The sequence below is a fragment of the Cinclus cinclus genome, chromosome 4, assembly GCF_963662255.1.
Source record: "Cinclus cinclus chromosome 4, bCinCin1.1, whole genome shotgun sequence".
NCBI classification, from domain to species: Eukaryota; Metazoa; Chordata; class Aves; order Passeriformes; family Cinclidae; genus Cinclus; species Cinclus cinclus.
In genome coordinates, this window is record NC_085049.1 from 50,304,199 (window position 1) to 50,376,287 (window position 72,089).

Sequence of the window (72,089 nt, forward strand, 5' to 3'; positions counted from 1 at the left end):
CTCGTGTCAGTGCAAAGGTTGAAACCTTCCTTCTGTAACCCCATTTGAAGGCTGCCCTCACTCTCCCCAATGGACTGCTCATCCAAGGCTCAGGTCTGGTGTGACACAATAGAGTAACTTGGGCTCAGACTGTCCATTAAAGTGCTGTGAGAAGTGCTGTAAAGTGACAGAAGAAACAAAAGTCTCATTGAGTATTATTTATACAATATCAATAATAGCTCAAAGATACAAGAGAGAAAATACCATGAAAATATGAAAAGGCCTGGTAGGAAAACATCAGGGAGGTTACTGGGATGGTTTGTTTAGTTTGGAACAAGTTGTGAAGTACTGGGTCAAACTGGCAGCATTGTCAGTGTTGCTGCAGCTGGCAGACAGCACATAGGAGCAGTGAGGATACTTGGTGGTGTCCAGCCCTTCCTCCGTCTGACTGATTCCAGACTCTTTGCCAAGGTTTTTCACACCAGAGGTGGTGGACACACCGTTGTTTAGACTAACAGCTCATTCCTAGCTATCTCTTTTATGTTAAATAATAAGATTTTGTGGTTTTACTTTTAAGGTGCATCTATCCTGGCTTCAGGCTGTCCTTATGCCTGGCTGAAGATGCCCAAGTGAACCAGACCAAAAGGGAGCATAACAGCATTGCAGCAGCATAGCAGTCACATGGGTTGACCTTGGGGCATTGACTTTTCTCACAGATGGGTCAATATTTGCCAAGACTCCACTTAGTAATTGCAATTTCTCTGGAGACTCTCTACAAGCATTTCCCAGGAACAGGGAGCACAGAACAGGCATCTATAGACAAAATTACAAAGCCTGACCTTGTGGTACTTGTGCCTCCACTAACTAGAACTGACTACGCGGATATTTGTCAAAACTTTAACTAGGTCTCATTTCACTTTGTTTTTTCTTCCCACACAGTTCTACAGAAAAAAAACTTTATACAAAGTTGCTTTGAGAGACATCAACAGAAGAACAGTCAGTGACAGATGTCACCACTATTACAGCTGACTGATAGAGGTCCTGGGCTGAAACTGTGGCCAAGGCCTGGAGAAACAGATCATGCAGATTGTCAAATCCCAGCACCTCGCAGTGCTCCATTAACAACCCCTATGTATGTATGCAATGGATGTCAATAATCTCCTTTTGGCCCTTAATTCTCAGTTCCATCTGCAAGGCCACTAACCCTGCCAAAGCAACTCCTGCAGCAGAATCACTGCAGGGGGATTCAGGCACATCCCCTGTGGCATTTTGGGTTTTCTCCCTAAAGCATGTTGCTGCATAAAGGGGCTCACATGGCTAAAAGTATTTGAGCTGCCTGTGACACCGGAGCACTACAACGCTCAGCCACAGCTGTCAGCACCTGCAGGAGAAAGCTGATCCCAGGGAAGCTGTGGAATTGTGAAAATTCTGTTGCGAGAAAGGCTGTTTACTGATACTATTACTGAAGAAGCAAGTGAGAAATGTGGGGTTGTGCCCAAGAGTCTTACTTAGAATTGGATAAGAGTATAATGTAGTAGAAAACAAGGCGTTACGCAATGCACAATGGCTTGTAGAACAGTTAGCCTTGTTCAGCTTTCATGCTCCTATTAAGAGAAAAATGTTGATAAACTGAAAATTTGGTCTCAGAAGAATCAAAAAATTACTGAAGCAGATTCTACACTGCAAGACTTCAGGTTTCCTTCTAAGTAGTCCAGGAAGGATAAATACATACGCAAAATGTTAAAATATTGTTCGTGTTACTAGCAGGATATGGTCAAAATTTTGAGAGAACAGCATAAAATAAAAAGTAAGGGATACATCTGAGCAATTCAAAATTTTTCCAGTGATTCTGTAATGCAGACATAATTCTAAATTAGGAAGTTTTAATGAAGATGTGCGCAACATCAACTAGCTATCAGGTCTTAAAGACTTCATTAAACAGGGCTACTGGGTTTTGTTCTTAATGTCCCTTCCTTTTTTTATATATTTGTCTACATATTGCTGTCTCCTGATGAAATTTAGCTCCATGCCTCCACCCAGTGGGCTTTCCTTAACCAAGAACAAAAAGAGACCCTAAAAGGTGCATGTACACAGTACCAGCAGAAGCACTGGTGGTATGAATTATTTCTTTCCAACTTTTCTGTAGAGTAGTTCAGCTGAAATATAGACAGGTGTTTGATATTACCTTTTGCAGCTAGATAACCACAAATGTGAGATCTTTAAAAATACTCTTATATTGTTTCCATAACATATTTTCTTTGCTGTAGAAATGGAAATTGGGAAGCATCCAAATCCAGTTGGCATTGGACAAAAACTTAAATTTCAGAGTAGGGGCTTTTTAATCTAAAAATTTGAAATTAGTTTTAATTTTTAAAATAAATGCAAAACAGATTACAACACTGGCTTGTGATTATAAATGACCCCTTATTTTGCAGTATTTATTTTCCATACTTAAACTAAGAAAAAGTATATCCTACCTTTTTGTCTTTCAAATTGAGATTATTTATTGACTTTCAATGACACCCCTGCCTTAAACTGGAAGAACTGTCCTGGATATATATCCTAAAGAGCTTATAAAAAATGTGTTCTGTAGATGTCAACTGCTCTGTTAAATTACATAAGGTATTTCAGATATATGCACTGGTTTTGTAAGACAGCGGTTCATATATACTGAATATTGTCTATGTTAATAAACATATGGATGTTACAAGTTCTTCAACTCTTTTCTTTCCATTCCTTTCTTTTCTGTCAGGCCTCCAACTAAACTGTGGTGTGTCACATAAAAAATATACATTAAAAATATAAATTTACAAGGAAGTACACATTTAATATATCAAAGAAGAAAACACAGTTTAGGGAAACACTTTTATGTCAAGCCAGGAAAAACAACAAGATCCCTTTCTCCATTCCAGACTGAGAAATAAAAAATACACTCTTCTGATTCCCCACCACTTTATTGATAACATCTTCCTTACTTCTAATACCAAAACCACTCCAGAATAAACCTCTTCCCATGCAATAGCTCTGCTACTCTCTGCAGAGTCCCGTTTACAATTTATTAATACTACCACAGAACTGAAACTAAAAGACAATGAAATTAAAGAAAATGAAAAGCTTTTCAGCCTGTAATTAATCTGCAGCTGCTAACAGATGAGAAAATCTGCAGTCTTCAGTACAAATTAGATTTTGGTGGACTAGGAATAATAGCCCAAACATATTAGATAATAATTCAAACAGCAAAGAAGTCATACACTAATCTTCTCTTCTTACGCTTCTTATACCACAAGTGAAAGAATCATTTCTGTATCAAGTTCATAATTTTCTGGGAGACTGCACTGTTTTGAGAGATACCTAATACAAACTGACAGACAGAGATGCTTGTAGCTATTCCTGCTTTTTTTGGGGGGGGAGGGGTGTTTTTTTGCTTCATAATGCTTTTTACTGGATTTTTTTACAGCTAGACGTCTGACATAGCTAAATTTCACATTTGCCAAATGACATTCTAGGGAAATGGACAGTCTTACCTACACGTTACAGTTTCAGGTTAAGATCACTTCTGATCTGATTTTTTTCCCTCCTTTTCTTGGTTTGCAGTTGCAAGATTTCCTTAAATAGTAAATATCCAAATTTCACCATACCAATGTTTTTGGTTTGTGCATCCATATCCAAAGAAGGTAATTACCTATTTTAAAAGAGTTTAGAATACAACCCAATAATCTTCAGAAAGTTAAAAAAATTTAAATATTGTCTAAGTGTCAAAGTTATGATTATATATTACTTTTGTAGAATACACGTACCTTTCAGAATCAAGGAATTTGGCAAACAATATTAATTTGCATTTTTATACCAGGTATTAAATGTAGATCCATTTTCTAATCAAAATCCTTAAGCTTTATTCAGTTGTGAATGCTGGAAATATGAACAATATTCAGAATTAACTCGAAATTTAAAACTTGCGTTAAAAATTTCTTTTGGTGTAGAATTTTTCTTCATATCCAGTACAGACCTTACCTGGTGCAACTTGAGACAGGATTTCCTCTTGTCCTGTCAGTGATTACCTGGGAGAAGAGGCTGACCCTCATCTGGCTACAGCCTCCTTTCAGGGGGTCTTAGAGAGGGATAGGGCCTCTCCTGATAGAGTGTCAAAAGCTTTGATTTTGAAGGCTTTGCTGAAGCTGAGGTAGTTAACAGCCACACTTTTTCCCTTATCCACTAAGCACATCATCTGAGCACAAGGTGGGATTAGACTGGTCAAGCAGCACCTGCTTCTCATACTCCCATGCTGGCTGGGGCCTATCTCCTGGTTGTCCTGCACCTGATGTGTGATGGCAATCAAGTGATCTGCTCCATCATCTTCCCTGGCATTGAGGTCAAACTGTGAGACCTGTAGTTCCCCAGATCCTCTTCTGGTTCTTCTTGCATTTACAGAAAAAAAAAAAAAAAAAAACAAAAACAAAAGAGGAACAATATGGTAGCTTTTTATTTTTCCTTTTTGTTTCTCTTACTTTATATTACTAACATCAAGAATGTGCTAAGCCCCACTGATTGAAGGTGCAGCCCATTCCTAGGTGTGCTTCTTCTGAATAGATGCAGGAAGTGAGGACCTGGGCTGGAAGAACTGCCCTGCCCCCACTCATGCAGCTGAAAATTGGATACCTTGCTCCAACACGATGATGGATGATGCAGAAGTGGAAGGTATTCCTGTGTATGCTATAACTGCATTTTGTACCCTTTCTGCACTCCCAAAGAAAGTATTAGTTAAATACAAAACGTTTATAAGTTTGGGCATGATTTATTGCTCCAAGTGCAAAGGCAATTTATCAGCATACCTCCACTACCTTCAGAGCAGAGCACTGTATGGATAGAGGAGCAGCAGCTCACATGCTTGAACGTTCAACAAGTGAAATTACCACAAAATGATACATACACATATAAGATCGGTTTAAAAGTAATGTTGACAATAGTAATCACTACCACCTGGACAAGACACCGCTTGAAAATAAAAAGTGATTATCTTAAGATATTGCCAGAAAATCAGACCAGTGTTTACAGGTAAGTATGTGAAGATATGGGTGTGTAAATTATATCCCCTTTCTTTTAATCTTGAGCACGGTGCATATTAACTAGGTCTGTCTTTTCAGACTTGCGGTGCAATTCAACATATTGACATTTATACAATAATTGCTAAAAATACACCTCAAATGCATTGATATTTTAATGTCTGTTGGTTTATCAACCACTAAATGTATTTTAATCCATACCAGGTTACTTTAAAAGGAACCCTGTCTTCCTCATTAAACTGAAACACTATTTTCCACTGAAGGTAACAGTTTTATTTATAATATCTATAAGTAATAAAATATAAAACCCCACCAAAATTAAATAAGTAGGAGAAAAAAATCATGAGTATCAGTAAAAATGTTGGTACAGAATGAATTAATGTGTTTTATATTTATAATTTCTACAGAATAGAGAAAATCTAGAATTCTACAGAATTTTGAGAAGTCAAAAAGCATTTAAAAAAAGCTTTAACTGCATCATCTTTGGAGAATTAAATGTGCTGCATTCACAAGTGAACATTTTTACGTATTTCTCTGAGATGACAAAATGTCACATTAATGATTACAGTGGAATACAAAATATAACATATTGCAGCTTTATAAGGTGAGGAGACACTGCCTCCAGCAGATAAATGCTCCCAGATTCTAATTGCAGAATGCTGGGCAGTTTTTAATTATCATCAGGAAGTAAGACGCATACTGAAAAGGGACACTACAAAGGGAACTACATTTATAATAGATAAGGTTGGGTTTAACTTGTTAAAGGGTTACTAAATTTTGCTGTTAGTGGACCTCTTGTATCCAAGATCATTGTCTGATGAAGTTTGACGACCATGTGTTTTGACAAAACTGTTGAACATGCAGTAGTGTGGATGCAGACTTGGATGTCGTGTTGCCAGCACTCAGGGATGCTGAGAAAGCCAATTTAGTGCCATGTATATAAACACGTTGTAAAATTTCTAGAAGCTTCAAATGCTCAGTATCTGTGCAGATCAGCTGCAAAGCTTCTTGCCATAAATCTGGTGAGTCTTGGCCAGATCAGATATACTGTGTGCACACCGAAAGCAGAGTTCATATGTGCACAGTAAATCCTACATGCCAGATGAATTTCCTGCCAACGAGATGGCCATCTGTGAAGGGCAGCTTCTTCTATTCCTCCCTGGAAAATTCTCAGCTGAAATACAGCACTCCTGTCACCAGTCAGCAACCCAAAAATGGTGTAGGTAGGAAGCATGAAATACATCAGCCTGAAGATTGTTTAACATATAAACACTCAATTAGCACATGGAACTCTTGGGGAAACAAGCACTTAACAGCAGCAGCCAGACTATTCATGTGGATACTTTTATAAACAAACCTACACGTGGTCCTTGAAATGCAGAACAAATTAAAAAATTAGTTGTTAAATATGTAAGTTAGGATTCTTTTTTAAAAAGAAGTGTATTTATTTATTCTGTATTGTATTTGATTTAACTTACTTGGACAATAAAATAAATTGAATGTAAATATTAACAATTGAATGATAAAAAAATAAAGTTTATCCATAATCTAGCATTATCATTCTCCCACATTTCACCACCTGAGTCTTCTTAAAGCAATCTAAGCAATGGGTAACTGATTTGTGTTGAGCACTGACTGAAAACATATAATGTATTAACAGTAGTTTTAAATTTTTAAAGCACTGAATATGAGAATAAGTTCTAGTTTTATGCCAGCATTTGACTTTTAGATTCAAGTGACACGTCAGCAACTGTACATCATGTACTTTCCATCAGCCATTGGCAGTTCAAGTTCTTGTACTTCATTCTATCACAGAAATTTAAAAAAAGTGAAAAAAGGAAAAAACAAGAGAGCAAAAGAGCAAAAAAGGGAGAAAATGAAAAAAAGACACAACCTACCTTGTAGTAAATCATTACTGTTCAACTAAAAAAAAAAATTAGGGTGAGAGAAATCACTATCATATTTATTCACTGCTTTTTGGATCTTAGAATACTTTTCCCCACATGGCAATATGCCTTTGGTCAGCTGGGGTCAGCTCTCCTGGCTGTGTCTCCTCCCCATCTCCAGGCCAGTGTGGCAGCATGGAGAAAAGGCCTTGACTCTGTGTAAGCCCTACTTAGCAATAACAAAAAATTTCCACTATCCACCCTGTGTTCAGTACAAATCCAAAACACAGCCCTGTACCAGCCACTGTGAAGACAGTTAACTCTACCCCAGCCAAAACCAGCACACACATTTTCTTGTGAGCAAGTGTGGATTGAACAAATTTCTAAAACATTGGTTAGCTTACTTAATAATTTTTTCCCTTAATCCACAAAGTGAGAACCTCAACTATAGTTTCTCAACTGACAAATGTTGTGTTTTCTCAACTGGGTTGATGGCAAGATATTAAAATAGACAGAAATGTGGGAATAACCTCTCTTTTGGGGAAAATACATAAATCCAGACTTGAAAATATTGATCCAAATTGCTATAAATTGAAAGCTACATAGAAGAAAACAAATTTCATGACAAAGCTATACACAAAAGGTAGAGCAATTCACACGTTACAAGTTACAAAGCAGCTTTACGAATGGACCAACAATTATTTTACCAAGACCTTTACATCCAAACTACTTTTGGACCTTTGGCAAGTTTTACTCTTCGTGGAGAATGACAAATAATAGCCAGCCAAGTATCATATATGTACTTTGTTTTCATGTACCAAACCCATCCAAGAGCACACAAAACATGCTTCTAGAACAGGCAGCTCTTGAGATATCAAATACATGAAATGCATCATTCTAGTCCTCTCAATTGAGTGCAATTTTAGTAGTCACAATTGCAGGAAGCATTAGATTCACGGTCAAATGGTGCTACAGCCTATTATTTTGAATTCAAGATGTCACACAGCTAATAGAATTTAAGCTCAGAAATACAGACCATTTGTTTTCAAGGTACGAGATCCCTTTCACTCTCAGCATAGAATACATATTTTCAGGATGAATATATCATTACTGGACCAATGAGATAAATCAAGGCAATAACGAAAGTAATACAGAAGCAAAAAGACATTATTTATTAACAGTAATCTAATAAAATGTCCACAGCTAACTTAAATATATGCAGGGGTTATGTATTTTGCTGTATTTTCTGAAGAAGAAATTCTACTTGTAAATTTAGATTTGGCTGTCCTTTCTTGGTCTTCTTACTCAGTATTTTATAAGCTTCCATTTTCTTTTTCTTGTACAAACGTTGAGCTTCTTCTCTTTGTTGTTTTCTTTTCTCTGCTTCCTGAAATTAAATAAATATGTAAGATTATGAAACAATTACAAACCTTCTGTGACTGCAAAGCTATCTATAAGCAATAAAGTTCATTTTTGTGTAGGAACTGGCAACTGAGTATTGTACTGCCAATAGAGATTTCTAAAACTGGAAAAGGATGTTCTTTCAGCATACACTGCAAACAAAACAAATTATAAAGCCTCAAGCTTCAAGAGAAGAGACAAGCTTTCTTCAGCAGAACATCATACAATAAGGCTTGCTGCTGCAATGTATACTACTTCCTTTCTGTGAAATGTGCTCCTTGACTTCTCCTTAAATGACAAAATGGCAAAAAATTCCCCACTTCCTCCTCTTGAGTGCAAGAAAGAACAAGGTGATGCAGCAGCTTCCATGTGAACATCTTGCCAATCCAGATGTGCTAGGATACTGGACACATCTGCATGGGATAGGCTGATAGGATATGGGATGTATCTGAATCATGAGCTGGGCAGGTTTGTGATACTAGGACAGCATTACCTAGGGAAAACTAATCCAGACCTGGATTAAACTGGTGACCTGTCCTCTTTCAAGCAACACAGACTGGCGTCTTTAAGAGAGATGGAACTAAACCCTAATTAAAAAAAACACAAAGCCTAATCACACATGAAGCACACATGCAACCAAACTACTAATGGAGTGTTAACTATATATGGATGGACTATCAACACTATATAGACCAACATCACTATGTTATGTTCAGATTTTATCAAACACCTCATACCTCCCTCGATCTGTAGTGTTGTAATTTTACTCAGTAATTTGGACAAACATCCACAAGCCAGATAATCAGCTTACTTCACTTATATCATGTCCAACCAAAATATGCAAGACATCACAAATCAGACTGAAAGACTGCTTCAGTTCATTTGGATAATTTCTTCTCATAAAGTTTATTCTTTGAAATGCAGTGCCATGCTGATGATCACATAGGCAAGCATTTCTGCAGAATTCCAGAACAGATGATAATTTATGGATTATATTTTTGTTTTCTACAGCACAGATGTGATGTATAAAATCTAGAAAGAATTGCTCTCTGATATAAAATTTACAGGACATAACTCAAGGAAAGATTTCTGAACAGAAATCTAAGAGGCCTCAGGAAAAAAAAATCCCGATCAATCAAATAAACGGGCACATGCAAAAATATGCACAGATAACTTCTCTCCAATCAGAATCCTTGACTTAATTTACCATAATGACTAATGGAATTTATTCCCCCTTTTTAAAAAAAAAACAGATCAGCATCAGCTCTAACTTCCCTGCAACTCACTTCCTATCTAATAACTTTTCTGCTGTTCAGCATATTCTCGTGAACAACATCCAGTTAAGCTACCAACCAAATGCTTACTTCTAAGCAAGAACATTCATCTTACTTAGACAGTTGCTACTTACATTCATGTTTTTCCTGATAGTTACTAAATCCTAGTTTTATGATAATAAAGGCCTTTGAGGAGGCCAAAATTGTGTCTTTAGGCTTATTTCTCTTCCCAAGTAACAGCAAATCCACTGTTTGCTACTACACATGACAGTGATGTACATGCTTTACTCTTTCATCATGCTCCATTTAAATACTCCACCTAAATGATTACTGTTGTTGGGGCACTTAGCTCCTGTTTTGCCTAATTATCTTTAACAAAACTAAAAATGCCAACACCTGCACTCAGGCAACTCCCACGTGCTGCTCAAAGCAAACTCCCTGCAGTCTTGCTGGGGTTTTACTTGTCCCCATCTTCTCTATATAAGCTGGTCATAACATTAATTTCTTTTGACACAATCTATAGCTAATATGCAAAAAAGCAGCCATCAGCTGAATAACCATGTAATTCACCCAGAATCGTAGATCAGCTTGCATAAAACTAAATATAGATGAACTGAAAAAACAGTATGTTTTCTACAACTATATATTTAATATTTATACAGTAGCTACTGAAATTTAGCATGCCACCAGGAAGTTACACAACTTTTACAATGTTACACTGTGTGGCATTTTACAGTGCAACAACAATGTCCTGGGAGAGAACAAAACCAGCTAAATAAGGACTTCTCAAAATAATAATTCAAGTGAGCTATTCGACAATGATGGTATTACAATATATCCTGTAAAAATAATTCAAACTAAATTTGAATGAAGGGGATGAATAAAAATTTTGACTGTGGATATGATTACATTTAATTGTTTCACTGTTGGTCAAAGTACATAAAAGGCTAAAATAAAGACTGCATTATGATAATGCTGTAAGGAAAGGATGGGTATGTCATTTTTCATCAAAAGATGATGGTATTGTTACTACTTCCCCTTCTACAAAATTTAAGAGGTCTAATATAATGCACTGGGGTATGCAGATCAAGCTCTAAACTTTTCTTTATGTACCAACTGACAATAAAATCCTGCTCTTGGCAACTGCAAGACAAAAATAGTAAGAACAAAGAGAATGATCCTTTGAATGCCTGCGTGTCTGAATACCACTGTCAAGTTGAAAAAAACAAAGAATGCCATTGGAAGACCTCCTATAGTCTTCCCTGGGTTCAGATGAAAGACTGAGAGGTAGAAATGGTATTCATCTAGATTTTGTTTAAAATCAAGAAAGAATTCTGTTTAAGATTTACCTCTTTCTTTCTAGCATGCTCAGCCTTTATTTTCTCATACTCTTCCTTTGCCTTCTGATTAGATGTTTTACTTTTAAACTTCTCTTGAGTCACAACTGACCTGGAAGGAAAAGGAAAGGAAAATCTCTCTCTTTCTTGAGACACTGATTATCATCAAGCAGACATAATCATTTACCACAGCCACTGCAGAATCAGAACACAGTCTTCCACTGCTTTTTGCATATTCAGGAAAGTTAACCACAAATATACATTTCAGAACACTCATCCTTTAACACTGATACCCAATACCATTCCAGGCCATGCATAAGCAGTCAGCAAGAAAACACAACAAATTAAACCTCTTCAATGCCAAATGCACCAAAGACCAGAGTGCACACATCTTTTAGTAATGCGTACACCTTATCTGCTGCATCTTCACATGGATGATGTTTCCTGAAGCTTAAAGTCTGCCTAAAAGAGTTTTACCCATCATTCAAGCTCCTCAGAGCTAGAAAACCTGAACCTACTAGCTTAGAGCTGCATTCTCTCTTTCTAGTTCCAACAAATGGAACCAACTGCAGAGAGAACATTCATTTAGAAATATCACTCTCTTACGGAAAAAATCCGAAAATTTTTTGCTTTATTCTCATCTCCATCTAGTGGCAATACTGTGCAATGATGCCTCATTGTCTCAAGTACAAATCTAGTAACATTGCCATTTATTTTTCTAACAACCAGCAAAATAATTAAGACATAATGGCATTTTTAGTAAAGTAAAGCACCACACTAAAGTCCACGTGAACTGTTAAGATCTAAAATATTTCTTTAGTGATGGAAAGAATTACTTTTTATAAAGACATACTTTGAAAACTTACTCTGCTGCTTTATTAAACTTTTCTTCTGATGACACCGAATCATCTGGAGTCCTGTGCCGCTTCTTAAGCTTTTCCTCCTCTGCAAGGTAAAGATATTTCAAGTGCTCTGGATAGCTATCAGTAAACTGATCATCCTGTTGTGAATGCACTTGTCTTCTCTTTTTCAGTAATTTCCTGTACTGTCGTTCAATCTTTTGTTTCCTCCGAAATGCAAATCCTCGTCCTGAAAGCATAAGAAAAGAGAGTTGAATACACCTGCACTAAAATAGCACCAAACCATTTAATTATTGTCAGGACCCTTTCAATTTGTTTTCTCTCCAAACTGAAAAAAGCCACTATGTGGGAAAGTTTTAATAAGGACCAGTCGTAAGTTCAAGGAAGAAAACACTATTGTTAGGTTGTTCCCTACTGCAGCATTGCAGTTTGGACAGATTTAGTGAAAATTACTGCCTAAACCCCTGGGAGAGCACTGCAAACCTCCCTACTTAATACCCACTCTCACCACTAAGCACTTTTGCCAATGCTTTTTGAATCCATGTGAAAAGATGTATTAACATTTCACTTCACTCCTAATTTTGACAGCTTCTAAAGCAATATCAAAATAGGTTCCAAAATAAGCTCTTAAAGGTAGTCTCAAGAAAACACTGGTAATAACATTGGCAGCAGCAGAAGCATGCAGCAGCTGTGACACGGGGAAAAAAGTCACTAAGTCATCATATCACTCTACATTTATAATCCATTACATCTTTTCACTTAAATAGTGTTTTATTGCTACTACTTGCTTTCTACACATGTCCAGGGAGAGCTTTTCTACAGCTACAGCACAGAATCATTTCTGCTTAAAGGAAAGCTCAGACATGGGCTGTTTCAGTCTTGACCATTAAAGAAAATTTAAATATGCTTTTTTTTCCCTAATATCTTATTTTTATTGCATTAATCTTAAAATCTACTGATTTTCGTAATATTCACTTACATAACAGTCTCAAATTAGTTCCAACTTTTCCTTTTACTTTTTTTTCCAGAACAGCCACGTCAGCAAAGTGCTGCTGAAGCCCATGCTCTTTTTCCTATACATGTTTACATCTGCGTAACTGCCTATCAATAATCTGAACCTTTTCTCAGACATGCTTCTTTTTTAAATGTACACCTTTCTATGGAGAAAACTCAAAGCGAGTCCTAAACCCGAAAACCATCTCCACCCACGGCCCAGGGGCTGCAATCCCGAGCCCCTGGAGCTCCAGCCAGGCCCGCGACCCCCACCCCCGAGCCCACGGCCACGAACGCCAGCCCAACACCCCGCTAGGCCTGACAGGGTCGGCCGCAATTCGTGTCGAGCCAGCTCGCAGCTAGGCCAAGGAGTCGGGCCTCCTTCGACGCCCCCTCAGGACCGACGGCCCCGACTCACCCTCCTGGATGCTGCCAACAACGCTGCGCAGCAGCACGGGCCTCCACCGCCGCTTTCGGCCGTTCCCGCGGGCCGCCGCCGGCCCAGCCCCGTCGCACCACGCCGCCGCCGCCGCCGCCATCGCACTCCCGGCGCCGCGCGCAGAGATGACGTCACCGAGCCGCGCCGCGACGCCGACGGGTCGCGCGCGGGGCAATGTCGCGGCCGTGGCGCGCGCTCCCGGCCCAGCCGTCCCCGGCGGCGGCGGCGCGGGCGCTGCGGCGCGCGGCGCGGTTCGTGGGGCGCGCGCTGCCGCTGTGCCGCGCGCACACCGTGGAGTTCTTCACGCGCGGGCTCTGGGAGCGGCTCGTGGCGCCGCGCCCCGACGCCGTGCTCGAGGCGCTGCGCGCGGCCGGGCCCCTGGCGCGCCCCCTGGCGGCGGGCTCGGGCGCGGCGGCGGCTCCGTGCGGTGAGTGGGGGCCGGGCCGGGGCCGGGGCCGGGGGAGGCGCGGGGGCGGCGGCGCCGCCGCTCGGCAGTGCCGGGACTGCGGGACACAGCCCGCCTCGCCGGGAGCGCGGCCGGCATGGGAATTCGGCTGCCGGGTCTCGCTGGTGTCGGGTAGTGTCGCTTGTGACCGTGGTCTCGTGTTGTCAGTTTCATCCGGTTCGTTTGCAAACGAAACGGGACTCCAAACCGTCGGATTCCTTCACTCTGACTGACTCCTGAAGAACACAATTAAAATGAAAAAAAAAAAAAAAACAAACAAAGCATGCAAAAAACCTGCACGAGTGGAAAGATGTAACAGTTAAAGTCCTCCGAGTGTTGAAACTGGAGATGCGGAGGACAGCTGGAAAAGGCTCAAACTGCGCTCTCCTGTGTGTCTGTAATAGTCAGTGTGTCTGGCACGGGGCAGCAGCTGTTTCACTTCTGACGAGATCTATTGAAGAGGCACTTCATAGTTTTAGTAATTTTCACGTAACTGAAGAGGAAGCCAGCTAGGCGGCTGTGTTGCTGCATGTGCTGCAGTCCAAGTAGGAGGGAAATGTAGCAGTAATGCTCCTTCAGGCAGGGCACAGAAATGAAGATGAAGCATCTGAAAGCTGCGGTATTTGGGGAGGCTGAGCCCAAGAAAAGAGATCATTTTCAACTCCAAGGTGAAATCTCTGACAAAGCACTTAGCCGAGAAAAGCCAGCATCGTGCCAAAGCGTATGGAGTGTAGATAGCTGTCACACTGCGCCAGCTCTGAAATCCTACATTAAAATGGCATGCGAGGCAGGAAAGCGTGTGGAGTGTAAGAGAAGGCTCCTCAGAAAGTAGCATGTGCTGCTTGGCATAAAAGACAAGCTAAGATAATGATTTGGACTCAGAAAGAGATTGAAGAACTGCGAATTGCTAGCAACCTTTCTCTGTTGGATCTAAAGACCTCTCAAAATATTAACTGCGAGACTCATTTTAAAGGGTTGAGTTATTTGGGAGAAATCCCACAGAGTTTAGTTGTGCATGGAAAAGACACTGGATTATGAATTACCTTTAAGAGCCAGGAAGCAAGACAGTGGTCTGGTCAGCAAGCAAAAAAAGTGTTGGGAAGCAGCAAGGACAGGCTTAATGTTCTTGACAGGTAATGTCAGGGTCAGTTCAGAGCAACGGGACATAAAACTGAATGTAAATAGAGGCTGGAACAAAACTAGTTATTAAATGAAATTATCATAAAGAGAACAGTAAAGGAAAAGTACTCTGATCTAATCTGTTTCAATGGGAAGGTCCATGGAATGGTTTGAACACTGAAGTGGTGGCCTGTAGAGGATGATGAGAATCAGGAAGGCAGAGTATTGTTTTGTAGATTTCAATATTGGAAAATAATCTGCATTCAAAATACATATTACAGAATATGATGCAGAAATTGCTGGAACAAAAAGACCATATATATCTAAAATTAAACATGTCATTTGAAGAGCATGAAGTTTTCATGTTGTGGCTAAAATACGACATTTCTTCTTTGGTTTCTGCAGGGGTTGTTTCTGCTAATTTAAAGAAAAAAAAAGGAAGAATTGCCTTTTTTTCTGACTTTAAAATTATAATGTGCTATTTAACATAATGCACTGTAGTGGAGGGGGCATATGCTTGCTGATTTATTGCTTCATGCCTTACTCATTTGACTGTATCTGTCTATTCAGCCATATGATGAAAATACTTCATAGTAGAATATGAGTTTTCCAATGAAGATACCTGCAAACATCTACTTACATTTGCAAATTACTGCCCTGATAGCATGTATTAAAATTTGGAGAGAGATTGAAATGTAGTATCATAGCTTACTTGAGTGCATTAGTGCTAGTCAGTAACATTAGGGAGTCAGAAACTGACCATTAGAGATCTTGAAACCCAATGTAAACAGAAATTCCTCTTCCTTGTTCAAACTCATTTCATTACAATGGCCATGTGAAGGATGGAACCTTTCAGAAAGCGGTTCGAATACATCAAAAACCTGAAATTTGCCATATGGCATTTTGTTTATCACATCATTGCTGTAAATTGGACACAGGCACAGACAAATCTGTGTTTAAGTATTTTACTGTTTTACTGTGAATTGCAGTTTGTACTGTGATTCCAACTTTGAGGCGTATATTTCTTGCCTCTGAAGATTTGTTTGCAAATGTGTCGACTGACTGGTTAAAAGACATGCTAGATTTCCTCTTGGGAGCATCTAGAGTAGAAATGTGTCAAAAATCCTAACATTTTTAATATTCATAAATAATGCAAAGTTCGCCAACTGCCGTTCTGTATCTTGGAAGTTTCTGATGCCTTAATGAAGCTGGTTCCTTGTTTTTCAGCTGTCAAGCTGGGAGAGCAATTAAAGTTTGGTAGGAGTGTTATTACGGGTGATACACTAGCAATCTTTTAGGAGATCCTGCTAGTTCTGTCATGTTCTTCCACCAGATAACCAAGTTAAGGATTGTTGTACCACATGGGTATTGCTGCACTGGATTTCAATAAAGTGAGATTTGTAAGAATAGTAATTATATTTTATGTCAGCTGCTGAAAAAGTAAAAACACATCTATTTCCTTATCTTTCTGTAACAAATCTTAGAGAGGAGTCATTGCAAAGCAAAGCTGCCTTTTCTTCCTAAAAGCTGTGTTCTTTACTTCTCCTCTCTAATATCCTGTTACAATCTTACCCTTCATGAAGACTACACTAACTATAATTTTTTCTGACGAGGAAGTTGTTAGTAGAGAAATGTGGCGTTCTTTTTTAGATTTTTTTATCAGAGAGAAGTAGAGTAAGAAGTGCTGTGCAGACAACAAAACCATGTTAATTTTGGTCATAGCTTAGGCAATATTTATGCTTTCTTAGATACCAAATTTGTTTGCTGCGCTTGTGCCTTTGTAGTGTCAGATCATAAAAATTAATATGGTTTGGGACTGTTTTCAGTGGATTATAATATATGCATGATCTTTAATTGTGGTCATGCAAGGAAATTAAGAGCATTAGAACTGAGATCAACCAAAACAGCTGTATACATTGTCATGCCAGATTCAGGAAGGCTACTGCGCTAGGTATGTACTTCCTCAAAATCTACCTACGACACAAAAGGCAAACCAAGAGACTTTTTCCAAATCTTTGTACCAGTTTGATTGCTGGACTGGTTGCCTTTTATATATTGAAAAGAATTACAAATATGTAAATATTATTAGCAAAACTATTATAGAATTCACAAATAGTTTTAGGTAAAATAGAGAGGAATTAGACAATACATAAACACAGAATGCAAACAGAATACAAAACAGAATACAAACAAGACAAAACAGAAACAATACAAAATCTCAGAATAATAAATTATTCATACTAATATGTTTTACTTAAAAATAAATTTACATTTTTGAAACTCAGTACTAAGTAATACCAAAATGAATTATTTAATCGTGAATCTAACAAAATACACATTGGAATGTTAACTTAGGCCTACACCCGAGTGGAAATAAAAATTGATGTAATTCTTCCAGTATTCATCAGTTACAAAGCTGGAAAGTACATTAATTGAGTGATTGTGAATCCAAACATTTCATATACTGAGCAGCTGCATTCCTTAAAAAAAAATCTAGAAGCATATATTGACAAACAGGGCTGGCTAGGACATGTATAATGAGCAAGTTTGTAAACAGAAGATAAGTGATAATGTTGAATGAATTAGCTTGTCAATTATACTAAAGTATGTCTGCTGAAACAACAGATTTTGTCACATTTACACTGGTTCAGCTAAGAACAAAATTTGACCTTGGTGCTGAAGAGGGAATACAGATGAAGGAAAATAATGAGTTTTCCCACTTAGGGAAGCAAGATAAATGGCCAAGTTGTGTCTGATACTAAGTATTTTTTGCCTGTAGTTCTCTGTCAGCAGTATTAGAGAGCCATTAAGCGCTGTTTACGAAAATATTTTCTTTTTTTTTTTTATGTGTAGATGATGACGTCTTTTCCAGTGCATTTTGTGAAAACTCTGAGAAGCTTATCAATGTACATTTGTTTGCCCTGGCTGCTAAGTATTATTCTTTGTCCAGCCTTGGAGTGTGTACCCCATTAGAAGATGTGCTTGAAGCACTGAAGGGAGACAGTGAAGGAGCAACAGGTATATTTACATTTGTATTTTAATGTTTACTTATTCACTGTAAGGACTATAAGAATATTTTGGTTTTGGAGGGTAGCTTGTTGTTTGAGGGTCTTTCCCTTCATGATCTTTACTTCCATGTTCATTTGTTGCTGGATAGTTTCTTTATTGTCTTTATTTATGGAATGGATTATCTTGCTAAAATTTGAGCATTTGGTATCTATAGACCCATCATGGGATTCAGTTTTAAAGGGGATGGGACAGAGAAATGGGCACATCACTATTTGAGATATTTTGTTAATTCTCTTTGTCTTGTCCCTGAGTGGCAAGAATCACGGTTGCTACTTATGCTTTTCTTAGAAGTATCACCCTAAAATAGGGCAAGTGTTTGATGTCTTAGAAAAAAACAGTTTTATTAATTCTGTATTTTTGGGACTAATACCAATTATATATGATAAAACAAGAGTAATTTCATTTTCTGTAGTTAAAGAAATTGAATGAAAATGCTCTTAAATTGGCATCAATTTGGACACTGCGAGTCTTACCCCAGTTACAATTTTTAAATCAGATGATAAACTGGCACTTGTCATTACTTGGACTGCTGTCATTTTCACTGCAAATGTGCTATTCATGGAGTGCTCAGTATCCCAAGATTTGTCACTATCTTTGAGATTTCTCATTAGTTTTTAAGAGACAGACTGAGCAGCTCTCTGCCTTCACCTTCTAGTGCCTGTAATCTCTGGGATGCATTAAAACTCCTGGCATTTCATAATGGTGCCATAAGTGATAGCACACCATTATACAAATGTTGTGTATCTCTCCTGTTTTCTACAGTGATCTCATTCCAGTTTTTCCATTTTTCATGGTTGGCTTCCTTGGTTTTTTAGAAGTGTAAGAATGCCAAGATACTCTTAATGATTTCTAGTACATTCCTCTTACTTTCTGGCTTCTTTCCTTATATTCTTAGTTCATCAGAAACCCTTTTTTCTTCCTTGATAACTGTATGCTGCTTTTCTTTCCCACTAGCTTTTTAGCTGTTTTCATTTTTACTATATCTCGTTCCCCATGTTCCTCTTAATTTTCTGTAATTCTCTAGTTCTACCTTCTTATACTTGAGTTCATACCTGGATTAACTTTCTTAGCCAAAACTTTGAGGATTCTTTCATCTTCTTGTCATGCAGAATGGAGCATCAGGAACAGGGCAATTGCTGAATATTTCGTTCTCTGTGTGGCAGGAGTGATGCTTGGTTGGGTAACTGGGTCCTGGGTTTGTATTTTCTCAGTACTTCTGAGTTGTACTTCTTGGGAAAAATGTGTTCCAAATGTGTACTATAGAATTATAATTCGAAACCTTTGTGCTGAATTGGCAGTAAATATCAGTTAAATTAACTTAATTGAAGTTCCTGGTAATCATTTGGCAGAGGCAAAATACCAGCTTACAGATTCATAATATGCAAGTTGCCAAAAGAAAGTCATGATCTTTTAACTTTGAGCTATTTTAGATATTTTGGACTTACTTCTATGTTTCAGAAGATATGTTTGCTCCCTGACATGCTAAAGCGTGCAAGTTGAGACAAATGTAAGTCTGAGAAAACTGGCAACTTTATGGTGGTGTTGCTTATATTCTGAAAAATATGCATTAAGATAATTCTATTTATGTTTCAGATGTTTTTAATGTTTTCTTCTTCTGAGACAAACAGACTTTTGAGCCTATTCCCACAGTTTGCATGCTTACATAATTCTCTAGTTTCTTTGCAATCTAAATGTATATATATTTCTATCCTTCCTGGGAATAATTGGGAATCATGAACGTTTTAAGCATGTTGTGGACACAGCTACTCAGAATGGAGTTCTGAGTGTGAAGGGTTTGCTTTGTAACCACCCAGAAGTGAGGGTTGGATTGAGAGTACTCCACCTTTGCATGTGTTTATGGCTGAGGTAATAATCATGCCATGCAGTGACTACTAATGAATCCGTATTTAAATTCCATGTGCTGGAATATCACTCTACCTCAGAAGGGTTTTTTTGAGTGTCTGGTTAGTCCAGTTCCTCACTCTGGATCATGGAGTTAAATCACCGTAGTGAACTTCTGTGTAGATGGTGTTGTATGGTATGGACTATGGATTTATACTTTTTTATCTGGTGTATCTGAATTTCCACAGGTAGCTGGGGTATAAAACCCCTGCACCCTGCCATGGGAGATTTTAAAAGTCTGTGTTAGCCCTATACAGAAGCAGCCTCCTCAATTTGCTCAGCTTCACAGCTAAAGGTATGGCTGTAAATGGCACTGCAGAGTTAAAGCAGTCCTTCAAATGGAATACAGATACTCCTGCTAGGGATTCCCAGTGCAAATGAGCAGCAGTTCATTAAGGACTAAAACTGGTAACATTAAGCTTTCTGTTACTCTGTCATATCCAAGCTACTTCTGTAAAGTATTTGAGACCACACTTGATCTTTTTTTTTCATTAAAAAGGGAGATGGTTCTCTAAATTGCTGATGATTTTTGAAATTAGTATTTGTTCTGCATGCATCAGTTCTACAAATAATAAGGAAATGCAAATGTATAATTATTTGTTCCAAGAAAGTAATTTTGTGATAGCAGAAAGAATTTACACAGTTTGAGTCAAACTAGTATTATTTTAAATTCAAATTTTCAGTTGTCCAGGCAGTATAAAACAGTCCCCAGATACATTTGCTTGCATTACTTTTTAATATCTGTTTGTTTTTCAGAATAATGTAGAAACCTACCTGAATTTTGCATAAAAAGCAGAAAAATAAAACTTATCTTAAAAACAGTTTTTTTTCTCCAAAAAGGATAATTTTCCCTGAGCTGAAATGTAAGCAGTGTGTTGTCCTGTAGAAAGCAGGGAAAGAAGTCAAAAAATGCTTAAGAAACTTTTGTAGCTAAGGTGCTAAATGAACTATATATGTGGTCACTGTCCAAAGTGACAGTGCTGCTTCGGAGAAAAAACAACTTTTATTTCTGTCAAGAAGTTAAATGTCTGTTTCTTCTTGTTCTAATTCTGCTTCTTTTTCTGATGAGCTTATCCAGACACAAAAATGTTCAAACACAAACAAAAAGAGAGACCTTTTTTTCTTTTTAAATTCTTTTTCCTGTCTGTTTTTCTTTAATCTGATATGCTTACAAATTAAGAGCTTTTTTAGGATATTGTGTAGATCTTTACAGTTATAAAGTTAATGAGATTCTTCAATGAGATGACAAATACATGTTTCTGCTATTCATATTGTTTAAGTCTTTTAGTCTTATTTTTCCTTTTGTCAGTTCATAGAGTCTATATTAGATTTTAAGTATTGTCATAACACTTTATTATAAAAACCCCAGATGTTTAAGAAATAGACAGATCCCGTGGGGTTTGGGAAAAATAGAGAAAACACTGGGTTTCTTATGAGCTCAGTTCAATTCCCTGCTCTCTTTTAAAGAAGTAGCACACTTGACTGTGCTCCCAGCATGATCTGATCAAGAAATGAACATGGTTTTTGCCTAATGATCAGTTTCTGGACAGATGAATACAAACGGCGCATAAAGCAGAAAATAGGGAAGTATGTTAATCTGCCTAGTCATGGAGAAAAGTCCTGTTTTCTAGGAGCATGCTCATCAGTAATGATCCAATTTCTTCTACCATCACTCAGACTTAGCATCAATTTAACTAGATCCAAGTGCACTGCAGCATTGGACCCCTAAGAGAAACATGTGGGTTTCTCCCAAGGGAGTGACATCTAAGCTCCTGCTTTGGCTGGGAGGTTAGCAAGTGAGTGCTTGGTGTTCTCCACAAGCAGTTCACCCACGATGGAGGTTGACTCCACCTCATTAACACATTCTCCAGTAATACTGAAATGAGTGATTTTTTGCCATAAAGATGTAACAGTTCTATAACAAATCTGTAGGGTAAATAAAGAAAAGCAAAGTTCATCTTCGTCTGTCTTTTTCCAGTATCAGTCATAACTTTTAGTAGAGATATGTCCCTCTTGATATTGTCAGCAAATCTGCAGCATTAACAAGCTGTACAATGTGATTATTAATTGTCCCTGCCCTTATATTTAATTTATGGAAAGGTAGATGTGATAAATGAGACAAAAATAAATATTTTTCAATGGAAAGCAAGAAATAGTACAGTTTTATAGGGGTTTTTTGTATTTTTTTTTTTAATAAAACTATACTAAAAAGTATAGTTTTATAGTCATAGCTATTGTCTAATATCTGAGCAGGTATTAAATATGCTACATCTTAAAAAAACTGAGTTTTGCAGTGTGCTGAATGCTGCTAATTCATCCATAATTCAGAAGTTTACTCTTGTAATATTTTAGTGAGTTTTAAATTAAAAATTACTATCCTGAAAATATATAAACAGTGAAGCATATATTAGCTGTTTTGTTTTTCCCTGATTGATCACAAATCCTTATGATTACAGGTTGTGTTAATATGTATTTATTTTCTGAATATAATACAGGTATGAAACCGGATGAGTTCATGAATAATAAGAAATCACATGAAGTGCAGGTGATGTCAGAGCTGGTAGACAGCATAGTGAATTATTGTGGGATAAAGCAGGTAAGAAGGCATTTCTTACTGTGCATTGCCAGGTACCTTCCGAGTTACTCTTCTTGTTGTGTGCAAATACATCACTTTGATATTCTGTCATTGCTGTTCTTATTTTTCCTGTACATAATTGGAGCTCTTTAGCTGTTGGGGCCAAACTGAAGGACAATGTTGTTTACAAATGTATGGTTCCAAAGGAGCTGCCTTTCAGTGACTCACAGTCACTCATGAGTAGTTTCAAAAAGTTATGGTCATCCTCTATGTGTTGAGCAGCTAAAACCTGTTCTGCTTTTTGGACCAGTCCTGCCTTGTTTGTCAGTGTTATACTGCTGGCAGTTTTGCACATATGTCAGTAGGAAAGCTGCCTTGTGTCAGGCACTCAAGGGTGTCACATAGAGACCAAGGAAGAATACCTTGAGAAATTCTGAAAGCACCTCTTATTCTGATGCAAGATTTAAATTATTTCCTATAGTTTAATACTGTTCACCTTTATTTAGCAAGGCCTGTGTTGTGGTAAGGCTAAATTTTTCAGTATCTGGGTGAGCTGAGTTCATTTATTCATTTTAATCTCTCTAATGCTGGTAACTGGCCAGTGTAGCTTCATCCTTGCTTTAAACTTCCTTTCTGCATCTGAGCTGCACTTGCTTTCCATGCAAGGGGCTGTAACTGTAAATGGAGACTTAACTTCCTTCAGGTCAATATTCCCACAGAGATTTGTGGAGAACCAATTGCATTTGTTTAAAACCAAAGGTTAATAAGGTACCTGCCCAGATTTTATGATGAGGGTATTTTTTCTGAGTATTCTTTTTTGTAAGTAAGCATGTGTGAGTATAGTTTAAAATAAATGCACCTGCAGCATCCCAAGTTTCTGTTGCTCCCACAGGGGAAGCCCCAAAACTTGGATTCAGCGCTGAGTTGCTGAAGCTGAACTTTGGTTAGGAGGTTATTTGGCTCAGACTGAGTTTAATTTAGATAAGTAAATGATGCCGTACTTGCTAGATTTGGGTCAGGCCTGTGGCATCCTTGGAACAGAGATCAAAATCCTCAGTCCTGACCATCTGTTTTGTGAGGAACAGCTGATGAAGACAAAGTTTCAGACAGTGTTCTTACAGCTGGGATTCTCAAGTAAATAGAGAGCTTTAATTAAGGCCAAACTTTACTGGCTGAGGCACAATCAGTTTGTGAGCATCTGCGATCCCTTACGGTGATGGAAGGCGGTGATGGAAGGCGGTCTCTCCATGGCCCTTTGAGAGCCAGCCGCAGTGACAAGCATGGGTGCCCTCCACAGCCCTCAGGTGGGTGTGCTCTGTAGAGAACAGAAACACACTAGCTGCACATTTGTGAAAGTCTTTTATTCTGTCATGAGCATGGTTTTTGCCTTGCTTACCTTTTGTTTCAGGCAAATATTAGTTGTTTAAGTATTGAAGACTTTCATGTACTGAAAAAGCTGTAGGAGAGTACAGTTTGCTTACAGTGGTCTCTGTATTTGCTGGAAAGTGGTGTTTCATATAGTGTTCTCATTTAGATTTAAATAGTTCCTGTGAGATTCAGGAATAAAAGGAAAGCAAAAACCCTGCTGAGAAAGTAAAAAAGTAAAGCCATCATAATAACCCAAGTTTCAATGTAGATGGTTACTAAAAAAACCACAAATCAATCCTTACTAAGTATCTATCGATACGCTGCAATTGCATCCAGTGATTATGGATATCAGGTACCTTGGAGTATCTCTATGCATGGGATTATTTTCTGTTTACTTTTTCAAAAAATTAGAACATTAAATGAAAAATATTATTGCAGTGTATCACTGAATGTGAAATGCTGACTTCTTTATGTTAACTTTTTTTTCCATTTTAATCATACACTATAAGAGTATTTATTTGTGCAAATTTACAAATCCCTGATATATGAAAAGAGCTTTCCTGTTCCTTTGGAAAATAAAAACAAAAGGAAAATCCTCCTTCTCAGTCTTTGAAAAGCAACTTCTTTTGTTTTTGTTTTCTTTCAACTTAAAAAAACCCAGCAATTACAAATTTTTAGGAGTTTTTCCTCATTGATTTTTTCCGTATTTCTTGAAAAATAAAGTATATGTAGCATTTAATTAAAAAATCTAGATCCATGAAAACACAACATGTTTTATAACAGCGCATGTCCTCAGGGTGTTTCTTCCAGATATTGCCAGTCACTGACAGCCAGAAAAATTTCACCTCCATTTCACCTCCATACCCACATCGTATAATGGGTGGTAGAGGATATTGCTCTCTATTGATATTTTATAATGCACAATAGTAAAATGTAAAATAAGAATAAAAGCAAAAAAATTTATTATTACTATAATCACTTCTAGGTTAATGATTTAAATTTAAACACTAAAGCAAAAAAACTAAAGGGCTTTTTTTTCAGTAGTTTGCTGACCCTTTTAAGCAGTGTTCCTATCATATAAGTGGAACTCGTTTTTTTAATTAAGTTCTTGACTAAGCTCTGAAAAGAAGCCAGTGTTGATTCCTCTTTGCTTAAGTACACATTTGTTTCATTTAATTTATTGGTCAAAGTTTTCCTTGGAAATTGCAGCATGTGCAGCAGGACTTGGAGTGGGTAAGGATGATAGAATTCTGCATTCAGCATCCATTACATTTGTGATTTGGTGCTGGGAAATGTTGGAATGTTTGATTGTGCCAGAAACTGTTCAAACAGGACCCAACTCCCTGTGGACAAGACCTCAGGAGTCTATTATATCATGGAAATTTCATTTTAAAGGTTCGTGTTTGACAGATATGCTGTGGATTGCTTATTACCTTTCCCTGTGTAATCAACTGAAGGTAAAACAGGGAATAATTTAATGCTGTTTATTTGTTTAGTGTACGATCATTTCTTTCTGTTTTTAGTCAACTTTTCCTTTTGTTTTTAAACTGTTCTCTCAGTGCTAATTTAACAATGTATTACTATTTTATTTTTACTTAAGATTTTCCCCAAGCTGCAGCACGTCTCTATAGCCACTAGGGGTCACACTTAGGAATAATTCACTACCCCTCTAGGGTCCAGGTCCAAATGCTGCTTTTTACTGAAAAAATTCAGAATTTGAAGAAGTGGAAGTGCACATATTCTACATAATTTTAACGTCTGTTAAATAAAAGAGTGGGTAAAATTATTCCTTCAACACTTCTCTTTCCTTTCCAATGAGAGAATCACAGAATGGGTCAGGTTGGAAGGGATTACAGATCTGGTCCAGCCCCCCTGCTCAAGCAGGGTCATCCCAGAGCACATGGCAAAGGTTTGCATCAAGATTCTCCCTTAATATCTTGAGTAAGGGAGACTCCACACCCTCTCTGGGCAGTCTGTTCCAATCCACAGTTACCTGCATGGTAAAGAAGTTCTTTGTCATATTTAGGTGGAACTTCCTGTGCATCAGTTTCTGCCCATTGCCTCTTGTCCTGTTGCTTGACAGCACTGAGAAGAGCCTGGAAACATCCTCTCAACACCTTCCCTTCACATGCTTGTGCTCTCAATTGTCTATTTTCTGGAGCACATTAGTTAAGACTTAATTCTGTGTTTTAAAGCCAGAAGGTAGACCAACAAAACAAAAGAACTAAGTACATTGAGAAGTATGATACTAATAAAGTAACTATTCAATCCATGCTTAAATTTTTAGGGAATAATTTTGCACTTGAACTGTGGCTTGTTGCTCATTAATATAGCAATTTTCTTTTTTCTCCATTATCTAGGTGATTGATATAGGTTCTGGGAAAGGCTACCTGAGTTCATTTTTGTCAATGCAGTATAACTTAAAAGTTTATGGAATTGACTCCTCAAGCTCCAACACAAATGGTGCTCATGAAAGAAATAGAAAATTGAAGAAACACTGGAGAGCATATCAGAGTCGAGGAAAAGAAAGCCTCAAAAGCCAGCATTTGGAAAAGACAAATGACAGGCCAGTGGAAAGTGAAAATAATTGTAAAATAATCAATGAAAAGCTCTTAAATAGTGCCAACAGTCTTCAAAATCAGGGCCAAGTGATTATCCAAGACCTAGTTCCTTCTTGTGGTTTTACAGAAATGGCTACACTCAAAACAAGCACAGAAGCTAAAGCTGATTTAGTGACTGGGACACAATCTCATGAGACCAAACTTTCTGAAGAGGTTCTTGCTATTCTAAATGTTCTTCCTGCTGATGCTGTAGAAGATATTTCTTCATCTCATAACTGTGTTGAACTCTGTGAAGAGGAAAAAGTACACAGAAAAATGACATCTCTCCACACTAAAGCAAGAAAGTCAAGTGAATCGAATCTGTATTTTCCATTGACCTCTTGCATCACTGCAGAAACAGAACTCAATGATATCATAACAGATCTGGAGGTTATTTTACTCTAAATATTTACTGTATTTAGACTGTCCATTGCCTTTATGCTGCCATTTTAACTTGTACATGTTTGCTGAGTGTACATAGAGTGCTATCTCTGGTGTAAATGAATATTATGGCCCAATAATGGTTTTTAACCAGGTAGCAGAAACATGCCTACCAGATAAAGATTGTTTTTCTTCTTTTAATATATGTGTTGGGATTATTTTGAATCAGACTTTAGAATTTATGAGGTAGATAATAATCAGCTGTCAAAGTTAACAGCATATTCAGTTATTTTACAACTGTTATTATAGGTAAAGTCAAATTATTATGGGTTTATTACTACTTACCAGGTAGATGCATATATTAAGCATTGAAGTTTAATTTTCCTAAAAGTTCTTATTTTTCCAAGTTACATATTTTTGCACTTTCCATCATTCTGGGAAGGCATAGAATTTATTATGTATGGTATTCAAGATGAAGAATTTGTAAAGAATGATTTTATGTTGTCTTTACGGAATTACTTCAAGTTCATTTAGTAATTTACTACCTGGCAGGATTTGTGTCTACACAAACAAGCCCAAGTTCAGCTGCCCAAAGACAGTGGCACAAGTCTAGAAACTCTGAGGTTGTGTGTTTAGTTTCTATGCCTGAACTAACATACATTGACTGAGTAGATGCATTCTGTCTTTTATGGAATAATAAAAACTTCTCTGTGTTCAGTAGTAAGGAAACTATTTTATTCCAGGGTGTAATAATCTCTGATTCAAGACCATAGGTTTGTGCTTGATGGCCCTATAAGTTGAGCTATAAATGCAGCTGAGTATATGAGAGCTTGTGGAGCAAGCTCATGTCTGTCTGCAGAAGACACCCTGAGCAGCTGGGTTTGTTGATGAAGCATATGCCTGTACATTTCCACAGCTGGATTTTGTATTCTCTTAGTGTGTAATTTGTACAGTGTTAAAGGTGGAAGAAATCCTATATCACTGCCTTTCTTGATATAAAAAATACAGTCAGGGAACATGAAAGAGGAAAGAGAAGTTTTACTGTTTCGGCCATCAGTGCACTATGTAATACGGGTGGGTGAGATAATCAGATAAAAATCAGAGTGATTAGAGAAAGGTATCTCAATTGAGTGACCCTGGCCTAATTTCTTGTTGATAACTTGAAGAAGTGAACAGGGAAGCTCTGGGGACACTTTATAGCACCTTCCAGTACCTAAATGGGACCTTACAAGAGGCTGGGGAGAGAATTTTTAAAAGGGCATGTAATGATAGAACAAGGGTGAATGGCCTTAAGACGAAAGAGGGTAGAATTAGATTAGGTAGATATTAAAAGGAAATCTTTTATTATAAGGGCGCTGAGGCACTGAAACAAATTGCCCAAAGAAGTTGTGTATGCCACTGGAAGTGTTGAAGGCCAGGTTGGATGAGGCTTTGAACAAACTGGTGTAGTGGGGCATGGGGCTTGGAACTAGGTGTTATCTAAGGTCCTTTCCAACCCTAATGACTTTTTGATTCTATGATTAATAAATGCATCTGGAATTCAAAGCAACACTGTGTTTGCCATGTGGATCCCAACTAATAAAGTCAGAAGTATCTTGTTATGAATGGGGAGAAGAGAGAGAGTTTTCATGGAGAAATGGAGGGAAAAGGGAAGTTGCAGAAAAAAAGGAAAGTAGGAAATACACTGGACAGAAGAGCAGAGCATGTGAAGCTGGAGTTCTTTGTGCTGTGAAAGAGAGCACCCACTTGTTGTTGAATAGTAGCAGGCATACTGTGAAACTGTCAGTACTGCTGTTTGGGTAATAACAAAGCCTGCTCTTCACCTTATATCTGTATCTAGGAAGTTGGTTTGATTTCAGCAACTTAAACTAGCAGAAGTGCCTTAGATAGGTCCAGCCAGGGTTACAGCAAGGAATCTTTACTAAGAAAAGTAGTGGTACTAATAACAGGAACAGGAAACCTAGGAAAGACAAGAGAAAATGACCAGGAAGCATGCACTTTTTCCCTTCCGTGCAGCTGTTACTCATAGTCTTGAACTTCTGTAGCATCATGGCCACTTTTCACCATATTTTCCTAGCACTGAAGAGCTTTGATTAGTATTGAAGAATTCTAAAACAGAACAGCTGGGGTCCTCAAGGAGTTGGGTATTTCTACCTTACAGCTCACTATTTGCACCACATTTGGGTTTTGGAGTTTGCTTTTATTTGTGCTCTTTCAGTTGATGAAGGAGATTATTTATTGTTGCCATTTTTTCTTTTTCTTATCAGGATTGTATGATGGTGGGTCTGCATACATGCGGAGATCTTGCTGCAAATACACTACGAATTTTTACTGCCAAGCCTGAAATCAAAGCTGTTTGTAGTGTGGGTTGCTGCTACCATCTGTTGTCAGAACAGTTTGAAAACCAAGAAGGTGATTCTTCTGATCTTAACTTGTGTCTGCCAGTTTGCATGTTGAGAGTATTAATACCTTTTCATTAATAACATCCTTGTGTTTCTTCCTTTGCAGTGGCTTATTTAGTACTGGTTTTATTTACTTTATGAGGGTCATTCACTCCCAGATGCTTTGTTGCTTTTCTGTTACGCCAATATTCCTGATATTTTTACTGAGGTTAGGGACATAAGTGCATAATATTTTTATATAGTTATGATTACAGCTGGTTTTATTCCATTAATTCACTTATAAATGTATAGGCTCTTTTATTCCAGTATTTTGAAATATTTTGTACCAGATTTTGTCCTTGGCTGTCTGCATGCAGCATCCTATTATGTTAAGTTGTACATACACAATGATGAGCAGAATTAATTGTGTAATGTAAGGTAATACTCAAAGGAACAGTCATCTGAGTGCTGTGCTGGTCTTTGCCTGTTCAGCCCATCATGAAACAGTACATATATAAGTTTTTCTTGGGAAGATAACCTGAAAATTATTTGTGGATTCAGAATATAGGCAAATTTTCCTACAAATGGGGGGGAGGTGTCATTTTTTGGGAGAAAGCTGGTATTTTTACTTGAAATTCTGTATAATTAAAAAGACCTAAGGAGCTAAGTGATACATAGCTGAGCTGTTTGAATGACCATCTGCTGACATCCTAAGACCTGATCATCTTATCAGTAAATCTGAGAAAGGGGTGACTTGGCAAGATTTACTTCAGCTCTTTCAGGGAACTTCACAGACACAAAGGCCCAGGTATTGCTCTTCAACAGAACTCCTTATATAGCTGTAGCTCCTTATATAGTTTATATAGCTCCTATAGCTCCTTAGGCAGCTATGGCACAGCTCCACACTGACCATGAGACATGCTAGCTCTTGCTTGCTTTAATAATCTTTTCATGTTGTTTTTAATTTGCTCTGCAACTATTTTAAGAGTTTTTTTCAATGTATTGGTCTTAGTAATTTCAAAGTACTTCAGCTCACTCCAAAAGCAAAGGAAAGGAAAATACAATTGGAATTTCTGTGCTACAGAAATGCAGTAAGAGAAAAAAACACAATTACTTTTATATCAGAGTTTTAAGAAGTTAAGAACTTGTCAGGTACTTGTCATTAAGTCTGACTGTCTGAAACATTTGGTTGTTTCTTATTATTTGAAAGAGGACACAACTTCCTTTTGCTAGTCATATAGGATTACTTTTTGCAGACCAGTGCATAAACCCAGAGACTTACCAAAGGATCAGGCATGATAACCTTTTCAAAGTTCAAACAAACAGATATATGTGCGTGGTTGGACAAGATACTGCAGTTTCATAGCAGTATGGAAATGAAGTCAAATTGCATGTTGGAATTTCTAGCTGTTTGATTTTTCTCTTCTTGAAGGAAAAAATTATTCTCAAAGGAGAACATTTGGACAGAAAAAAGGGAAATTACAGTATTCTTTTTTGGGGGGGAAATAATACATATATTGTTCTAATAATGCTCAAAATAATAATTTTTTTACTATTACTATAAGAGTGCATATTCTAAAATGTATAATGCTGTTGTATTCCCTTACTAAGTCATCTACCATATGGCTTGTTCTTAAATGTGCAGTGGAGGGCTAAGAGAACAAGGACTGATAGTGTGTAAGAGTTATGATATTTTTCAAAGGGAAAATGGGAAAGAATTTGGCCTGTATCTTGTGTCTGCATTTCCTATGCATGGACTTCAAACTGACAAAGCATTCTAGAGGATACTAGGGAGGTCTACCAGTAATCAGATGGTATTGATCCAACAATCCACTTGTACAAGCAATAAACAAGCTCCTCTTGCAGCTGTTGGAAGCAAGTGGATTTTAATACTGCTTCCAGGATGGACCAAATCATAGCATTTAAATAGCAAGTAACTTCTAGAGGCCATCTGAACTAGATCGTGGCACAAGGCAGGGCCAACTTGATCATTTAAGTCAGGGCCTTGTCCATTCATGTTTTGAGTATCTCCAAGGGCAGTGATTCAGTAGCCCATTTCAATTTTTGCCCTCAACATGAAGTTCTTTTTCTCATATCTATTCAGAATTTGCAGCTATTTTGCATTATCTATTGTCTTTTTCATTTTGCACTGCCAAAAATAATTCAGCTTAATCTTTTTTGTTCTCTTTCCTTTAGGTAGTTGAAAACAGCAGTTAGATCCCTTCTTGACCTTCTCTGCAGCGCTTTAGTACTCTTGCCACCAATAAATTTATTTCAGTCATTGTGGTGGGCTGAAGAGCCCAAAGAAGCACTCCAGATACTCTCACAAGTGCTAAAAAGGGAGAATAATCACATCCCTTAATATGCAGTCTTCACTGTCAAGCTTCAGATTACTATCAGTTTTCTACCACCTGAGTTATATCTTTCCATTTGTCTATGAAGATACTAAGGGAACCTTTCTGAAAGACTTCATAAAATCACAATAAATTATGACTCTGCTGTCCCCTAGTTCATGGAGCCAGTCGCTGCCGTGACAGAAGGCGTAGTTAGAGCCTGATGAATTCCTGCCAGCTAGTGTCAACCTTCTTCTTGTTCTTCATGGGCCTGGGCATGATTTCCAGGAGAATGTGCTCCCTAAACTTGTTGAGACTAGCTAAGTGAAGGTGATGAGTGTGGTTTTCAGCTGTTTCCTGTAATCAGGATGGACATGACCTCTCAAAGATGATAGAGTATGGTCTTCATGGGACACCAGTGAGTTTTGTGATGCTGAAATGCATCCCATCTGGCCACATGCAATTCTGTATCTCCAGCCGGCTTGTGTGATACTTCAGCCAATGTAACTTCTACTGTAGATAGTTCTTCACTTGCCCAGGCTCTGACACTGAACTCAGGAAGGCTACTGGCTATTCTAGCCATCAATCAGAGATTGCAGAGACATGAAGATCCTTTATGTGGAGGGACTAATTTGGATATTAGGAAGCAGGTTTAGAGCTGTATCTCTGCAGTGATGGATAGATCTTCCTAAGAAGCAAAGAGAATTGGGCAGAATTTGCTGCAACACAGAAAATTACTTACTCATTTGAAATGAGTCCAGTAAGCAAGGGCTTGCCTGCAAGGACACAGTGGGATAAAGCATTCCACAGTTATTTTATCTTGACTGAATAGTCTCAAAGTTTTTAAAAATCTGTTTTTAAAATATGATTTATCCTCTTTAAAAGCTTTTAATTTTCTTGAGGCGTGCACCCTTAAAGTCAAGGATGTGGCAAGTCCACCTCAAAGCTCTTGCCCCCAGAGTAGCACATTTTCCATCTTTGCTGTTTCTTTAATGTAAGCTCAGAAGGCTTTTCTCATAAGCACAGTTGAAGCAGAGGAGCCAGCTCACAGAGGCACTGCAATGGACTTACGGTTGCCATAATTTGGTATAGCTGGACAGTATGTTCTTTGGCACTTAAGGTTTAATACCAAGAACGACCTTGTTTGCGACCAGTGAAAAATTACTTTTCCACTTCATATTAACTGGAATTAACTGATATTCATAGGAATAAAATCTACCTATTATGATGAACACAGTGTATATAAGTTTGAGGTATTGAGTTGACAAAATATCAACAAAATATTACTATGGTGTTTTGTTGGGCTGCTGAATTACCTTGGTTATCACAGGTTTGGGGTTGTTGGGTTTTTTTTTTGTTTGTTTCTGAGATGACTTCAGGGAATACTGCATTGCATTTCTCACATACTCTAAAAATAGTACAAATATTGCAAGTCTGGCTGACTCAGTTTGCTGTTGGACCTGCTGTGAATACTTTGGGAGCATTTCTGATGAAAGTAGGTCCCAGCAGTCACAGTCTTGAATAATAATGCAGTCAATAGACAGTGTCCATCTATGTGTCTATAAATAAACTGAATTCATCTAGAAATTTTTGTAATGGGACCACATTTCCAATTACACTGGGAATAATTTTGAACTGTTAAGATCATTAAAGCCTTTGCTTTGATTTATTAGTAGCTAAAACAACTAAGACGTGCTGTGTAATGTCAAAAAGTTGAAGCCAATGTCTTTTAACACCTGTCTTTAAATTTCACTGCTGTTATAAGCAGTACAAAAATCTAAGTTTCAGTTAATAAGAAATAATATGACAGCTCTTGGAAATTTTGAAGTAGTTTTACTTTGGCTCTCTCTAAGGAGAATTGTCTGTTTATATAGAGATTCTTGTATGGATAAAATATACGTAGCCATTAGTATAATTGATTCCTTTGGGTGTTTTCTTCTCTGTTACTGTATTGGGTAGTCAATTACATCAGAGTAGAAAGGATTCTACTGTTTATTAGAGACATTTTGCATAAACCTGTTTACATAGTGAGCCATTATGTCAGTTTTTCTGGGAAAAAAACAGTTTGCTAATGATTTTTATGTTAAAACAAACTCTGTGCCTCTGTTCAGGAGATATTCTTAGGATTTTTGGGAGCTGTTTTATCATACATTCAGCTAACACATTTTTGGGGCAATGTACCAGCTGATCTATGATTATCCCTTAACGGTGAGGAACTGAAAATTTAGCATATTTTTAAGAAGATTTTACTTTCCTTGAAAATGAATTTGGATTTCTATGTTCTGATCCTCTTATTTCCGTCCTCCTTACCACCAAATACATCAGTACCAGTATAGAAACCAGTGAAATTCTCCAGTATTATATCCTCTGTTTTTAGGAAAAAAACACATGAATATTGTTTTTGCTCTGGAGCTACTGTTAAGACCCACCACAGAGATGGGGTACCTGAGGTTCTTTTTAATATATCCCTTGGGGCACATTAGAGTGAAATGAATGACAGGCATGTGTACATACATACAAATGTGTGTGTATGTGTGTGTGTGTGTGTGTGTAGGTATAAATACTTTAGAACAATCTGGTTGCAATTGAAATGTATCATGTAATGAAATGTATAATTGAAATGAAAATGTAACCATTTTGGCTATTATCTATAGTAATATGACATTATAAAAGCATGAAAATATCACTGAAGAAAATGCATAAGGAAGAGAATGAAATTATAAGAGTAGCTAGCAGAGAGGAAAGATATCACCACCCGTTATTTTTGCACTTTAAGAGCACTGTGCACTTCAGATGTCCATTGTTTGAAGAGATTTTCACAGTCTTGATCTGTCAAAGCTGGGGAAGGCCATGAAACAAACACTTTAAGGGTTAATACATGCTCAGGTTCAGGTGGGAATGCCCAGGTACCTCCCCTGTGGGGAAGGTTTCAATACTTCGGATCATGTGCAGTTTTCAGCACATGTGGTCATAGCACAAAGCCTGACAGAGTTCAAGGAGTATTTGGGCAATGCTGTTGAGCACATGGTATGGTCCTTGGGGATGGTGCTGTGCAGAGCTAAAAGGTGATCTTGGTGATCCTTTGGGTCCCTTCCAACTCATCTTATTCTTTGGTTCTGTAATTTGAAATCAAAGATAGGTGTATTTGTATAGATACATTCAGTGATAGCTATCTGATAAAAGCTCTTTTTGAGGTTGGCTTAAATACTACAAATCTTGAAGTCCAGACTGTGTAAGGACTTCCAAAGTCAGGTCACTGCTAGGTAGAGTAATTCTAAAGCCCTCCAGAAAGTTGTGGAAAGTAGCTTCTTAATAAGGCACTCTGGAAGAAGTCAGCAAAGCTTTTGCTGACTAAACTTTGGCTATTGTACACTATTGAACATTATTAAGAGAGTCAGAAGGGTTGCAAAGGATAGTCAAAATCCACATACAGAATTTTATCAGACTTGTGGAACCTGGGAAAGCCTTGAGTAAGGTGGATTCAGTGGACAAATACTCTGAAACTGAATTTTCCAAAGGGCTACTTAAAAAACATAATGGCTTTGTATCACTTGATTCCACTCAAATATGAAAGATTACTCACTGTTTCAGGGTATTAGAGTACAGATTATTTATGTGTCACCTAGGTATATTTTCAAAGATATGCCACAGCCAATGTCTTAAAATAGCTACCACTGATACCATGGCAACACAGGAAAACACTTCCAACCAACAGATCAAAAAGCTTAATTTCCTTCCCAAGGCATCTTTAGATACTGCTGCATAGGGAACCTATCCATGTATTTGTGACACAGTTAACTGGTCACTAAACTCCAGATGTTTTCTATAAAAATTGATTCTGAAAAAAAAAAATGAAACTTGAAAAAATACTAACAAGGTAAGCTTTACAGATGTTAAATGAAATTATTATGTTATTATGGTATTTTTCATTCATAAATGTAGCAAGAATATATTAAAACCTGGAACCATCTTACATTTGTATTTTTCTCAGTGTGTACAAAGTTTGAGGTTAGAACTGAGAATGCCAGAGTTTTAATGCACATAATTAAAACATACTCTAGGTTTGGGTTTTAGAAATTATTTTGGTGGCAGCTGATTCTCTTTCCTGGAATTAGAGAACATTTTTCTTCCCCACTGCCCCCTGCTTTCCCCAGCAAAATCCTGCTTAGTCAGGGGACTTTTTTTGAAAAATACTAACGCAAGGAACAGTAAATTACATGGCCATGGAAGGTTTAGTCTTTCACCATGAAGGAAAAAGGCAGTTTAGTAGTTATTGGTTTTGTTTGGAATAACAGAAGTAGACTGAAAATCTACAATGTTGTGGAGGATAGAGGCTGTGGAGAACCTGGAAAAGGTTATTGGTGTTTTAGTACTACTTGATGAAGTTCACAGTACATACTAAGAGACAAAGAAGGGTGAAAAAAATGAGGGTAATAAAGATTAATTTCCACTGAAAAATCTCAGAAGCAAAAATGCCATTTCAGTCCATTGAATTACAGCCAAAAGCAGCCGTTAGGTTTAGGGTTGGGATTTGGAGATTCCACAAAGCCTTCAGCTCCAGGGACACCAGGGCTGGAAAAGGCACACCAAGGGCAACATGATGCTGCACCAAAATTACTGCCTCCACACCTTTCTGATCTGGCTCATTCCAATGGAACTTAAGTCAGGCTTGTTTTTCCCAGTAGCATTAAAGCTTGTTGGGTCTGTTGTTTTACAAAGACCATATTTTACTGTAAAGCTTTGTGAAGTAAAATTTGAATATTAGCACACTAAAAATTGTAGTATTATTCTTAGAGATGAAAATCTATGGACAGCCTAATATTAAAGGTATTGAAGAAGCTTGTCCCATTCTCTTGAACTTCTTTGTCATTATTTGTGCACATACAGAGTTAGCAACTGTGAAAAGGATTTTACCTTTATCTTACTTGTATTGCCTTATATACTTCTTATAAATACCATATCAATAAAAAAACTGATGTTTTGTTGCGATACTTGCAGCATTTTATTAAATGTGTGATTCAGTCTTTTTTAGAAGTTAGGTTAAAGTCCTTGCTATTTAACTAATGTCTTCTGATATTAAACACCAGTATAGCTTCAGTTCAGCTCATTGCATGATTACCTAAAATTCCCCATTTTATTAACTGTCCATAGAAGGAATTCTGTCTGATTGGATACTCTGTACTGAATTATAAAAAGATTGCTTCATGTGCTGTTGAACACTTGAGCTGTTTACTGTGAAATGTTCCATGGAATACTTAAAATGTACTTAAAATGTTTCTTGAATATTTTTTGTGATTTTTACTGTTTAGAACAGCTGTTATGTTGTTAGATAGAAGCACAATAAGGTATTTAGTGAGCTATATAATATTAAGTATATCTGAAATAGTTGCAGGCATGAAAAGAACTCCTAGTTTTTTAAAATGTAGCTTGTAAATATATTAACTTTTTAGCAATATATTAATCCTAAAATTTTTAAATGTGTGCTTGAGAGCAGACCAGATGTGAAAAAATAAATAGAACTTAAAGCAGTACTGTAGATGTGTGGTTAACTTTTGATTTATACAAAAAAAATCCTTTCTAACTTAAAGCATTAGTTTCCCTCTCTTTTTCTCCTACTTTTCGGTTTCAATAATTTAAAATAAGATGCTGCTTTAACTGATAATCTTTTTCAAAGATTATCAGAATTATGCATGAGTACAGTGCACAGATACTGAGTTGTAGGTGACAGGGTAGTAACTTTAACTTGAATGAATGATTAGTTTGCTTGGAGAACAGGTTATAAATTGAAAGGGATTTGCTTGAAAAGATCAAGGATTTAATCTTTCTAACTCAGTTTGCAAATTTTTATGTTCAAATATTTTAACATACATATTTGAAAGACATTAGTGAGAATCATACAATAGAAACCATTACAGTAATTGTTTTCTTTGAAAAATAAATATATTTAATAAGTTCTTACTGCCATCCCTGCAGTAGAAATATCCATGTATTCCATGTACTCCATAATTAGACTTGAAGTTAATTAATATTTTAGAGCTTGTCATGAGGCACTTAAAATTTCTTAGTACATTCCTAGTGCTGAAACCAATTGCAATTTGTTTGGTGAAATTTAATCTTTATTTCTAAAGAATTTTCTTTCTCCTTCTGCTATTAATCTATTATTGAAATCCTATTCTTAAATCATGGTCTTAAATCAGTATTCAGCCCCTAAGAGCCTCTGGCATTCTTCAGGGCTAAAAGGACAGCAAAGTTTGAGGTTGCCTGCAGAGGATTCTTGCTTGCTGTTACTCTCTAGTGGTCAGCTGAGACTGGGCACTCCTTCCAGACAGCCAAAGGCTGTTACAAGCTGTGGGAAGGGTTCTTTATAGTTTTTGCTTTTTCTTTGCTTAACTTTTATGGAATGAATTCTACTTACATGTATGTAACTCTGTTAGTAAATTTTCTTCTGTCCCCTCTTTTTAACCCCATTACATGATTCATTCTGAAATATGCCCCCGTCACTTTCCTGTGCTAAAAAGCCAGGATCTCAGCCAATTGGTGGGGTTTTTTTAAAGAAAGCAGTAATTCTTATTCACCCTTCTAAAAAATGAGCCAACAATGTGTTAATGAAAACTCTAAACATTTAGAGTTTGTGTACGTTTAGATCTGAATATTAAGAAAATCTATAAAGTAATCTCTTTGCTTCAGTTTTCCCACATTTGCATTGGCGTTAAACATGAATAATTATCTTGTTATTCAAAATACAAATGATACTGAAACTGAGCACAGATTGTGATGCAAATGCTTCTTGGTGGTTTGAAGAAACAAGCAAGAGCCTATGCAGCTGCTCTTCTCTGGAAAACAAACATTATGCCTCACAGCAGTATGGTCTTTCAGAAGTGGAATAAACAAGTACACATTGTTCTGTGGGATGTTTGAAAGATGTTTGGGATAGAATAAGAAGATGATGAGAAGTGGTGCTGAAGCCCTGCTGCATGGAATGACTGCTTGTCCTACACCTTGTGATTTGTGGCATGGTGTAGGTATTTGAGTGTGTGCAAACTTTTCTCTTGTCCGTTTGGCTGTTTTTTCAGTGGATTTATGTAAAGGACACTCACTTAAAATTGTTTTGGAAAATGTGAAATTATCAGAAATTCAGCATAAACCAAAAACATCTGTTACAGGGAAAACATGTTTTTTGTAGCGCCATCACAAGTTTTGGTACTGGATGAGAACAGTTAAGTGTTTCTGCTACATTACTGACTGTTCATCTTGCTCAATCCATTGTGTATTCTGCAAGAGGAAAAGCTGCACCTTTTTTCACCTTTTTTCCCCTTTTTTTCCCATGTTGCAGAATGCCACGACCAAGTCTGGGGATTTCCCATGTGTCAGTACTTGAAGGACAAAGGCTGGTGCTGTGGTCGCAATGCTAGGATGTCAGCCTGCTTGGTATGATTCCCCTTCCTTTCTTTCCTTTCCTTCCTTTCTCTTACAGAGAACTTTGTCCAGATGTTACAGGATTCATTGTTTTTGGCTTCTGATCCTGAAGCCATGACTAATCCAAGAGTCTACAGAATAACATCATTAATGTTGTAAGCATAATGAATTATATCTAAAAAAATAGTATTGACCTTCCAGCTTGATATATTTTATACTTGCTGAAGGCATGAAAAAATGAGTATTGACAGAAATGTATTTTAAGAGTGGACAGAAAGGCCAAAACTTTGCAGAAACCTAAACAAGGTAACCCCTTAGGATAATAGTTCTTGGCCAAGAACTTAGGGAGAAACAAGGTAGTTGTAGGATTGCAATCAGTAACTCCCCCAATGCCTTCATGATTCATAATATTGAATGTTCTAGCTCTTTAAAACCTGAACAGCCCTGCCTATTCCAAATACTAGAGGACTCTAAATTCCATGTGGCTTAAGAGTCTGGAAGTATTTTTTAACATTGCACCAAGAGATGAAGTACTTTTAGAGACTTAGCCTCATCTAGATAGGATGATGATCTGTTGTCTAATTTGAAAAAAACAGATAAGTACTGAAAATTTTGCCCGCCGTTTCATTTAGAAGACCACTATTCCTTCCCTCTTATTTTTTTTTTATTTATGGTATCCAGATAAATCACATCAGGTTCTGGCTAGGCTCTGCTGCTAGCTCTGTACCTCAGAAGAGTATAGACTAAAGACTCAGTGTGGACTAATGTATTGAGGTTATGTAAACTTGAACTACCATGATAATTAAATGCTATCAGGAGAAAATACAGGATGACAGTTGCTTAGGATCCATAAGGCTTAAATGTGTTACCCTTGGCAAAGTAGAAGAAAAATTTGTTCATTTTAGAGATGTAACTGTAAAACTAAGCAAAAGAAAAGTGCTTTCTAAAGGGATTTGCCTTTTCTCTTTTTCATGTCAGTGTCATACAATACCAGTCCTTCCTCAGCTGACATATTAGCTGTTTCCTCTTCCATTTCTTTTGGAAAGAAAAAGGTTGGGCTGTTTTGCAGCAGTGGTAGGAAGATAAATTTTATAAGCAAATTACCCCCAAGAGAGTACTGATCATGCTATATATATCTATTTTAAATTTCTCAGAAATCACAGAAATTTGGCAGTTAAAAACTTGTTTGAATATTCACAAAAGGCAAAGAGTTCTCCTGTGGAAGAAAAACAAGCAAATTTTCTATGTACCTATTTCCACACAGTTGGATGTCATTGCCTCTCCTGTAAATAAACCAAAATAACAGGAGTAGTTGCTTATGAGTGCCTAAAGGTATTAACACTTTAAAGTGTGCAAGCTCATGTTATGTCACACCATTAATCTTTCAAAATGTCATCTCCTCTGACTTTTATATAATGTGTTTATAAAATGTTATGATAAAGAATAAACATATCAGCAATTTAATTCCTTGACTCTTAAAGGCTTTGGAGCGAGTTGCAGTTGGCCAAATGGTAAGTAATATTGTTTATTTTAGCCATTCCAAGATAAAATGTGTTTTCCCCCTTGAATGTTCTTAATCCATGGCCTTTTATTGAACTTCTGCATATCTGGAATCTGAAATACTGGCCTACACTATATCAAATCCTGATAGATAGCATGTGTCATCATGAAATCACGTTTTTATTGCTGTGGTTGTATTTAGTGAATCTGTTTTCTTTTGAAAAATTAAGAGCCTGAGGAAAAAAAGCACAGCTTAAAATTTAAGGCATTAAACTACCCTTCCTAACTTCCTTTGTTATCTTTCAGCTAATACATAAATTCAGTGCAAATGTCCTTCTGATATCTCTGGTTTGGATCACTCTATCCCAATGTTTTATCAACTTATGTAGAAATAGATACTGTTATGACAAGAGCTTGAACCTGTTAGAAACATTGTCATTCTCATTTTTAATCCCTGTATATTTTTTCCCTGTGAGTATTTTGAATTATTGTTGAGCAAGTTATCCTTAAGGAATGATGGGCAGCAACTGTGGAAGTATTTAAAAGTCCAGGCTGAGAGACTTCTTTCCATATTCAATAAGCCCACTGATCCCAGCAGTCTTTTTCTGAATTTTTAATTTTTTAAATTGGCAATCTGGTTAAATAACTGGCTTTATGCAAACAGATTTTCCATAGCCAAATATATGAAGATTTTAGTTGTTTTTTGTTTTTTGTTTTTTTTTTAAGCATAGTGCTTTCTGTGTGGTTCAGACAACATCTGACCACAGATGATTCAGCGAGGTAATTGCTCCTTTTTTCTTCAAAACAACTTAGATAATTGTTATTTATTTTGCATGTTAGAATTCAGATAATGAACAATTTGTTTTCTTCTGTTGTCTTTCTTTACATCAAGAGAGTATGAGTTTGTATTTTTTTTCTTTTATTTATGGTTATGTTAGAATCTGACTTTAAAATATAATTTTAACTGGATGCAAGAACATTAATAAATTGTCGTCTTAAATCTGGTACAACTGATCGTAAAGTATACAACTCAATAAATAGTTAAGGTAGCCAGTACTGGTTTTGTTACTCTGATCTTAATTTCAGTGCCAGTTTTAAATCCCTGCTGTTGTAAATTTTTTTTGCAGCTGCCTACAGAATCATTGTTTTATCGAGCTGTTCTTCAGGTTATTATAGAAGAAATTTATGGTGTCACCAAGAGGTAGGAAGCTCTGAATTTATAGAATACCAACCAAAGATTGATCTGATTCTCTTCCACCTGTGTTGTAGAGAAAGTATGTTTTGGAAAGCAGAAGAATGTAGGAATCGGTCTCATCAGGTTGTATATATACGTCGGTATTAAAATGCAAGATACATTTTTTCATCCTAAATCCACTTCACAAATGTATTGCCCTTCCTTTACCCGTAGCTGAAATAGGCCCTCTTTGGTACTGGTTACATGGGTAGAGCACATCTTTACACCTGAGAATACTCCGCAAAAGCACTGAAAAGTCAACTGAGTCCTGAGCTGCCCTGTCATGCGAAGGTCCTGGCAGCTTTGATACTGCAGAAGGAAAAAGGCATTTCTGTTTGTCCTGAGAAAAACTGCTGACAGCTCGATGGCCATCATGGCTCTAAAGAGCTACTGGCTGCCTGAGCCTACACTGGCAAGTGCTGCTTCCTTGTAGGAGTGGGATTTGGAGAGCTGCTGCTGAGGACCTGACATCTACATTACACTCTTCTGGGGTTGCAGTTGGATTAGATTTTATCTTATTCTGTGGGATGTGTGCCTATTAGCACTTGGAGCACATCCAGAAGCACACCTTCCAGTTTAATTTAGTTTGAAAATAACCTGTTTTTTGAGCTCTGATAGTATTTCATGGTGTGAGCCAAGGCATGAGAGGTGGAGAAACTATAAAATTAACTTCAAAAGTATACTCCTGGTCTAAAATAAGTGCTAATGCAAATACCCTTAAAACTTTTGTGAGATGTGGAGTCAGACAGCTTACCCTTCAGAAAGTCAAATTCCTGAAAGAAGAAATGCTTCTTTATTTTTAAATTGCATAAAATATCACACTAAAAGTCATGACTTCTGAATTGTAAAGAAAAACTGTGAAGTAGATTTTTTATTTTTTGGAAGGAAGTATAATTTGGAAGAATATGTCTGTATTGTACTGGAATTGGAAGATTGTATGTCTGTAATGAACAGAATAGCTATCTTGGAAAGACCTGTCTCACCCCTATTTTTTTTTCTAAGCATGATATTAAATGCCGGTCTACCTAGGAGTGACATAACAAACATAATCATTAACTGATTTTTCAGACTGCATCAGCTTAAATGTTTAGGTGCATCTGAATATTAAATATGACAACACATATTATTTTCAATGAGTGAGGGTCCTTGACAGCTGAACAGTATTAGAACTGCCACTGAGTGAAATCTTTTTAAATCTGCCTTTTGACCTCAGATGTTAGTTCTGGGTTTTAGATAAGGAGATAGATTTTACTAATAATAAAGGGGGAGAAAAATTTTAAACAAAGATGCTTCTCTTCAGTTTTTACTGGGAGGGTGTGGGGAGAGTGTATTTCTTGTTAAGTAGTTCAGTAACTGAATATTTAACTCTTACAGTGCACACCTAAAAGACAAATAATGTTAGATAAGTCAAGACAGTGAATTCAGACTAAAGGAAAACTTTGTTTGTTATTTCTCCAAGATATTTTAAGCACAGAGGAGAGAACAAACATGAATGGTCTGCTAGGATTCATTCTTCCTGTATGTTTTTTTAAGCTTACGTGCATTATTTTAACATATTTTTTTTTTAAATCACACATTTTCATGTGGCTTGAAATGAACAGGACAGAATTCTGGCATCATTTAAATAAAAAATGAAAGGATAAGAACACCAGGCATTTTTTCCAGCAAAGTGGCATTTGCTCAGTCCAGTGGTTGGTGTTAAATAAATTACAGCAGCATTGTTGTAGATTATGGAAGTAATATGGAAGTATAGAAGGAAATGTGTGTCAGTGGAAATAATAATTTTGTCATTCATAAAAGGAAATAAAAAATATGAGTGAAGAAATTAGAAAGAAACTTCAACTATCTCTCAAATTTTTAGGTAAAATAATAGCTGTATCATAACCATAATACAATTATACACTTGCAAAGTCTAGAAATTGCTTCAAGTATTAGCTAGATTGTTTTAAGTGGAAGGGGGAATAAAGAAAGTTTTTACTAACTTGGCAGTAGTTAGCCATCTAACTGATTTATTTCTCCTGTTAAAAATACTTGAATTTCTGTTGTTGGATGTATAAAAGCCTACACCTCAGTCCTGTATTTGCAGTGATCGACATGTTGGAAAAACCTTCTCCAAATCATCTTCCTTCGTAGATTATGTCAGACGGTCTCTGAAAAAGCTGGAACTGGATGATTCAAAGGTGAGTCACTAATTAGTGACTATATGAAATTGTTATATCCATATAAATTCTTAAGTCAGCACCACAATGCAATGTTTGAGCCATTGAGTTGATTTATGTCTTATATTGCTGTATGAATATTATATTTGAAGACTTAATACCCTAAGATTAGTAAATGTTAAGGAAATACATTAAGATTTTAAATCACTTGGTTAGATAGAGAAAAATAAGTAAATATAAAGTCAAGATGTAAAATCTTTTGGAGATTTTATTTGTGTTCTTGGGTATCTTGTCTTACTCTTAGTCCTACAGCTGCCCAACTGGTCAACAGATGGCAACATAGCATTAGGCATGGAATTTGAATGTGCAAAGATCACAACCATGTTGTGAGAACAAGTTGTGCACAGGAGGCACTAAGGGAGTACTAGACAGATTGTTAGCAAATTAAGTACAATCAAAGGGAAAGTGGCAAGCATGTAAAATACTTAAGGCAAATGTTGTTGCAGTCTTTGGTAAAGTAATGTTTAAAAGCTGTAGTCAAAATGTAAAATCACTTAAAATTTTCCAAGCACATCAAAGCATGAGCTAGGAGAAACAGGCACAACCAAATAAGCAAGTAAATTCAAGTGATGTTGGAATCATCCTGACAGCATTAAGAAAGGAATTGTGCTTGAAGTGTGCTGTATTTTAAAAGGATTCTATTTAGTTCTGTAGTTAGCAAATCACATCTAGCAAATGTAGTAACCTGTTTGCTTTTCTGTATGAATAGGCACTAACAAGCTGTGTTCATCTCAGCTAGAAATATAAATATATCTTTCTTCTTGTTACCGAGAAGCAATAGTGGATTGTTTGTGTAATAATCAGTTCACAAGATCATTGATTAAACTCTCTTAGTGTAGATTTGGTCACTGTTTGCTTCAAAACCAATAAGCATAGAAAGTTTGTGTCAAGAGGTCTGATTTTAGATATGTTGCCTTTTGCTAAGAAGGGTGTGGACAAATGCAAGTTGCCCTGAGACAAAGACGTCTGTCAACACTAGTTCAAGCTGCACATTTCTGTGGTTGCTAAAGACCTGATTCAAGTAAATGCTCACTTTTGCTCATGTTTCTTCTCATTTTATGTTCAGCTGGCTGCATACTGAAGACTGGATTTTATGCTGATGTAAACAATATTATTTTTTATTTCCCAGCTATATTGAAATCTGCAGCAGCATAAAACCAGTGCTATTTTGATACTACTGAGAGGAAAATTGTTACTGCTCCCTTAACAGTGGTTCTGACCCTGCAGTTTTCATGGTGGAGTCAGCACTATATCTACACAATATTGGAGAATGTGTTAAATGCCTCTCTAAAAAAAAAAAAAAATATGTAGCTAGAAATGTGATGAAGCCTAAACATTTGCTCTGAAAAACAACAAAAATCAAACAGAAAGTTATGTGGAATTTGTTTTTTAAGCTCTATTTAGAAAGGAACAAAAGAGCAGCTGTTCTATATAGACCAAATGTCTAGTTTGTCTCTGGCAGTGGACAAAAACTGATGCCTTGGGAAGAATATAAGGTGGGAGTGAGCATATATGAGGCATACTTCCAGAATAATCCAAAATGCCCTTGTCATTCACAAAAAAAAAAAAAAAGCCAGTCATTGTCTTAATGCATAAATATATTTAGGTTATATTTAAAAAGCAGCTAAAACTTAGTGACACTGTGTAATACAACCAGAGAACTATGAGAAAAAATTGTTTCCATATGGGTCTCTGTTTTATATGTGCAAAGATATTTTCTAAAATACAGAAGTCAAGAAACTGCAAGTCTCCAGTCTTTTACTAGGCTTATCAGAATATTAAAAATAATTTCATCTCTATATGATAATAAAAGTAGTGGAAAGGAAAATAGAGGGCTAGAGGCACTGTTTCTAGGAGTCCCTGCCAGGATTTGGTAGCTTGTCTTGTATGGTAAAATCTTGCATGGTTTTTATCACTGAAGCTAAATCTGTACTGTGGGATGTAAACACTCTTCCAAACCTAATGGTTCATGATAAGCATCACATCTGCTTCATTTATACACACCAGTACCTCTGTTTCAGATCAAAAGGTAGCCCTGGTACAATCCAGTCATTTTCCAGTCTGGACAATTGTGGAGGCAGGATAAACAGTGGAAGTATATAAAACACCTAGACTGCCTTGATACTAATTTTTGTAAGTGTGTGCCTTTTGCTAAATATTACACTGATGAAGATTCATCAGGTATAATTATCCAGATACTAAGGTATTTTGGCTGTTGATTTTAAATAAAGTTCTTGAATCCTATCAATAATTAATGTGAAGAAACCCCTCTGCTTCTTTCTTTTGTGAAATTGATGTGAAGTTTTTGCCTGTGAAACAAGAATCAAGAAACTCTTTTCTTTATGAAAAGAGTCAGAAATTAGTTCCAGTGATACAACATAGTAAAATAGTTTTTCTACAAAAAAATAAAGTCATTTATCAATAACATTACACCACTCATTGTTAAGAATTGCTGTTCAAGGACTAAAGTTTCCTATTAAACGAGCCAAAATAATTTCTTCCATTCATGATGTTTCTTTTTAGTGTGGAAGAGTCTGTCAATTAAACAATTAGATGCAAATTAAATACTTTTTTCTGCCTTTTGGTACAGGACCATTCCCTTCACACATCTCTTCACCTCAGCAGTAAAAATGAGGCATAAACCATGACTACTGAATTTCTGATAAAATATTCTCATTCTGTGAGGGCAGAGAAAGGTCTTTTAGTATGAGTGTGCTGCTTCACAGGTATGGTTATATTGCTTATAGCTTCAGAATTAATGGGACTGCTCTGTGGGCCATGGGTCATAAAATCATAGAAGGGATGTTCATGATCATCCAGTTCCACCCTCCCTGCTGTGGACAGGGACACCTTTCACTAGGCCAGGTTGCTGAAAGCCTCATCCAGCCTGGCTTTGAACATTGCCAGGGATGGGGCATCCATAGCTTCTCTGGACAGCCTGTGCCAGTATCTCACCACCACCATAGCGAAGGATTTCTTCCTTATGTAATCTAAAGCTATCCTCGTTCATTTTAAAGGTATTCCCCCTTGCCATGTCACTACATGCCCCTGTGGAAAGTCCCTGTCCAGCTCTCTTGTAGGTCCCCTTTAGGTACTGGAAGGTGCTTTAAGGTCTGCTCAGAGGCTTCATTTCGCCAGGCTGCACAGCCCCAACATTCTTAGCCTGCTGGTCACAATTCTTTTAGTGCGGCCATTCAGTGAATTCCTTATCCCCCAAGTGGTCTCCAGTTTAGAGACGAGGATGTCATGTGGGACAATGTGAAATGTTTTGCACAAGTCCAGGTAATGATGCCAGTTGCTCTTTCCTTATCTACCAGTGCTGTAACCCCATTCATAGAAGGCCACCAGATTTGAAGGCACAATTCGCTGTTAATGAAGCCAGGTTGGCTATCACCAATCACCTCTTTATTTTCTGTGTGCCTTACCATAGTTTTCAGGAGGATCTGATGCATGATCTTAGGCTTTGAGGTGAAATCTACTGACCTGTAGTTCCCCAGATCTTCATTTTTTTTCCTTTTTGAAAATGAGTTATGGGTTATGTTTTACTTTTTCCATGGGAACTTCACTAGTTTGACTTGACTTTTCAGATAAGCTGTGTAGTGGCTTAGCAACTTCATCTGCCAATTCCTTCAGAACCTACAGACACATCTCATCAGGTCTTAGGGACTTGTACATCTTCAGGCTCCTAAGATGTTCTTGAGCCTGATCTTCTGCTACAGCGAGCGTGAGCAGTTCTTCATTTAGTCAGTCCCTGCCTTTCTCTCCTGCAGCTGAGGTGGTGTGGCTGAAATACTTGGAGTTGAGGACTCAGTAAAAAAGTTGTTGAGTATCTCAGAATTCTCCGTAAGATGTGTAACCAGTCCCCTGTTCTGGAGAGTGCACACATGTAGCTATAGAAGCTTTTATTCTTGTTCTTGATGTCAATCAAGTTTAATCCTATGAGACCTTTATCTTTCCTAATCTGATCCCTGGGTGCTCAGACGGCATCTCTGTATTCCTCCCAGGCTACCTGTCCTTGCCTTCACTCTTGGTAGCCTTCTTTTCTGTTGTTCAGTTTGGCCACAAGGTCATTGTTCATCCATGCTGACCTCATGGGTTGTTTGCCTGACTTCCTCTTTAAGCTTGAAGAAGGTAACCCTTGGGTATTAACCAGCCTTCATGGGCCCCTTTTCCCTCCAGGGCTTTATGCCATGATATTCTGTCAAGCTGATCCCAGAAGTCTGGTCTCCTGAAGTCCAGGATAATGAGTTTGCTTTGTGCTCTCCTTGCTGCCCCAAGGACCTTGAATTCCACCATTTCATGGTCACTGCAGCCCGGGCTTCGCCTTGAGTTTCACGTTCCCCACCAAACATTCATTAGTGGTAAGAATTGAGAGCACTGGCTCCCCTATCTCATAGGAAGGAAGTTCTCAATGCATTCCAGGAACCTCCTGAGTTGCTTATGCCCTGCTGTGTTATCCCCCCACCAGATATTGGTGTGGTTGAAGTGCCCCATGAGGACAAGAACGTCTGAAAGTGAGTCTGCTCCTTTGTGCTTGTAGAGGGTGATGTCTAGAGATCCCTGCACAGGGCTGCAGTAATTGGTCTTGATACATACCAAAGCAGTATTTAGTTCCTGATGGTTTTCTTTGTCATAGTTCACTCTGTTCCTATAGACTGTGTTGTACAGACAGAGCGTTAAGGGTCACATAGATTTTGGAGAAATTCTTTCTATCACAAGATTTCCCTTTTATTAATCATTTTACTGAATTAACATGAACAGGGAACCCTCTTTTGGCAGAATGGAGCATTCATCCCTGTCCTCTCTCCTAGAGCAGCTGGCCTTTCTGATACTTGGTAGCCTTCTTTCTTTCAAGCAGTGAGAACAATTCCTGCCTCTTCAGCTCAGAACATGTTTCAGCTGTTTGTAACTGCTTTGCAAACGTGTTTAAAATGTCATTATTAACACAGTTGATTGCTGCTTAAGGCAATAAGTGCTACAAATAGCATTACCATGGCAAAAAGTCCTAAAAGAGGTATTTATGTATTTCTAGAGTTTTTAAGAAAGAAAACTCAAAACTCTTCAGGTTTTCTGGTGTCCTGTTCTTGCTGGGGTAGATTAGCAAAAGATCTTTCATAGGGACTAGCTTAAGGTGATTAAATGGAGGAAGTGCTTACAAAGCTAAGGCCTGGATGTGTGTCTGATAGTCTTTGGGATCTACTGACTTGGTGCTTTTGCAAACTACAAACAGTTTAATTTTGAGTATTAAAGCTGGTAGACAATACTGAAATCAGAATTTGTGCAAAAAATTTTTTTTTTGACCAATTACTTATTTTTTGTCAGTCAAGTTTGTGGTTTTTTACATTTGATAAGTGGACATGGCTTACTCTTAGCTTACTATAGTCTGTCCTTGACTTGTAAATTCTCCCCAGCAGTGATCAGTGGAATATCATAAAATGCAGTTTGCAAATGAAAGGAGATAACATGAAGCTTACTGTGTGGCTTAAATTTCTTCTTGCTTTAAGAAGTGCTGAAAAGCCACTCACTTAAGACTGGGAAACTGTCAATAGTGGAATTGTGTAATACATTAAGACATGAACTAACCTGAATACATGCAGTTGTACTGGCAACTAAAAAGAATTTTTGCAGAAACTGGGGAAGAGAGGGACTTTTAGCCTGAGATTTCTTTCTGAGATCTTAATGTCTACAGCACAGCCAACCTCAGTGTGAACATCTTGAAATGATAGTGAATATCTGAAATTGTGGGTCTTTGCCAAGAATATTTGTAATTGGATATGTTTTATTGTGTTCAGCCATTGGGCAAACACAGAGCCAAAGCCAAAACAATGCTCTCCACTTTCCCCTGAATCCTGAAACAGCAATTAACTGAGACTAAACAGTCAAAAAATGAAGGTACTACATGGATTTACGCTCTTAATGCATTTTACAATTGTTGAAGAGTTGACTTTCTTGACTGTTTTCTCGGACAGAAGGGATTTCATCTCACAGACTTCCTGTTTCCTTTGTTAGTTAGGGAAGTACTAAATGACGGCTCATGTAACACTTGCATGGCACTCTATAAAGTGTAAGCACGTCATGGTGTTTTTGAGCCTGTTTTTCACATAGACAAAATACTGCCCCAGTTATGGTACTGTAGCATTTTACTCTGAAAAGGAGCCCTAAGAGGTGTGACTTGTAACTCAATTAGGTATATTATAAATAATACAGATTGCATTAATTTGAAATTAATGTAAAGTTCTAAATAAGTTTGTTTTAAACAAAATTCTTAAGCCTCACGGTAATTTCATTATCTGTTTTACATTATTTTACAGTATATAACATTACATTTTTTTTGACTACCTTAGTCATGGAAAAGTTGTAAAATTTCCTTTTAGATATGTTCTCCCAAATTTGAACTGATCTAAGACACTTCTCTGCTAGAAGGATTGCCTTACAGTTTTCTTGTATTCTCTTTAGTGTTCCTGATAATGCTGGTACAAGTAGAGAGAGGAAACATGGAATTGTGCAGTCAGTGCAGGAAGAAGCAGTCCCTTTGAGGCAGCAAAGAGGAATTGCATCTAACAGACTGGAATAGCATCCTTAGGCTGTCTCTTCTCTGGAGGATATGTGCAGCATTGGACAGTAAAAGAGAATTTCATTCAGTGAAAATACTCTTAGTCTAGGAAAGGATTCAGCTCTGAAAAAATGCTGTCTGAAGAAATCTGAAGGGTGATATCAGTAATTGCCCCACACCTTGGGCCTGAATATTTTCTTTTCAGCCTGTGCTCTATCAGCATGCCTGTGGGACTGCAATGCAAGACAGGTGGGCTTAGGTGTGTGGTATCTCACATGGTCTCAGAGCTCTGAACAGTCTCACCGTGTTCACAACAGATCAGTCAGTCCTATGGTTCATGTTTAGTGCCATCTCCATGATATGATATATTCATATATATCTAGATAGATAGATAGATAATATATATATGTAGATATACCATTATATGGCATATCTATATGGTATTGTTACAGGTAGGTCACTGGAGACCTTGCTAGGTCCTCTTGTTTCAGTTGTTTGAGTGACCACATCAATCCACAAAGAAATCAGTCCAAAATAAAGCTTGCACCACCCTCACAATGCCAAGGGGTCAAGGTCCTATTGTTCACAACCTGATAAAGACCAGGAGACATTGTAGCTGTATCAGGGAGTAAATACTGGCCAAAATTAAATGAAGGTCACTTGAGTGTCAGTAACTTAAGTTAGATCTTTGGGTGTAGTCATTATTAAGACAGATGCATGTATTTGAGTTTTTTCATGTTTATCGTATCAATATCAAAATGTAAGAAAAATGTTCAGTGCATATATATGAATTTTTTTGGATACGCAAGTGAGTTACAATGCAGAGAGCAGTTTATTGGTCAGCTTCAGTGGCTCAATGGGATTGGCTTTGCATATGGAAGTACAATTCTTCGAAAATGCCAAGAGTAAACTACTCCTACTTCACCTGGGAAGGAGAGCTGGAAAGGTTGTGTTAGGTACCAAAGGCAGGTGGAAAGCTGTTACAGTTTCAGACAAAACCAGTAGTATCTGGGTTTTAGTTGTATTCCATTAAATGGACCACATGGCTAACTACCAGTTACAATTTTCATGCCGTTCTCTACCAATGCTTTTCAATGGACACTTTCTCTCTTTTCCAGCTGAGCTGTTGCATTGAATTAGTTTGGTCACCAAACTTTTATCTGAGGCACAGTTTGGAATAGTACCTAGTCTATCCATGACAGCGGGATGTGTTCAATCAGAATGTGTAATAGGCAGAGAATGAATGGAAAAGCACATACTTGAGTATGGTAGTGTGCAAGAGACATTTTTGACCCACTGTTATTTGTCAAACATTTCACAGATTGTTTTCTTTTAATTTGAATGCTTTATCTTGAAAAATGGAGAACATAAAGGAAGCAAAGGCAGAAGGGTTTCAAGATCACATTTTTCCAAATATAGATCTTTGTATCTTAATTCCAAATAGCCTGTAATTTCAAAAGTCCATTATACTAAAACCCTATTAATACTCAGTTGAAATGAAAAGCTTATAGGGCAGAGGTTAAATATACTCTTTTGTTTATTTTGTGACTGATATATTTTAGTTGGTTTGACTGTTTAGAGGGGAACAGAAAAACAAAAAGGACTCTAAAATATTTGCATAGCTTCACAGAAAATAAAATAGCAATAAGACCAAAAAAATTCTTGTTAGCCCACATTAGTACTGCCAGATAAGCTATTCAACCTTGCCTTTGCAGTTGTGAAAATGTAATTTCTAAATTAAAAAAATATGACTGAAATACTACAAAAGTTTTTTTCTGATCTCTTGTTTTAAATCAGAGTTAGAATTATGCATCATTCCTGAAAATAATATTTGTCAGATGTTCTAAAAGCTTCCTGTGATGTAGACTGACAACCTTGCTAGTCCTTAATTAACCTCGAAGAGAAAATGTTTCTTCAAGCTTTTGGCTGACTTCTTTTTTTCTTTTTTTTTTTTCTTTTTTTTTTTCTGCAATTCAAGCCCATTAGTTCTTGCACTATCCACTGCAGACGCAGTGAACAAACTGTTCCTACTTCTGTGTGATAGCCTTATAAAAACTGTTATTATCCCCACTCTCAATTTTGTCTCATTTAGCCTGATCAGTTCCAGTTCTCTGAGTGTTTCTTTGTAGGTCATGTTTTCTAGATCTCTGATCTATTTTCCCTCTCAGGGCTTTTTCAGACAGTTCATTTCTTTCTTTGAAATCTGATGCCCAAAAATGGATGCAGTATTCCAGTTAGAGCTTTTCCACTGCCAAAGTTGAAGGATTACTTCCTGCACTTTGCAGGCTGCTCTCCCATACATGTCACAGAATGGTGATTGCTTTTCTTTGCAGTAGCACAACTGTGACTCTCACTCAGCTTATGATCTGCTCTATCTTCCAGACTGTCATTTGCTGCTCCCCATCCTGAGCAGCTGACTATTTCTGCCTGAGCCTAGTCCCTTCTGCTTTTCTGTACAGCATTTCAAACTTCTTCTCTAAGCAATGCTCCAGTTTCTGAAAGTTATTTTAAGTTCCGACAATGCCTTCCTGTTGCACATTTGCAGACTTAGCTAATGTGGCTTCTGTTCTATTGTCTGGATTTTTTAATGAAAATAGTGCATTCCGTAATGGAATTCCAGTCAGCAGGTTGTCCCAGTTGCTCAGAGATTTCATTAGGAACTACTCTCTGGTTATGGTCATTCAAACAGTTTTTCCTCACTTTTTAGTACTTCAGTCTGAAGCTTGTTTCCTAAATTTGCCTATAAAATTATTATGGGAAATGTTACGAAAATCTTTTTGAAATCAAAATCTATGACAACCAGTTGTTTTTCTCTGTGGTGAATACTTTTACCCTCCTTACAATTGAAGTAGAATGACCTGTGATTTATTCTTGATGAATTTGTATTGACTATTAGTAATTTGCTTATCTTTCAGTGGTTTTAAATTCTTGATTTGTTCCATTTCTTCAGTGCATCAAATCTAAACTGTCTGCTCTATAGTAGAAGACATATATCTGCTATCTCTTTGTTCATACTCTCTTTGAGAACTCAGTGACTATGAGTAGTACTTCTGAGGTCACTTTAGTGCCTTCTTGGCTGTCCCAGTATAAAGTTTATAATACTCACTTGATTTGAAAGCTTACATATTTTTTTATATGTTTCCAGGTTTGTTTCCCTATTTTAGACAAAGATTTTCCTTCTTTGCAACTGTATTAGCAACATGCTCTCAGATGATTCTTCTAATAAAATGTGTAAAAATTAAGCACTTCAGCTTTCCTAGTCTTTTGTCATAGAGTCATAAAATCATTTAGGCTGAAAAAGACTTTTAAGAGCAGCAATTCCAACCATTAACTCAACACTGCAGGTCCACCACTAAACCGTGTCCCTCAGTGCCACATGTACACGTCTGTCAGAGCCATTACTTTTCTGCAAAGTTTGGACTCTCATTCCATAGCCACGACAGAACAGCCATACTGCAAAATTCGCAGTACTGCAGAAGTGCATCAGGCTCCTCAGCTCTGCTCTTCTCAGCAGCCTCCATCAGCAATAATGCTTCAATCTATTTCCCACTTCTTTGGCATGTTCCTTATGGAGCCAGCTCAAGTGTCTTGTTCAGTGTCCAGGACTGCGGTCAGCAGATCAGACACATCATAACCTTCAAAAGCCTGGAGATGTGGTGGTCTGGCTGCCCTAGAAAGAACATGCTTTGTGAAGAGCAGTCATCATCACAGCTGCAGCACGTGCTCTGCTGCACTGGCCAGCAAGGGCTGAAAAGGCTCGGTCAAGTCCTGAACCTCCTGTGTATCAAATTCAGTCCCAAACTGCAGCATTTACTGTCATGGTGGCAGTGCTGGCAGTCTCACATCAGGTGATTGGGAAAAGAAGAGAGGGAACATGAAGTATTTAAAAGTAAATAGAGAAAGTTCTGTTTTAAAGATGGGTAATTTCAGGCACAGGGAAACAGAGCATTATTTCCAGAATCTGGTAGTAGGTTTTGGAATACCAAAAATTGATGAAAATACCAACATGGATGAAATACCATCAATGTTACTCTCACACCACAGTTTAATTCTCAGCTAGTTAAATAAATCTCTTGGGCATGGGAGCGAGGAGGGAAAAAGGTACATGGAAAGGAAGTGATAATGTTATCTCCTCTTTACTGTGTAATTCTCATTTAAGAATGGCTGAAGCTTTCTGAATAATGAATATATCTCAGTATTTCATGTCAGTGAAACTGCTATTTGAAGAACAGTTACTGTAAATAAGAACTGAGAAACTGCTATTGGAAAATTATTATAAATATTATCAAAGTGCTAATTTCAAAAATGAAACACGGATTTAATTTTTTTAGTGTGAAAATGTTTAATTCTAAAGTTCCCTTGAAAAAGTAACTAGAATACTCTGATATCTTTTTTTTTTAATCTCTTGCAGCTCCCAGACAGCTGTATAATGGATTACTATGAAAAATACAAGCACAGAATGAACGAGCTTGAAGCATTTAATATGGTAAAAGTTAAAGTATTAATAGTATTACCTTGTATATATGTGCTAGTCTAGAACAAAGCCGTGTTAAATTTTATGTGGAAGTGGACTGTCTTACACTGTGGTATGCAATCTCAAAAAACAAAGCACTTCCCCCTTCCATACTTTGGAGCGTATCCTATTCCAGAACTATATTAGGTGTAAGTAAAGTAATAAAGTGAACACATGGAAGATTCTTTTTCAAGAGGGACTCTTGCACTGGAAAGTGGAATGTCAATCTCCTTTTAAATCTAGACTGGTTTCCATGCAGTTATGTAATAAAAGACTCTTTTTATTAAAATTCATTATTTCCCCCTTTAAAATTGTTCTGCTACATTTAATATTATTTTTTTGTTGGACCATGTCTGAAAACCAACTAAATAACATAGGTCTCTGACTTTATGGCATTACAAGTATTTTTAATCTTTAATATAATCTGTTTAGAAGATGTCCCTCCCATAGGGAAAATTAGCAAGGTGACATTTGTACAACAGAACCCCTAAAAAATTATTGACCTTCCTGGAATTGTTCTGAGGAAATGTAGCCATTTGGAAGTGTATTGCCTGTCTTTCCCAAAAGGATTATAGCATCTAATCTTTCTTTCAGCTGAAGGTTGTTCTGGCTCCTTGCATAGAAGTTTTGATACTTCTGGATCGTCTTTGCTACCTCAAGGAGCAGGTATTTTTGCATTCTCTTTTATGATACCTAAAGGCTGCATCACTGAAATGAAGCTCTTTCAGTCAATTTATTACTGTGCAGATGAAAAGTCTCTGTTGCTGAATTATTATTTTCATCATATTTGCAAAAGTAAAAGCATTCATTCCATTTGGTATAAACATATGCCCAGCAGATGGTTTTATTTTCAACAAAGCAGCAACAGTAAAGTTTATGCTCTTTTAATTGGCATGGTATGATAATTACTAGTCAATAGATAGTAAAAAATAAATTAATCAAAGACATAGAAAATCTAATTTTATATAACATAATGAGATATTTAATAATTTAAAAAAAAATTGATATGCTAAACAAATATTGTGCTGCTAATACTCGAACGTCCAATTAATGTGCTTTGGAACATGTAATTCTAAAAATTTTAAATTAGATCCAAAATATTTATGATTTTCTTTTACTGTTTCTTAATTAAGATCAATAATGAGAGACGGTGCACTTTTTCTAACTGTATGGGTCAACTGAGCTACATTTCACTAATGTACAGCCTTGGATGTATTTTACAAGTATAGATCTGGGATATAATAAACAAATGCTACTCTATTTACTCCATAATGACTTACATTATTACACTGTTTCTTCTAACACTGATTTTGAGCTTGTCCTGGTTAACTTCAAAGCAGTGGTAGTACTTTTTCTGCACCAGAAAACATTTTTCACACAAATAATAATTTCCTAGGTGGAAATGGTTGCATCCTCCAGCTTCTACTCTAGGCCATGGTCAAAATAAAATTTCATTTTAAAATAAATTTTAATCTCATTCATATGAATAGCTGTGTTTTTCCACTGTAAACCTTTCGTTTTAAGAGTTCCATTTTATCGTAAGTGAAAACTCACTTTATTCTCTGTCACAGTGCACTTGGAACAACTGAATTGTAGTAAATGTATGTCTTTGTTATAGCTGGTATTTTTACAGAGAGGCAATTTGAAATACTTAAATAATGATGTATTTTCCCAAGTACCAACTAGTTAAAAATTGCATAGAAATCTGTATGATTTCTAAGATGGGAGATAAGACTTGCTGCATATAGCACTAATTCACATTTTCTAAATGTAATATATGCATGGATTTAATATTGTATTGATTGATTCACAAAATGTTTTTAGAAAGAAAAATAAGTTATGAAAGCCAAATGCAGCATGATCACCAGATCCAGCCGGCCTGATTAATTTGAAAAGTCAATTAATTAGCTGCAGTAGTAGAATATGCAACCTAAAATAAGTATGACATGAACTGTAATTTCTTTGCTATAGTTCAGCCAAATAGCAAAGCTTTATTGATGTAGCAGGTGGGAAGCTATCACTTGATAGCACCAGAAATAATTAAATTACTTTAAAATACATCCTGTGATGGGTGTCCTTTTTCCACAACAAACTTTCACCCGATTTTATTATTAGATAAGTGGTTTTCCTGTTTTGCATTTGAATAATACTATTTATTTTCAATTTTGTATTTCAAAATGTGGACCTATTACTATATTTTAGCTTATAAGTCAAACCCATTTTTATGCACTTCAATCATATATCATTTTCAGGAGAACATTGCATGGTCTGGACTTGTGAAGTTATTTGATCCTGTGAAGTCCCCCAGATGCTATGCAGTTATTGCTCTGAAAAACCAGTCACGTTCTTAAATGGAAGCAAATGGCAAAGAGGCTGGGAATTCTGAACTGATAGTGCTGTTTCCTTCCTTTTATTCTGTTATTTTTAATTGATTCCTAAAGTACAGTGTTTGCTTTTCAAATGCGAAAGAAAAAAGTGCCATGCCTCTTTGAATCTTCAGAAATAAATATCTCATTTATAAATATGATTGCTTCCTTATGTCATTTATTAATGTTGAATATCTGACTTTATTATATGTGTTACACCCCATACTATGTGACTATTATTTTAAATAGCATTTTTTTTTTTTTTTTCTTTTTAAGGTATTATACTTGTGTATCCTTTCCCTTGATATTTCTAACCTCAAGGTAACCTCAGTTTTTACCAGTGGCTAGTTTCAGACTAGGCTCCCTTTTTTTTTTTTTCCTGGATTCAGATAGTGCAGAGTATGAACAGAAAGATAACCTGCACTGTAAACAAGAGGCTCATAGACTAAATAGGATCTTTGTACTGCCTCTTCTTCAGGTCATCAGGACCAACTTATTTATAGAGCAGTGTACAAGAGCCTAAGTAGCAACTACCTGCAAAGGCCAGTTTTGTATCAACCCCTTCTTCCTTCAGGCATTTTCCTGGCTTGCACTTGTTTGCCTGTCACTCTGAAAGAGAAAAATGTGTGCTCTAATCCAGTGGGAGATTTCCCAGTGCTTAAGAATCAGCTACCCTGCTGGGGTTCACTCTGTAATTCTTGAGTTGTATTGGAAAGCTGTTATTTGGCCCAAATCGGTTGGGTATACTTTGGTACCCAAATGAATTGAAACTTCCTAGGCAGTTTCTTGTTAGCTGTGCTGCATTTATGAGTGGGAAATTTATTTGTTGATGTATTTATCTCACTGGGATGCCTGATTAGACTTGCATATTTTCCATCAATTAAAAAAGGAGAAAAGTTTATTTTCTAATAAACTAGTCCTAGTGCTTTTATTAGAATTTTCCAGCTTATGTAAAATATAATTAACTACTAGTGCACAGAAAAAAAGGACAACAAATAAATAATAAAATACAGCATTAAAGAAGAAGAAAAAGGAAAGAAAGAATAAAAGAGGAGAATACACATGGAAGATGAGAATAACAAAAAATATTTTTGTATTAATTGTATAGTGACAGTAATTAGACTGAGACTGAGATGTGAGTAGGAATGGATCCTACTCTGTTGGACTTTGCAAAATATAATGAGAACTTTTGAACATGGCCATTCAAGAAAAGAGAAGTAATGTATTTCTCTAACAAGTCACATCTTCCTTGATGTTTTCACTTGGAAGAAATATTTTGGTTTTATGTCTGTCTAAACTGTTATAGAAGTCCAGTTCTTACTAATTCCATGGTTCCAGTATGAGCTTCTGATATTTTGTTTGGTTGGAGTTTATTCAATCCTTAGGGCTGCTGAACATCTTCAGTACCCGAGGAAATGAGCAGAAGTTGCAGGTCTGGAGCAGCAGAGCTAAGAGAAAAATGAGGCCTTCCATATATGCCACCTTTTGTTATACAGAGAGTACTGAGGAAACTAACAAGCTGCTGAAATTTTTTCTCAGGAGAGGAATCAAAAGAAAGATAATCCTTTCCTAACCTCTAAGCATCTGGAAGGAAAAAAGCAATAATATCTGATAGAAAAAGGCAATTTAAAGTACATGATGTTATAAAGAAAAAAGGTGAACAAAAATCCTAGAAAAATAGGGTTGATTATATTATGTTCTGCTAAGACATGATGACTAATTGTTACTAAAGTGTTACAGTGTTGTCATCTCTATCTTATGTGCTGTTGAAAAAATGTACTTGGGGAAGAAGCTGCCTTTTCTTCTGTTATGAATGAGTTCTACTTTTTCAGACCCAATTCTAAAAACTGGGCATATATGATGTTTAAACAAAGAAAACACAGTTTCCCACTGAAAACAAGGGCTCAAAAGTACCTGTTTATGGTCCAAAAGTATTCATTTGAGCAAGCCCCGTCTGGTTTAATCTGAACACAGTCGAAATTGCAAAGGGTATACGGACTAGTGTTAATTTTATGTGATACATGTGTAATGTTAGGTACATTCAATGTTAAATTTTTATTACTCTCTTAAAAGAACACTTGCAACAGTTTAGAAAAACAAGCACATCTCTAGGATTAGCACAAGTGCTTGTCTGCTGTTTTAAAAAGATCTGAATAAATTTGCATTCCCTCCCCCAGCAACTTCTCTGGCTCTTTCAGTACTTTTCATGCGCTTTGTAGTCTATGCAGGCAAAAACAGAGGCAATGTGCTTCTTAGAATAATAACTATCAAGAGGTTTATATTATGAGTTTGGATTCAAGCGAAGTCAGTTGCTGTCTGCTCTCGAAACTGTTTCAAAGCTTTGGGTGCCTGAATACTTATGAGTTATTGTTTACACAGTGGAAAAATCCCTGACAGTAATCAAGATGAATAAAACAATTTTTCTTCATGGTTATTGCCAGAAGTTTTCCCATGAAGTAAACTGTATCCAAAATATGATAAAGTCTTTTGATTGTAAAAAATCACTATTTTCTTTCAGTGTGACGGACCATTATCTATCTTGCTGTGCTCCCTAAGGAACAGAGGATATACCTGCTTTCCATCAGGTGTTTGCCTGATTCCATTTGTGGCACAGCTATGCATTCTCTAACAGATTCAGTGTTTTATTTATCTTTCTTAGGGTTGAAACCTGTTCTTAGATGGAGGAATGAGAGTATTTTCAGGGTATGCGCGGAATGTTAATATTCAAGAAATCAGTGTAGTCCTAAAATCTCCAAGGCTGTTTTTGTGACAAACTTTAATTCTGCAGGTCAGGTGGGGTTACTGTTGGGGCTGGTGCTGTTTAACATCCATGTTGGAGACATGGGCAGTGGGATCGAGTGCATCTCAGCAAGTTTGCAGATGACACTAAGCTGTGTTGTGTGGTCAGGGTGCTGGAGGGAGGGGATGCCATTCAGAGGGATCTTGACAGACTTGAGAGATGTGCCCATAAGAACCTCATGAAGTTCAACAAGGCCAGGTGGAAGGTCCTGTACCTGGTTTGGTGCAATCCCAAGCACAAACACAGGCTGGGCAGAGAATGGATTGAGATGAGCCCTGGGGAGAAGGACAAGGGAGAATGGTCTCAAGCTAAACGAGGGTAGGTTTAGATTAGATGTTAGGGAAAAATGGTGAGGCACTGGAACAGGTTGCCAGAAAGGTTATGGACTTCTCATCCCAGGGAGTGTTCAAGCCCAAGTTAGATAGGGCTCTAAGACCTTGCCTAGTAGAGGGTGTACCTCCCCATGGCAGGGGGGTTGGCACTAGATGATCTTCAAGGGGTCTTCCAACCCACACCATTCTATGATTTTATGATTCTAGGTCTGATTCCTGACTTGTAACATCATGCCACAAAAAAATTTTGTGCTGTTTTAGTTTTCTGGGATTTTAGTTTCAAGGGTTTTTTTCTGATTAAATATTAGGTATATTTTATGGTAAATTATCTTCTTCATTTACATTATTCATTACTGTGAAAGTGCTTAATACCTGCTCAGAGTTAACATGCTTTTTCTGTGTCTTGATGGACTTAAAATCTTGTGACTTTATGTCCTATGATGGCATAAAATTTGTGAAAGGGATGCGAAATGTATTTGGCTTTGTGGCAGCAATAGGTCTTTAAAATGACTGGAGTACTTATTGGCTTCTATTTACTGTTTTCCTAAAAACTATCCTAAGTGTGTCATTATATTGTCAGATATCACTGGTACTAAGGGCAAATAGTAAAATAGGACCAGCACCAAGAAAGTCCTCCCTGCTTATGTGTGAACGAGCCAACTTCAGTGTGGTGCTTCAGACTTACCCAGGAAAGTAACTGAATACCAATCACTGTTAGCATCTTTAATTCTCTTTATCCCATGCATCTTAGCATTCTCACTGATATCTGTTCTCCTTCCTGGTGTATAGTCTAGTGAACTGAAAAGAGGGAAATTCATGCTAAGCTGTGGGCCATGAAGAATTTTCAGAATTCATAAGCAAATCAGAACTGAGGTATAGTTGTCCAGACATTTAAAACAACCACCTAACTCTTAGAACTGTGACTTTAGCTCCTGAAGTTTCTGAAGTCCATTCAGATTTTGAGTTCTAAAATCCTGCCAAATGGGAGCATGGCCTAATTCTCTGGGAATCCTGCAGTTTTCTCCCTATCTGAAATAATCAACTCAGATTGGTGGGTCTATATTCTGTATCTCCAGGCAACTGCTGAATAAGCCGGTTTCTTTGAACTTGTTTATCCCTTCTTGTTATCTCTGTCAATGTTGTATTTCAGTGTACTTTGAGATAGAGTAAAATCCTTCTGAGATTTAGGATGCCTCAGAGAAGCTACACCACAGTTACGCTTCTTGTTGCTTTCTCCCTTAAATTAATTCCTTGATGATCAGAAAGATTAGTAAGCACCAGACATCCTGAGAGGCATAGGCTATTAAAAATCACTATGCACAATATCTTCTCTTCACAAATCTTTCTCAGTTCAAGAGCTCTAAAGCATTTTCTTCATAGGAATTCCAGAGCACATTATCATTAAACTCAGACATCTAAGGAAACCCACCAACATAATGAAACACTTTGGCCTCAAACTGTTAAAACATGCTGTTGTACACCAATCGTCCCAGTATAAACCTACATCCTCTTCAAGGCTGTGTGCAATGTCTGTATCAAACTGGAAACAAATAGACACTTATCTCACGTTCACAGTGATGCTGTTCATGAAATCAGCAGGAGAATTACGTTCTACTCTCTGCTTTATGCCAAAAGACAACAGAACCCTTAGAATGGGTATGCCAAACATCCAGAGATTTCTTCTGATAACTCCTGATTTACTGAAATCCTTTGAAAAGATTTTTTCCAGTTCAGTCTGTTACTTACTTCAGTCACTACTGACTTATCATCAACAGGTGTACAATGTCTGTGGTTTATGTCCCACAGGTGGACCTTTCTCACAATACACTTGTCCAAACAGTAAGTTACTTCAACTAATTGCTAGGAATGGTAGCTACTTCTAGGTTTATTTATGGATTTTATAGTAAATTTAAGTTGTTTTATCCAAGTGGAATCCTGCTATAAACCATAATTTTCTCAGAAATGTGCATTAGAAGTACACCAGAAAACAGATTCTAGATTACCAATTAAATGTAGAAGAAATTGAAATTGTACTGTGTAAGTGTATTCTTGGGTAGGAAAGCACGGTATATGTCAGGTTACATCATGAGGTGCACTGTTGGCCAGAATTTGATAATTCACAAATAATACAAAACACATAAACAAGATTGCATTGAGGAAAATATCTCAGAGATTTGCTGTTGCCATAAAGTGTATTGCTGTTCTTTATAAACCATAGGAATAAAATGTATTTATGTTATTTAACTGGAATACAGGAAAACTGGAACTTTCAGTAAGTAAACAGGGGAATCATGTTTTAAACTTGCCTTACAATTTAGGAACTAGCTGCAGAAGCAACAGTTGTTTGGGGGGCAACCGTCTGATCAACTGTTCACCCCAGGAAATCAAGCTGTTTTTTATATAACATTTATTTTGTACCTGTTCAGTAATCCAAGTCTGTGCTTGTTTTGTTTTTTTTGTGTAATAGTTGATTGTTAAATTATCTCTTTTCAGTGTTTTGCAATTACAGTCACAGTGGTTATGTGTAATAAGCAGGGACATTTTATCTCTTCTTCTAGATAAAATTATTCAATAAGTTTAACAAAGACTCTCCAAAAGCAAAATATCTCTTCTGACTTTATCTGTGGGTTAAAAAATTCTGCATGTGAAACCTGTAAAGCTCTTAAGTTTTCATTACAAAATTCTCAGATTTATAAAAATACCTTTCTTTTTGCATCTTGACCAGTAAGAACTTACTTGTGTAGATAAGGATGTTGTCAGGGTAGCTGGTATTCGGTTTCACATGGAATTTATCAAGAAAATCAAGATGTACTAAATCTACTGAGCAAACAAATCAGATTGTTAGATTGAAGCTGAGATGGCCTTAACACACTGTCAACTCTTTCATGACTCACTGATGAAAAGAGCAAAGCTGTCTGCTTACTGAATAACTCAGTAGTGTCTGGCACTGAAGGAGAAAATTCCAAAGCAGAAAGGAGCAGTGATCACCTCTCTGGATTATACAGACTTTCAGAGACAATAATTAAAATGTACAGTTGTAAATCTATGCTGTTTTTTACACCTTCTATTATTAGAGTATTGAATAAAGACTGTCAATAGAAGCAACCATGGTGTTTCTCAACTATAAATCCTCAATTCACTTGTTAGTCTTAGAAAGGCTAAAGTCATCAAGAAGACACACAGATGTTAAAAACTGCAAAAAGGGCTGTACATTGCTTGAATACATGTGCCATTTGCTAAACTTTTCATACTCTGAGGCATGGGCATCAATTCAAAGAACACAACTCACAAAATACTCAATGAACAGCATATAAAACAAGTTTTATCAATTTTAAGCTCTCCAGTGTTTATTAACAGACTATTAGTAGCTAATACAAAAATGCTTTCATTTCACAGAAATTTTAGTTCTAATTTGAGAATATGAATAATAGCAGAGAGTCATATCGTAAAAATGCATATCATTAAGGTTATGCCTAGATAAATTCTAGATTTAAGTAAAAAATGTCTGTCCAACACTGTAGTGAAGACCTGCATTGTCTTTTGAGTCACTGGCTAATTTCTGTTGATTTCCATGGGAGCAGGCTTGGATACAAAAGCATCTACTGAAGACAAACAGTGTGGATGATCAAATACCTTTTGTACAAGGACAGCTCCAAATTTACATTTCTGAAGGTGAAGAGATTGTGCACACTTCCTTTATTCATACATATTGAAGTTTAAAAGTACAGAAATGATTGTTAATGCTGGTTTATCATTGAAATCATACTGACATATAGTAAGAGAGGGTTTAAATGGCTTTTTGTTCTTTTTAAAATTTCAGATAATATGTTTAAATGCTTCAAAACTCTCCAGATTCTCTCTTCTCCTCTCACTAGTCCTTAACAATGAGGGCACTGACTACAGTAACAGAGTTAAATGGCTCTTTTTGTTCCTAAGAACAACTGAAGTGTCACAGCCTGTACTCTGTAGTTTGACTGAATCCAATGGTATAATTCTCACGAACACCATTATAACTGATTCTATGAATAAGGAAAGTAAGATTTAGCCTTAATTCTTAAAAAAAAAGCCAACACTTGTCACAGTATTTTAACAGAATATTTTCATAGCAATATTTCACTTTGTATTCACTTTTCATTTTCCCCCTGTATTTCCTTTCCTGTCTTTCTTCTATACAGAAATTTTATAAAATATTGCAAAATTAAAAACTGAATTTATCTGAGTGGTATGTTTCACCAGTTAGCCACTTCTACCAGCACTTTGTAGGCAGCACATCCCTTATTCATGAACCATGTGTTAAAGAAAGGAATATTAATTAATAACTCTTTCTGCACAGGCCATGAATTCAATAGAACCTATAAATGTTGATTGTCAGGCCAAACTTCGGATTGATTTTTATAATTCCATTTAGGATGTATTTTAAGAATGGATTTCTATAGAAAACATTTTAAAGGTGATTTTATGAAAATATTTTACAGCAGGACTTGAAAATTATGTAACTTGAGGTAGACTCTCAGTGGAGAATTAAAATAATATTTCAGGTTGTCTGTAGGGATCATTTAATAAAAATCTTGTTTGCTATGATTTAGCTACAACAGAAATTAATCAAGTGTAAAAGGTATCACAATTATTTATTCACTTCTAGTTTATTTAAATATTACAGCCTTATATGTTGGTAGTTTACTTGTCTTTGGTGAACTGCACCTAATATTTTGGAAGAGCAGGTCAGGAAACATTCATGTTTTTACACATTAGTGTGTTACAGTTCTGTTGAATGAAATAGAAGTGTATGATATGGTAAGCAATGTTGTGTTTCTCCATAAAAAAAACTGCCAAAACAAATCCAAATACGTGCAAGTAAAGAATACAGTTCACAGTAAGCATTTCGTTTCTTTATCAGTTTATCATCAGAAGTGAATGTCATCTTAATTCACTGCTTTTTAGTAAGTTAAGTTTTGATGCCTTCACATTTTGATTCTCCATCTCAGGAAAGGAAAGATAGATTCACTTTCCACCAGGTAAAACTGCTGTATTATTACCTTGCGTCCCAGAGGCCACATAAACCTGTTAGTTTGGGATTCCCCCAAATTAATTCTGTGTTCTGCACATCACCAGACTGCGGTGCAGTTCTGCCCTGATACAGTTCTACTCCTGTATAGCCCAAGGGAGGAGCATGTGTATGCTCTGAGCATGATCTGGGGTTTTGAGACAGGATAAACAAGGAAGAAGGGAAAAGTTTTATTACTCCTGTTCTTCCACCCACTGCTGGTGTTACGCCTTCAAGCGCTTTGGGCTGAGTTTTTTTCTTACTCTCTAAGGGTAGCAGCAAACAGCTCATACAGTTCTTGAGCATTGCTCCTGCATATCTCTTCTGTGTAGTTGGTGCCTGGGACATGCTGCCACCAAAGGCTGTGTAATTCCCTTTGTGAAAGTAAGCCTGATTTGCACCTGTTATGTCCAGTTGCAGAAAAGCATCCTTGTTAATGCAATGGTGTGGTCAATGAGGGAACTGTTTTCTACAGGAAACTGGTGCAGGATTCACTTCCTCTTCTAGAAGTGACGCTGTGCTTTGCAGTATGGTGGGGTGCACTGTTACAGGTTGTTCTGAGCATTTTTTATTGAACTGGATGGAGTTCTTCCCTTGAACTGTGAAGTCACAGGCTTGCCATTGAACATTGCAATGCTTCTTATCATTCCCAGGTTACCTAGAGGACATTATTAAAAAGAAACAAAACAAAACAAAAACAGTTTTGTGTTCTGAGAGGTATTTTTATGTGCCATAAATCATAAATCATAAATATCCCCCTTTGCTGGCAGAAGAGCACATACACTGTGCATTATCACTACATTTGCATTCTGAAAACCCTCTTAACAAAAAAATGCTCTTCAAAGTGCTTTTCAAAAACTGACCTTCACTCTTGAAACATCTCAGGGCAACTATCTTTTGTATTATAAATGTAGTTTTTATCTCTAATTTCCATGGACTTTTCACCTGTTCTTTTTGGGGTTTTTTTCTTCAGTTGAGGGATGATGGAGTCTTAGAGAGAAGTACCACTTTCCAGTTGAAGCAAAAATTGGTACCATATATTTTGGAATAATTTAAATATGATTTCATACAAATAAGAAATCTGAATTTTGTTTTGCAGATTCTGAAAAGGTCTGTTCCCATTGCAAAATTTTAAACTCGGAAATTTCTAATGTCAATATACATAGCCAATACATGCAGTTTATATGGCTTTCTAAAACAGTGATGTGCTGAACAATGTGAATTCCAATGCTCTGCTTTCCCAAAAACCCAACCAAATTATTCTAGGTAGGCATTTTTGTGTAACAAATCATCCCTAATGTTTGTTATGAAAGCCAGCTACAGACATATTAAGATTTTTAAGTTACAATTTTTTGTGTATACTAATCAATGTATCTTCTGTTGAAATTGACCTTAGAAGAGTTTAAAATAAATTTCTGAAAAGCTGTGTGTTTGTTTGTTGGCTTAAAATGCCAGGTTTTTTACCTCTGCAATTTGTTGTTAAGTTGCCCTAAAAAGCAGACAGGTAATAAATTACTTCCCATAGAAAGCAAGGATGCTTCAGTAAACCCTATCAGAAGAATATTAAGCATTCTCATTTTTTGAACTGAATGTCACCTTTCCGTGTAAAAAGATTATTTTTCATTGAGTGTCTATTTTCTACATAGAAGAACAGAGAAACATTTCGACAGACTGATTAATTTAATTTTTCACTTGGTTTATGTGAATTCTGATTCTAGGTATAAAATACATTATCTACTTATATCTAATTTAAACCCTATTTGGAAAGCTAAAAAGCAGCCTGCAAGATTCCTACCTGATTCTGTCTCATTTTCTGCAGAGATTCCTCACTGATGTGAATTGTACTAACAGATCCTATTTATCTCTCATACTTGTTGTCTTGAATGATACATTAATTTCTTCAGGGAATAATTTGGTCTTCATATGATTCACAAATGGTATATAATGATTATTTTCCACTGCTTTGTTTTCTGACTGGATAATTTTTGCAGTAAAGCAAGATCTGTTTGTGCAGACATTGGTTCATCTGCTTATCCCTCACTACTTTAGTCTAGTCTAGGTCATGAGGTACTCCATTGTAGTACAAATAAGTGGGAGATAGCTTCCAGGATCATCAGCTAGCAACAATGGCAAATTAAATGTGGATTAATGATGGTATATGAATTATAAACTGTATTTTCTGCTACTATAAGAGCATCTGATCAAAATTAGCAGTTGTAACTACTCTCTTAATGAAGAGCATTTATGAAAGTATGGAACATGTACACCAAATAGACACAAACGAAGCCAAAGAAATACATTCTTAAATGTATTGCATTAAAAAGTTAAAGAAAGTAAACATTTCTGAAACATATTTACCCCAGGCTTTTATGCAAGATTAATATGGCATGAGTAATATACACATTTAATATTTATGTTTGTATCATGATCAAGTTAGGCATGCCGTGAACCAATACCAGAGAATCTAGGAAGGAAATTCAGACATTTGATACCAGAAAGAACACTGCATGATAGACAGACTGAATATTGAAAGAAAGTGCATGAAAAATAGCCAAATATGTAATGAATCGGACATACCACAGGATGTTTTGGAAACACAGCAACAGCAACAATGGAAACTTTTTAGACTTTGTTTAGCTAAAATAGAAAACAAAAGCAAGACTGATTGAATTAATTAATGAAAAAAAATATGTTGACCATTTGGAACATAGCAAATGTAAACCAAAAGAATTGAACAGAATACAAATTAGAATTGTTTCTAGTTAGTGTATCTATTTTTATACATACATGTATGCTCACCAGACACAAAATCTTATAAATAATTATCTCTAATGGGAATACTCAAAGCCAACTTGGTGAGCATTAAAAATGTGAGGCTACATGTCTGACTCAAATATGCTTGAATATAACTATTTTATTTAGAAAAATTATCATGTTTGTACTGTCATGGTGTATAAATACACCCCTTGCAACATCGTTCTTTGAATGGTGCAGAGTGATGAATTTCTGTAATTGATTTTACCGTGTCTGGATCTGTGTTTCACAGTTTTTACAAATATGTTAGGATTTGATGGAAGTTGCAAATTAGACAAAGCCATAACAATGTTTCTGTTATGTTTTATGTTGTTTCTCTATTTTGATTTTCAGTTTCATTTCTTCAGTTCTGGGCAAGAAAATCACCTTTCCTTTTCATATTGTTTTAGTAAATACTCTCACTGCTGTCTGTTGAATATGAGGCGAGGTAATACTCCATGAAAGGAAAATCTTCCCAATTTCAATCTGTTATGTCAATCATTAATAAAAATCTAAACATTACATAGTAATCCCATGAGCTTTTAAATTCCCATTTCCCATTCCCTTATGCAATATTCCCTGTTTTAATGCTGTAGCTCTCAGGGAAGAAGCAGTGTTGAAAATCCTTGTTGGCTTTCCTTAGAATGTATTTTCTGCCTGTTTTTTTTTCCTAATTGCTCTCGTGACAAATCCAGTGTTTGAGCATGCTTTTTTTTGTCTTTATTTGGCATGAGTGAGTCTTTTTGCATTGTTCTCCTGCACTAACAGTATGAAATACTTGAGGAGGAGTAATTTCTGCTTAGATCTGAACAAAGTCTGCTTTATGCTATCCTACCAGGCATTCAGAAGCCAGTATTATTAATGGTGAGAGCAAAAAGTGTTATTTGTTTGTTTGTTTGTTTACTTTAATGCATTTCCTGCTTTCTTAACTGCATGGTTCATCAGCACTGTTTGAGTGGGATAATACCTGTTAGATTGAAGAGATCCTTTGCAACTACTTGACTCCAAGCATTTCAAGGAGAGCTGCCAAATGTGATTTCTTAGGTCTGTATCTTAATGCAAAAAATACTGGCAAGAGGAAGAAAGGGTTAGAGTTCACAAGCAACTTCCATGTACGAGGAAAGTCAGCTTTACCTTCTGAAGATTATATATTAAGTGTTGCATGTTAGCAAGTTGTAGACAAAGACATTTGTAGCAATCTTTTATAACTACTTTTACCAAGGATATATGAAGAAGACAAGATTTGTCCAGTTACAAAGATTTCTATTTTTTGGGGGGGAACAGAGATAAGTGGTTATATTCCTCATATCATTCTTCCAGTTATGCAGCTGCTGAAAGGAGATTTTTTTTGCACCTTATGAAAGATACTCATTATATATAGTTCTTCTGTATTAGTTCTGTGCATGCTCTTCTTCAAGAATTTATTAGCTTTCTTGAAATAATTTTAGATTTTCCTTTATTAGTATGACAGTTAATCACCAGCCAAATAATCAGTATTCCTACCTGTATTCCTACCAGTCCAGGATTTCTTGTGCAGCCTATGAAAAAGGAAAAAGTGAATTGATGGGGACAGTTCTTTTCTGTGTGACCTATGTAATCAAAACTTCCTCTGTTGTCTGAAAAATATAAGGAATTTTCCTGATATTTGTACCATTTTTATGGCATGTAGCAAGGACACAAGTACATTTTCTGTTGCAAACAAGTATCAATAATCCAGACTAGTTCTCATATATTTTTCTTCCCAGGAAGTTAAATTAAGGATTTTTTAAATTAATAAATAAAATGGCTCTTTTTATTATAGAAATAAGTGGGGGGGGGGGGGGGGGGAAGGAGGAGAAAGTCAACCAGTTTGCACAGTATCTTTTTCACCGTATAAACCAAATTCTGAATGTCAGTATCAAGCCTTCAAGGCATGAACTTTTAAAATCACCACCCCAGTTTAACTAAGGAATGTTATAGTTATCTTAAAAGTAAAATCCTCACATTTGCCAAGAAAATAAGCTTAAATTTGGTCTGCTAGGTTTCCCTTCTTTCAGATTTCACTTTTGGGTCTATGTACGCATAAACGTGTCACATGCTTTTATATTTTTAAAGTCCTACCTGGACTTTAAAGTCTTACTGGAAAAGAAAACTGAATTCAAAGTATTGAACTATAGGTTAACTCTTGGTCAACTGGAATTGGTTCATGTATGGTTTCAGGTTCCCAAAGCCCTTCTGTTAACATTTGACTTAATATAGTTCAAAGCATTGTGTACACTGTAGATTCCTGAAAATGGAAGTGCTTGACAGAGGTTTATTGTACAAACTCTGTATGGATTCTTTTCTCCTCAAGAAAACTTAGGTTATGTTATACCACAGTAATTTCAGAAGGATGACAATGTCACCTTGCCAGGTTTCTGGCAATTTTCCAGTCTTCTAGGCTTAGAGACCTCAGGAATCCATTTAGGTCCCCAGAGAATATAAATTTTAGTATTTGGACATGGATTCAGCTCACAACCAAATGTTTCCTGTTAAAAATTCTTTTTCCTCCAAACACAGGCAGAATACCTGTGAAGGTTCAGAGAAAATCTGCAGAGCTCTCTTCTGAGAGTAAGGAAGAGAGATGCTACAGGGCCATTTAACAAGGGTGGGAAAAATATTTTTATACTGATGTGTGCTGTAAATCACTGACTGTCACAGATAATCAGTTTTACTCTGCTACCACCCCAGGCCTCCTATGTCTCTATATATGACTGGCTCCAAAGGCACAGGGTTCCACATCTCCTATTCCATCTTTTGTAAGGTTATCTTCCAGCCCTATTCACTGTAGCTCACAGCGTACAGCCTTTCAAGGCACACAGTGATGAGTGCAAAGCTGGCAGGAAGATGAGCATTAATATGGGATGAATGCTCACTTCAGCCTTTCCAGTTCAGCATTATGTCTGTATCCTGCTTGCCACTTCACATCCATTCGTCTGCATCCTCATCTCTCACTAAGTCCATCGCTTATGCATCCAAGAGCACTCCGGCTTCACTGCATTAGGATGGTTTTATCTAAAAATTATGACACAGAAAATGTTCAGTTGGCACAAAGCCAAATCAGTTCTGGCAAAGCTTGATATCCAATCTAATTCATAGGTGACCTCCACCCACTAGAATCAAAAGGGCTACATGATCCCTAGAGAGCCCTTCCAGAGCCATATCCCAGTGTATCATCTTCCACGTTTTGCTTTCCTTATCAGAGCTAGAAATAGCAATTTACACAATGTTAGGTTTCAAATCTTCACAGTCCTCTAGTCAACCACTGAACTCTTTTGTGAATTATGAAATAAGGTTAGTGTTGGCACTCATTGCAACCTAAAGAATATGTTCATAGGTGCTCCTTCCCAGCTTTGGCCCTAAGAATGTTGAAATACATTTTAATGCCTGTTTTGCAAATGAGCGAATGAAGACCTATATAATAAACTGTGTTCTTCAGAAGAGACAAAGTGGAAATAGTTGATCTCCTTCTACAAGTCAGCTTGCTCACTTTTAGGACAATTAAATTCACTTTTTTGTTACAGGGCTCCTGAAATAAAATATTGTTTGGTTAACCTGCAACTTTCTCCCTGTCTCCTTTAGTGACTTCATAGACTAAAACTATATAAGTTAAAGGCATATCTCACAGGAATAAAAAGAATCAGTAGTATTTAAAGAGCAGTTTAATGCTTGAGTTTGAAAAACAGTATTTGTATGACTACACCTGAGCTTGATCAAGACTATATTCCCAGTGATCTGGAAATGCATCTATCCAGTGTTAATGACTGGGAGATTACAACCTCAAGCAGATATTTGTGAAACGCTTTGATACTTATGCTTCCTAATAGATGCAGGATGCCGAAAAGGAAACTAAAAAACACAAACACCAGGACAGACAAAAAAGGCACAGTCTGAGACTC

General features: G+C 36.8%; 2 protein-coding genes across 2 annotated transcripts; one reads left to right on the top strand and one right to left on the bottom strand.

The window, feature by feature from the left end:
• Positions 1-8,074: 8,074 nt before the first annotated feature.
• CCDC59 (coiled-coil domain containing 59) lies at positions 8,075-13,336 on the bottom strand. Its single transcript, XM_062492054.1, has 4 exons — positions 13,209-13,336; positions 11,804-12,026; positions 10,950-11,049; positions 8,075-8,312 (listed from the first exon to the last, which is right to left on the bottom strand). Exons 1-4 carry the CDS (start codon positions 13,327-13,329, stop codon positions 8,151-8,153), a joined length of 606 nt encoding a protein of 201 aa, XP_062348038.1. The 5' UTR covers positions 13,330-13,336; the 3' UTR covers positions 8,075-8,150.
• Positions 13,337-13,403: 67 nt separating this feature from the next.
• METTL25 (methyltransferase like 25) lies at positions 13,404-57,868 on the top strand. The gene is made up of 12 exons (XM_062492512.1): positions 13,404-13,656; positions 17,647-17,811; positions 22,260-22,360; positions 26,068-26,697; positions 28,956-29,100; positions 38,736-38,830; positions 40,300-40,329; positions 41,446-41,519; positions 43,639-43,732; positions 54,736-54,810; positions 55,432-55,503; positions 57,090-57,868. Exons 1-12 carry the CDS (start codon positions 13,404-13,406, stop codon positions 57,186-57,188), a joined length of 1,833 nt encoding a protein of 610 aa, XP_062348496.1. The 3' UTR covers positions 57,189-57,868.
• Positions 57,869-72,089: the final 14,221 nt, after the last annotated feature.

What these genes read in the sequence shown, in the direction of transcription:
- CCDC59 (XM_062492054.1), bottom strand. Translation starts at nt 13,329, where the DNA reads ATGGCGGCGGCGGCGGCGGCGTGGTGCGACGGGGCTGGGCCGGCGGCG. An exon ending in AAGTTTAATAAAGCAGCAGA is followed by an intron (nt 11,050 to 11,803) that starts GTAAGTTTTCAA and finishes TTTTCCTTCCAG; the next exon opens with GTCAGTTGTGACTCAAGAGA. An exon ending in AGCATGCTAGAAAGAAAGAG is followed by an intron (nt 8,313 to 10,949) that starts GTAAATCTTAAA and finishes ATTTAATTTCAG; the next exon opens with GAAGCAGAGAAAAGAAAACA.
- METTL25 (XM_062492512.1), top strand. Translation starts at nt 13,404, where the DNA reads ATGTCGCGGCCGTGGCGCGCGCTCCCGGCCCAGCCGTCCCCGGCGGCG. An exon ending in GAGTTGCAGTTGGCCAAATG is followed by an intron (nt 40,330 to 41,445) that starts GTAAGTAATATT and finishes TTTTTTTTGCAG; the next exon opens with CTGCCTACAGAATCATTGTT. An exon ending in AGCTTGAAGCATTTAATATG is followed by an intron (nt 54,811 to 55,431) that starts GTAAAAGTTAAA and finishes TCTTTCTTTCAG; the next exon opens with CTGAAGGTTGTTCTGGCTCC.